Raw genomic sequence first — 72,089 nt, 5'->3', positions numbered from 1 at the left:
ACAAGCTTCCGAGGACCGGTTTCTGGCATTCCAGCCGTCTTCAGCCCGGCTTGCTTGAATCCAGTGGTGTGGAGTGCATGGGACTCACGTCTGAGCATACCCATCCCACTCGGGGCGACAAATGCAAAAACCAAAGTTGATGGACAGAATGCAGAACAATGCCATACATTCACCCCAGAACAGAGATCTCGGCCTAAATACATCGTTTTTTTGCACTCCACACCACCCCAGTTAAGACATGGCCATATGCAAATCAGTCTGACCCTGTGCCTCATGGGAACAGTCCAGCTGAACTGCCAAGCCATGCCTTCCCTGGACCGGAAACAAGCTTCCGAGGACCGGTTTCTGGCATTCCAGCCTTCTTCAGCCCGGCTTGCTTGAATCCAGTGGTGTGGAGTGCATGGGACTCACGTCTGAACATACCCATCCCACTCGGGGCGACAAATGCAAAAACCACAGTTGATGGACAGAATGCAGAACAATGTCATACATTCACCCCAGTACAGAGATCTGGGCCTAAATCCATTGTTGTTTTGCACTCCACACCACCCCACTTAAGACATGGCCATATGAAAATCAGTCTGACCCTGTGCCTCATGGGAACAGTCCAGCCCGAACTGCCAAGCCATGCCTTCCCTGGACCGGAAACAAGCTTCCAAGGACCGGTTTCTGGCATTCCAGCCGTCTTCAGCCCGGCTTGCTTGAATCCAGTGGTGTGGAGTGCATGGGACTCACGTCTGAGCATACCCATCTCACTCGGGGCGACAAATGCAAAAACCACAGTTGATGGCTCCCAGCCCTAACCTGGTATCGTAGCGCTGCTTGCACTGCTATAAGCTGCTCTGCCATCGCCTAATTGGAGACTGCGCATTGTTTGTTGATCAATTGGACATTGCTGCCTCTGCATTCGATTTATTTGCCCCGCTGTGCCGCTAGACTGCTCATTGGTTATTTAATAATTTCACATTGCTGCATATGCCTGCTTGCAAAATCGTGCCTGATTGCGCCGATCTCACTGGTGTTTTGACCGCCATTCCTTGACCTGTGCCCCAAGCTTGTCCCGGTCGCCTTTTGGCTTGCAGCCATTTTGTTGTTGTTGTTGTGACCCCCAGCCCGGCTCTCCGCCCCGCTCCCCGCCTCCCAGCTGATCCTCTCTCGCCCCTCGCCCCACCCACTATCCACATATGACAGATGCCTTTCCGCGCAGCGTTCACGTGCAGCGGTCGTGCCCCATGTGTGCCGAAGGTGCGCCAAAGGTAAGCCCGTCTACGCCCGTCCGCGCCTGGACTGCGCCCAACGCCAGACCCCGTGGTTCTCGTAAAACCTACTCCACCCGCAATACGTACGATGCCGCTCCCTCTTTGCCCTTAACCCCGGCCGCAAACCACAATGCTGCACGGCTACCCCAGGACACACCCATGGACCCTTCGCCTGCCATTCCTGCAAATTCGCCTTGGTCAGGAACCAAACCAAACCCACGAACCCCAAACACAGCTCGCACTCTAACCACCTGAAGTGCATCTTGCTGAACACCCGATCACACCACTGAACTCTGGGACCTACTCGACACCACATCGCCGGACGTCGCCTTCCTAACAGAAACCTGGATGAACGCCTCATCAGCTCCCGACGCTTACAAGATCATCCGAAAAGACCGCACCAACCAAACAGGAGGAGGCATTGCCATAGTCCATAAGAACACCATCCGAATCACGACCAACTCCGACGTTAACCTCGCAACCGCCGAACACCTTCACTTCCAGATCCACACCGACCCCAGGACCACACTTAGAGGCACCCTCATCTACAGACCACCAGGAACCCGCACATATTTCAACGAAGACATCACTGACTTCATCAGCACACACGCCCTCTCCTCCGAGGACTACATTCTACTGGGAGACCTAAACTTTCACCTGGAAATGAAAAATGACAGCAACACCACCACCCTTCTGGACAACATGGCCAATCTCAGGCTCAAACAACTTGTTGACACTACCACCCACCTTGCCGGACACACGCTCGACACTATCTTCACCTCCAGCAAACACATCTCATTCAATCACACCTCAGCTCTCCATTGGACAGACCACAGCTGCGTTCACTTCAGCTACAAAAAGACCACGACCCACAACCCCCTACAACCTATTCCTCGAAGAAATTGGAACAAAATCACCACCGACCAACTCTTCACATCGCTTAACCAAAACCCCCCTGCCATATCATCTAACCCAAACCAAGCTGCCACCAATCTCACACATTGGATCACCCTCAGCGCTGACGAATTAGCACACTTGAAAAAAACACCAGACCAAACAAGGTAACAAAAAGGCCCCCTGGTTCAACGATGACCTCAAGAAATCCAAGAAGTTATGTCGTACTTTCGAGAAAAAATGGAGAAAAAACCCAATAACTGACAACCTGGCCACCTTCAAGGACGCCACCCGCAAACACCACCAATTGATCCGATCCACCAAGAAATCAGCATTCAAGGATCGACTCGACAACAACACCCACAACAGTAAAGAATTATTCAACATCGTCAGAGAATTTACCAACCCCACCGCCGGCACCAACGACATCACTCCCTCACAAGACCTCTGCGACTCTCTATCCACTTTCTTCCACAACAAAATCGCCGACATTCACAACAGCTTTGGAAACCTGTCCGAAGAGCAACCCAGTCCACCCACCTCTGAACCTAAACAGCACTCTCACAACCTCTGCACCTGGAACCCAATCTCGACGGAAGACACCATCCGCCTGATGAACTCCGTCCACTCAGGATCGCCAACCAACCCATGTCCCCACCACATTTTCACAAAGCAGACTCCATCATCGCACCCCATCTTCGCGATGTCATCAACTGCTCCTTCAACTCCGCTACATTCCCAGAAAGCTGGAAACACGCCTAACTCACCGCCCTGCTGAAGAAACCCACAGCGGACCCATCTGAACTTAAGAACTACCGCCCCATCTCACTCCTCCCCTTCCCGGCCAAAGTCATCGAGAAAGCCGTCAATAGTCAGCTCGCCGCCTTCCTTGAATCCAACAATTCACTCGACCCCTCACAGTCCGGCTTCCGAGCCAAACACAGCACCAAAACCGCCCTCATCGCTGCTACAGACGACATCCGAACACTTCTGGACAACGGAGAAACAGTTGCCCTCATCCTACTTGACCTCTTTGCCACCTTCGACACAATCTGTCATAGCACCCTCATACAACGCCTCAGCAACGTCGGAATACAAGGAAAAGCGTTGGACTGGATCATCTCATTCCTCGCCGGAAGAACCCAAAGAGTCCGCCTTCCCCCATTCAAATCAGAGGAAACCAAAGTCATCTGCGGCGTACCACAAGGATCTTCACTCAGTCCCACCCTCTTCAACGTGTACATGAGTCCCCTCGCATCCATCGCGCGACAACACAACCTCAACATCATCTCCTACGCTGACGACACCCAGTTGATCCTCTCCCTCACCAAAGACCCTAACACCGCCAAAACCAATCTACACGAAGGAATGAAAGAAGTAGCCGAATGGATGAAGAATAGCCGTTTAAAACTTAACTCTGACAAAACGGAAGTCCTCATCTTAGGATCATCCCCCTCTGCATGGGACAACTCATGGTGGCCACTGGCTCTGGGCACAGCACCCATACCCACAAATCACGCAGGTAACCTGGGCTTCATCCTAGGCTCCACCCTATCGATGACCAGAAAAGTCAACGCCGTTTCATCATCTTGCTTCAACATCCTACGCATGCTCAAAAAAATCTTCCGCTGGATCCCCACCGATACTAGAAAGACAGTCATCCACACACTAGTTACTAGCCGTCTAGATTATGGAAACACCCTCTACGCCGGAACCACAGCCAAACTACAGAAAAAACTCCAACGCATCCAAAACGCCTCAGCCAGACTCATACTGGACATCCCCCGTCAAGCTCACATTTCCGGTCATCTGAAAGATCTCCACTGGCTACCCATCAACAAAAGAATAACGTTCCGTCTCCTAACCCACGCACACAAGGCCCTCTACGACCTTGGACCCGAATGCCTCAGCAAACGACTGTCCTTATACCCCCTCACCCGCCAACTACGCTCATCCAATCCAGCCCTCGCCACTATCCCGTGCATCAATAGATCCACCATGGGAGGAAGCTCTTTCTCCTACTTAGCGGCCAAGACCTGGAATTCTCTCCCCACTCACCTCCGCCTCACACAGAACCACCTCTCCTTCAGAAAGCAGCTAAAAACCTGGCTATTCGATAAATAATGCACCCGCCCTCACACAAGCGCCTTGAGACCCTCGGGGTGAGTAGTGTGCTATACAAATTACTGAACTTGAACTAGAGATCTGGGCCTAAATCCATTGTTTTTTTGCACTCCACACCACCCCCGTAATATCAAAGAACGAGTCTGTAGTATTGCAGCTGTGTGTAGCATGTTATGTCTAGGTGCTAGGCAGTGGCGGGTTTACCATTAGGGCGTTTGGGCGTTGCCCCACCTATAATTATCAGTCAATTTATTCGAGCGGCGCGTTAATAAAAGTTTTATAAATTAACGCGCCGCTCGAATAAATATCCCGATAATTATTGCCCTGCGGCCGTGGTGTGTGTCATGGACTTGGACAGTATGCACTGTCTGACACTGGGTGGCGCTGGACTGACTCTGTGCCGGCACAGTGCGCACTCACTGCGCATGTGGTGTTTGCCCGGCAGGGCTTCTCCAACTAGCAAACTATGTGGTTTTAAAAAAAAACACAGATTAGGGGTTTGCCTGCCTAATGCAACGTACCCCAGTGCTGAAAAAACAAACAACGTTTTTTTAAGGCTCAGCCCAATCCTGATGCTACTCTCTTTAGAGAGCAGCTCTCCTCTAAAGAGAGCAGCATCAGGATTGGCTACTACTGTGTCTCGGCAGTCGGCAAGTTGGCAGCCATCAATCTAAGCGCCAACGGGACCCCAGAGCAGAGATGGTGCGGACCCGGTCAAGTGAAGACAAGGTAAGTTTTTTATTTTATTTATCCCCACCCCCCCTGGCCCCCACTGTGAGCGAGCCGTGACTGTCATCCACAGACTCACTGAGCCTGATAGGTTGAGGATTCTTGATGCGTTTCGTGTTTTTCGTGTTAATCCTTCCTCGAGACAAACTGATTATTTGTGTTATGTTGTGTATATTGTACACAAATGTATTTGGGTTCATTCGAACTTGAATGTGAAATGGCTTGTATTGATACAACCCTGAGCATGCGGATGCAATGTGTACCTTTCTTTATGAGTCGATTCATGAAGCAGTTTCTTTACAATATTATTTGAATTTTATTTATTTGAAGGAGATATGTGTTGCTGTTAAAATATATTTGAAGAAATAAAAAGTACTTGAAATATTTGAACATAATCGAAATTAGCCGCCCTTCATTTAAACACTGCTTCAGTGTGAGCAACATCTATTGTACAGTTCTCGGTTCTATCATGGCTGCGGCTGTTAAATACGCAGTTTTATTTGTTCGTCACGTTTCACCCTGATAACATGTAGGCTTACAATATTTGTCAACGGTCTGCAGGTCACATAAGGTTTTAATACTGTTTTACTCGGATATGTGCGAGAGCGCCAGATTGTCCTGAGTCTGGACACCGATCAATAAGTGGGGCCCGCGCGCCGCAGTGAGAGTGATCGGGCCACGTGATGTGTATCCGGTGTCCAAGTCCTCCGTCATGTCCGCGAGGCATGCGCGCTGCTTTGAACCGAGGTCTCGTGTCTTTACGTTGGAGGTCAAGAATGCTCTCTGCTTTTGAAGCTTCCATTTCAAATACGAGCCTTTGGGCACTCTATAATTGTATTTGCTTTTTTTTTTAGTTTGCTACAAGAAATTCATTAGAGACGGACTGTGGAAGAATAGATGCAAGCAAGAGTCAGAGACAAAGCCAATTATCTACTGTCTGTGTGAAACAACCGTCTTTTCTAAAAACTGATTAGGGGGCTCTATATATTTATTAGGCAATTGACCTTTTTGTTTCTGATCTGCACAAGCTAACTTGAGCCTTATAAGGGAGGGCCCTTGCTAAAGTATAGGGCTTTGAGCGGGACTTGTTATTCCGTTGTGCCCCTCAATTTTCGGGGGGGGGGGGGGATGTTCGGGCACGCGCGCTACGCCCCGCCACTTTCAAATGTCACCAGCCGCCACTGGTGCTAGGGACTGACCAGAACAGAAAAACAAGGGGCATTGTTATCGACCATGCACATTGTGTTCAGATCAAACTCCAGGAAAGGCAGATAATGCGAAAGGCTGCCTGTTCTCATGTGAAAGGCACGAACCGAGACTTGCAACAACAAAGTCACGTAGTAAGGTGCGTAAAAGCAGCATCATGGCAGCAACGCTGATGGTAACTTAGCAATGTCGACAATGTCCCTAAGTGGCTTATAACAAGTTCTGACTACAGTTTTGGCAGAGGATAAAGTGGAGGCACTTCTCTATCAATACCATCAGCCCAGCTCTCCATCTTAGGTACAAGTATAGAGGTGTTACAAAAGTTAGCTGAGATGGAAGGCTCTTGCCTGTTACCCCCTGGACATACAGACACATGCCCTGAGGCAGCAGTTCAAACAACGAGCCTATACATTTCTATTAAAATCTATAAATATTAATTACCCACTTATACATTTTTTCTTGGCATGAACGCAATTTCAATCACTCATGAAGCATCATCTGAATCATTATTGTTGCAAGCAAAAAAGCGGCTATGTTGCTAGAAGATGAGAAGAATATAATGGGCATCCTATCTGAGAGTTTATGCAAGTAAGAGATTTAGATCTTTTAGTGATATGTTAAGAGTTCAACTTTTCCCAATAAGATCAGAAAATGTCTGAGAAGAGCAGCACTTATTGTCAGCTAAGCAATGTACAAATGCACAAATAAACCTGCTTAGCTTAAATTATTCGCCAGCCGATACGGGACAGATAGGATCCAGCGAGATGATAATGGGAGCACCTACAGCTGTTATTCCATGGATGTGGGATTCAAACTTACAAGAAGCCATAAACGTTTTGGAGGCACAAACGACGTTAAGAAAACAACTGCCAACCTTGTAATCATGGTACATTCACATATCAAAGTATTGGATATGGTGGGGTTCTGGTCATGAAGAGCATTGATATAGTGACAGAATTTGCCCTAATGCCCGTATCAAGTCTGATGACGTGATTGAGAAATTGAGAAAGGAGATAAATGTAGAGGCTATATCACCAAATGACAAGGTGTCTTGAGGTAATAATCGGGTTTCGTTGTAGCGTATCAAAAAGACCATGAGGAAACTAAGAAGGAGGTGTCACCTTGTAAAACATAAATTGGCAAATCAGCAAGGAGTTAACCAATGAGTATACTTACTGTTGAGCATAAAGCATAAAACCCAGAGGCAATGGAAGAGTCACCAGTGATAGAGGCATGCTAGCTATCACACAGGAGAGACCTTTAACACCATCACTTGCGATGAGTAGTCATGGTAAGGAAAATATGTCATGGCCCTCGTGCCGACCCTTTTAGGACAGTCACCTCGATACTAACATTTGCTGAAATTGTCCGGCTATGGCAGGATCTTCAGTTAATCCTACAGATTGTATCATTAAAGATGGCTTATGAATAGTACGTGCCATAGAAGATACAAGTATAAATAGCTGAATGATTGCCTAATAAGTTTAACCCCCATGTGTATCCTAAAATCACATCTAAATTGGATGTGATTGAGTAGGTCTTCTAACTAGCTTCCGTTAATCAAAAAACAAGGGAACTTTGGGTCGTAGCGCTTACACAACCCCTTAAAGTTAGAGCAACTACCACAATATGCTTTTGAAGGCCCTCATGACATTCTAAATAGGGGTGATATAATATTGCTATTGATAAATTATGAAGCATTTTGGGAAATCCCAATTGATACTCCTCCTATTGATTTTCATTCTTCAGTAGGCAACCCCACAAACAACTCACCAGGATGATTTGGGGGGACCATGAACACTGCAAAGCCCTGTGACAAGACAAACATGACTTGAAATAGGGTATATTTTTCTTTAAAAAATGTCAACCCCTGTTTATCTCCTCCGCAAATTATTCCAGCTGGGTGCAGTGAAAATACTGCTACTGTTGAAGAAATGCTAAGTAAACGCTTTGTCAATATAAATGAGGCCAGAGACAACAATCTGAAGGGAGACATTAAACCGTAATATGTGCAAATAATAGATTTGTATCATCTGTTTATTGATGAATTCTTAGAGGATGGCTGACTTGTGCAGGCATTGGCAGCGGGTGCACTAACAGCAAACGTAGCGGCAGGAGAGTGGTATTTGAAACACACCAGCTGGTGCGTAGAAAGGGGCATGTAATAATCGACTATTAAATAAACATTTTATAACACAGTCGTGTGAGCGAGCTTACTTCAGCGCAGACAAAACTTTTTATACTAACCAGGCAGCCATCATCGAAATAGTTCACTCTAGAGGCAGCAAACGCAGTCTAATGATGGCTTGGAAGATAGCTCGTCTCCCTATAAGGTGAATGCGCTTGATCAGTGCGAATTTATTTCAACTCCATGAACCCTAACTCCCAATTCACTTGCAAGCATTTATGAATTTTAGCAATACTCTCCGAACCTTGTATAACTAATAACTCAAAAGTATTATGAGTGTTAGCCAGCTTGCCACTTTCATAGGTCTTGCCATCCATCCTGTAGTGGTAGAATGCTTTCAAACTCACGCAGCCTGTATATAAATCAGTCCCAGCCGCACTGAAATTGATTGTATATCGATCTGTGTAGCTTTTTGGCATATGATCAATGACATGGTCGTGAGGGAACACACTGAAAGTTACCGTGAGCCACCGGTGCTCTGTCTGGGAGCAAGTATCTTTCCAACTTCTGTGAAACACTCAGTAAGATAAACTACCCTGCCCCTGTTGTATAACAGTAGAATAAAGTGGAGCTCGGCAGATGTGATTAATGCCTTGCCAATGATCTATAGAGCAGCTTCGTCCTTTACTACATTGTTTGCAAAGTGACTCATTGGAGCCTGTGTGGGATATGTAATACTTAAATGACATGGTGGACTTAATTCACCCTTAATTATTAAACCTCGCCAATTAAAGCTCAAGGTCAGAGAAGTCACATCCATGGAACAACAAACAGTAGATTAAAGCAAAGTAGGACTTGCTTTTATCTTTGAAAACAGGGTTAAATGGACAAGTAAAGTTCCTGAAGGAGCCACATGCATTATTGGTAAAAGAAGGGAAATCAGCCTGGCGATTGAACACAGTGGTCAGTTAGATCTTGTCGAGGTGGCCAGAAACAGCAAAATGAGTCCTTCCTAGCTTTTGATTGGAAATTCCGATAAAGTCACTCTGGCTCTTACAGTATCTCACATCTCCGAGGCAAGGTGGCTTGCTCATTGATTCTCAGTTATATTCTGAAAGCATTGATGGTAAAACAAGATGTAGTTCAGAGTTTCTACCACCCTTGCTGCCTGGAGGGGTCTACACTGAAGAAGGAGCATTCTGCAATACAGAGCCAATAGCTGGCCAACATACTGTACCGGCAGGCCACCATAGGCTTGAGAGCGTGATGTGGGCCCTGTACAGCCGCTCTCTAGTCAACACTATATTAAATTAGTCCCAGGAGGATTCCCTCTTCCTGTCTCAGAGCATTCAGAGCAGAGTTATCCTCATCAACAAGGAGAGGTGCAGGAATGATTCAACAATTGTGGTCCGATCAGCTAAACTGAGATTATGCAGAAGATGTTTGGGGGTGTTGATCCCCTCGAGATTAGAAAATTGGGCATTAACACATGATATGTTCTCCCGCCATCAGAACAGGTTTAGGAAAAAGGTTAGTACTATCGATCACGTTTTAGGTTTCATATGATGAAAGTATGTTGCACTCTTGTAGATCTTAGATAAGCATTGAATACATATCCATCGCCAACTTTTATGGGACTCTGGCAAGATTGAATGTACCCTATACTTACTAAGGGTGCTAATATATATGCATTAAGAAACTATATTGAGATCAGATGGGGCCAAAATTGGGAGCTATTGTACCCTTTGTCGAGTAAAACTAATATCCCTTATCCTGTTATTCTGCTAAAACACTTAACTCATCAGAACCACAGTGGGGTTATGCTGCGGCCTTGGGAAAGGGCCGAAGCACATGCCTCCACCCTCCAGCACCGCCTGCACATCCGTGGACCGCATGCCATTCACCATGTGGTGCAATGCAAATGGTGCGCAAAGGTGAGTAGGGGCACTAGGTCTACCCCCAGGGCCACCTTTCAGTGGCCTACAACTAATGGGGGCCCTGTTTGGGGCACCAATGTTCCTTTTTGACAACCTTTTCATGGAGGTGTTCCTGCCATGAAAAGGCTGTCGGAAAGGGTTATTGTAAACTTGACGACGTTGCCTGCCTCAACACCGCCATCACACTGGGACAATGCTCCTACCGTCGCTCCGTCAGATCTCTGATCCTGGCAGAGGCGGCAGTCTGTCATTCTACAGCTGTGGGTCCGACCGCAAGCATGTAATGTGGCGGTCAGACCAAAGGGATGTCAGCGGTGGATGGGCCGCCTCTAATGGCCTGTTGGTGCCTTGACCGCCGGACATCTTAAAGCGGGCCTTAATGTCATGCAGTGTGCCACTGGAATGGTATCCTAGATGGGCCCCATCATGCTATTGCATGGCCACATCAGTGCTATTGCTGCTTGAATTGGAATGGGATCCAAGTTTGGACTAGATAGAGTATTAGCAAGATATAATGAGATTCCTATATAAACCATGCCTATCTGGCAACATGTGCTTTGCTCTTCCTTTTCTCCATGGTAATTACTAGCACATGAGTCCAAGCTTCTGGCATCAGCTTTTGGAGTTTCCTGACTTCCAGAGGATTTTCTTGTTCAAGTAGAGTTAAAATTAGAAGAAGGATATCTGGTACAGACTTCTAACAGCAGATTCCTCGCGTTAGTATATTCTTCAGATGTCAGACTGGACCCGGAAAATCTTGAGCAGTACTTCTGTGCGCCAGTAGGTAATGTCAGTCAGCTCCCAAATGTTTTTATTTTTAATTTTTTTAATTTTTTTATTTTGTTTTTATTGCAAGGAAAAGGAAATTTCAATTGACACAGCTTCTGGCCCACAACCCTTCCGGGCCGGCCGCATCACAAGTAGTACAATCAAATCTACACCATACGGTACACAGCCTGGTGGCCGACAACTCGGGGGTCCGGTGGCATGAAGTGGATCTTGTATTCTCATTGTCTAGTATAGATCTTAAGTGCAGGCAGCGTCCAATGTTCATGTGCATTTTTGACTTTTCTCCCTCTGAAACAACCCCTATTGAACTACCCACCCCCTACCCTTCCCTTAGCCTCATAAAAGTTCCCTGCTCTATTTCGTGTTACCCGCTTCTGTCATAGCCCGACCCACACCCGACCCCATATCCGATAGTATCTGTAAGGCCGTTGGTAAAAGGGCCCTGAAGGTGTCCAGGCCATCTTTCTAGGTGTTAGTGCAGCATCTAGAGGTACCTTTGTGTGGTGTATGTTCCCCCTAGTGAACCCCCGCTGGTGTACCTCTCACTCTATCCTCCCCCTCTACCCTCATTGCTCCCACCCCCGATAACGCACTTAGACCTGCTCCCGTCACACCACTTTTGCGCTAGTGTTCTGGGCCATGTCGTTCATGGGTTCTGCCACCAACCCTTGGGAAACCCTGTCTGTGGAACTTGCATCTTCGGATTGCTGTCCTTGCAAATAGGTCTGGTATAGGGCCCAGAAGTTTTTCGGGCGGCTTTTTGGGGGTTACATTTCACTGTACGTCTCCGTCTGTGTGCTACAGTACAGCATGTCTCGAGCCCATCTGGCCTTAGTCGGCAGAGGGCCTCGCATCCAACACTGGGCCACCACTCTCCTGGCCATTAGCATCCCCATATCTGTGAGTCTGCGTATCGCCCCCAGGAGCCCCCTTGAGTTGCCTATGAGTGCTATTCCCGGATCGATGTCCAAGTCGACCTCCAGTATTTTGCTCATCTCGGAAAATATTTCGCGCCAGAACGTCTGTATACCCGGGCACCCCCATGACAGGTGCAGGAAGTCGGCGTCCGCCGCTCGGCAGCTCTCGCAGTGAGCCTCCGGTCGCAGCCCATATCTGTGAAGACGCGCTGGGGTGTAATACACCCTTTGGAGGAATTTGAAGTGTATGAGCCGGTGTTTCCCATTTAGGGAAATACGTTTCGTGTTTTCACAGCAGTAGCGCCATGTCGCGTCGTCCAGCGTGACTCCTAAATCTCTCTGCCACTCCAGCCGAGCTTTCATGAGCTGGTGCTCTCCATGGGAACTAGCTATGCTGTAGAGATTTGTCAAGAGCTTCTTGGGTTCTTTGTGTGCAATCACGTATGATAGTTCTGGGACTTTCGGAGGCTCCCCCATATCCGGACCCAGAAGGTCAAAGAGGGCGCTCCGAGTTCTATGGAAGTGGAATCTTTGGAGTAACGGTGGTTCATCTCCATCTCCCCGAGTTTGGTCCCAGGTTTTGGCGGTGCCGTCTTGGAACAGGTCACCCGCCTTGCTCAGCCCCAATTTTGGTAGTTCCTGTGTGACCGCTTTGTCTACCATGGGCGGGAGCCAACGCATCCACTCTATCGGCATCTCCGGCGAATAAATCATCGCCCCTCCCTGACGAAACAGGAGTGAGTGCCAAGCGTGATTGGTAGAGGAGATGGAATCCAGTATTCCCGTCTGACGATCCTGCGGTTGGCAGATCGTTGCCGGGAGCGGTAGTGGATGGGCGAATAATCGTTCCATCCTGACATGTGGGATTTGCTTGTCGCCATGTACCCATGTATGTAGGTGTGACGCTTGGGCCACCCTGTAGTATAATTCAAGATCTGGCGCCGCCAAGCCCCCTAAGTTGTACGGGAGGGTGAGCGTTGTCCATTTGACTCGTGGCTGTTTCCCTGCCCACGCCAGTTTAATCATCAGGCTGGTCAAGCGGTGAAAGAAGGCCTTAGAGCGCACAATTGGCAAGGCGCTAAAAAGGAACAAAAATCTCGGTAGCACTATCATCTTCATTATGGCTATGCGGCCCAGCAGCGTGAGGGGCAGTTTGCACCAGATCTCGATATCGTCCTCCAGCTTACTGACCGCTCTCCCATAGTTTTGGCTGATGAGCAGGTCCAGATCCGTGTGTATCTGGATCCCTAAGTATCTAATCGGGTCTTCCGTCCACTGGACAGGGTACTCCGTCTCCTCTCGTGAGGTCACCGGAGTGAGGGGCAGCACCACCGATTTTGCCAAGTTAACTTTGAGCCCCGATAGTGCACCGAACCACCTCTCTCAGGAGTGGGGGAAGCGTGGTAGCGGGGTCATGGGCATACAGCAGCGTATCGTCCCCATACATAGATACAACTATTTTGTACGTGGGGAACATTACTCCCTCGTGGCTTTGGTACTCTCTTAGGACACAGGCGAGAGGCTCTGCAGCGAGCGCATACAGTAAAGGGGATAAAGGGCATCCCTGACGGATGCCCCTGCCTATGAATAGAGGGTGGGAGATCGCATTGCCCACACGAACCCTAGCCGAGGGGCCGTCATATAGTGCGCCTATCATTTGGATGAAGGGTTCGCCAAGTCCCACACGGCGTAACACCTGAAGAAGGAATGGCCACTCAACGGAGTCGAATGCCTTCTCCATATCTAAAAAGAGCGCCACCGCTGGTGTATCCTGCTTTACATGTTGGATGGTACCTAACACTGTTCTTATATTGTATGTCAGGTTTCTGGATGGGATGAATCCCGCCTGTTCTGGGGCCACTAAATCAGGGGCCAGAAGTGCAAGTCTAGTCGCTAGCACCTTGGCGTATAGTTTGGTGTCGACGTTTAGCAGCGATATTGGGCGGTACGAGCTACAGTCGTCGAGTGGTTTACCCGGCTTCAGAATGGCGACTATCATTGCCTCTCTCATGGAGCTGGGCATGGTGCCTTGCACACTTATGTCATCCAGGAGAGTGTGGATGTACGGCAGTAGCTGTTCCTGAAATGCTTTATAGAAGTCGACTGAGAGTCCGTCAATTCTTAATATATTTAAGTTTATAAAGCTCTCAGCTACCCGTAGGTTTCCCGGCGCTACAACCAACAAAAGGAGAGGGGAGGTCAGGAGGGAGGAAGCTACATGTTAAATAGCCAATTTTTTACCTGTTTACGAAATTTGAGATAATTGGGTTCTTTCCGTAACTGAAGGGGAAGAGAATTCCAAAGTGAAGGGGCTAGCCAGGCAAAAGAACGGCCTCCCATTCTGGTTTTTCTGATTCTGGGCACAGAGAAAAGGTGTTGGTTAGATGAACGCAAGGTGCGGGGGGGCAATGGTGGTGAACCAAGGATGTGAGATATGGTGGAGCCAGACCAGTATTTATTTTGTGCATGATGCAGAGAGCCTTGAATTTCGTGTGGTTTTCAATGCGAAGCCAGTGAAGTGTGCGGAGGGGGTTAGAGGTAGGGGAAGTATTAGGTAAATTGCAGAGCAGTCGTGCTGCCATATTCTGGACTGTTTGTAGTTTGCGTGTCACCTCTTTGCTGGCACCCAGAAGAAGAATGTTACTGTAGTCTAGTCTAGAAGTGATTAGAGCCTGGACTACAGTTTTCTGGGTATCCACAGGCAGCATCCAGATGATCTTACGCAACCATTTGATGATTGTGATGCAGGTGGATGAAGTTTTGACCACGTGGCTTTTCATGGATAACTGGTCATCGAAAATCACGCCTAAGTTACGTGCTGATTTAGAAGGAGTGGTTGGAGTGCCCATTTGAACGGGCCAGTGTTGGGGTCCCCATAGAGTGGTATTATGGCCGAACAGAAGAAGTTCTGTTTTTCCCCCATTTAGTTGTAGTTTGTTGTCCAACATCCAAGCTGTGATGTTGCTCAATCCTGAACAGAGGGCGGATGAGGGGGCATGAGAGTCTGAGGAAAGAGAATAAATGATCTGGGTATCATCTGCGTAGGAGTAAATGGTGAGCCCAGCTTGCTCCGCAATAGACGCCAGAGGTCTGACGTATAAGTTGAAGAGCAAAGGGCTCAAGATGGAACCCTGTGGGACTCCATACGCAGATGTAAAAGTTTGGGAAGCGGATGCGGAAGAGAAGACTTGGAAGGTGCGGTCGGATAGGAAGCTGACAAGCCAGTTGAGAGCTGAGCCGGTGATGCCAGATGATCGGAGGGCATTGACAAGAATGGGGTGGGAAACCGTGTCAAATGCGGCACTCAGATCAAGCAGAATGAGTGCCACGGTTTCCCCCCTGTCAATGCCTGGCACACTGCCCGATCTCCTGGAGGCTAGTGCGTCCCTGACTTCGTCCATCTGTATAGGGCCCATCAGGAACTCCTGTCGGAACTTGGGAGGAACGGGAGTTGTATGTGTTTTAGATAATCCATAATTTCAGCCGACACGTCACCACTTTTGGAGGAATATAGCTCCGAGTAATAGTCTCTGAAGACTGCTGCAATTTCCGGCTTATCCATCACCCTATCTCCGCCCGTGTTCCTTAATTCTGAGATTAGCGCCTTTCCCCTTTGGCCTTTAATGACTGAGCCTGGTCTCTCTCCCTCGCCATATGTGCGGGCTGTGGCATACTTGCCTAAGTGTTTTACCTCTCTGTCCGCGGCCTCGTGGTATTCCACCAGTAGGCGCTTAATGTCACCCTCTACAGTGTCATCCGGGTTAGATCGACTCCTTGCCTCGAGCGCCTGCAAGCGTAGCTCAAGATCTGCTAAGGTGGCCCTGGTAGCCTTCAGGACACTGGAGTGCTTGGACATCGCTATGCCTCTAATATAAACTTTGAACGCTTCCCAAATCGTTTGGAAGTCCTCCACCGACCCCACATTTTTCACGAAGAACACATCAATCGCCTCCGCCAACTCAGCACGGAAGATCGGATCCAACAGGGAGTATGGCGGGAAGCGCCATGTGAACGGTGCGTATCCCTTCACTGGGGTATCCAAAGTCAACAGAATGGGGGAGTGATCTGAGAGAGTGTGCGGGAGCACCTTGCATTGCCTAACAGATCGGTTGATTCCCGCAGTGACAAACCAGTAGTCTATTCTCGTGTGTATGTCGTGAAATGCGGAATAGTGTGTGAAACCGCTCCGCCCATCATATCTGTTCCTCCACACATCAATCATATCTAGCATTACCAACTTCGCCGTGAGCGACTGTGCAGCTGGGGAGGGCCGACAGAGGGGTCCCGATGATCTGTCTATGTCTGGGTTTAACGTCAAATTAAAGTCCCCACCCCACAGCATGTGTGGATTGTCGTGTCTGGCTATCTCACTGGCTAGGGTGTCAAAGAAATCAGGGGAATCGTAATTAGGGCCATAGGTGTTGACTACTAACAGGTCCATCCCCCGCCCCTTGCAGGACGCTATGACATACCGTCCTCTGTGTCGACGCCCTAGGTCTGTATCTGAATGCCTGATTTTGGGTTTACCCAGGTGAGGACCCCCCGAGCGTGTGTGGTGAACCCAGCCGCCGCTATATGCCCCACAAAACTTGTAGTGTGCAGCATATTGCTCGTGAGTGGGAGGTGCGTTTCTTGCAAGAGTGCAATATCAATGTTGTGGCGTCTGAGATAGCATAACACCTTCCTAAGTTTCCTGTGATCATTAAGCCCCCTGACATTCCATGTGAGGGCGTGTATCGATATGGGCCTCTTGACAGCCCACTCACCATTTACATCAGCCATGAGGACTCTGCACGGGTTCTAATAATGTAGTCAGACGTGTAGGGCAGGCTAACTGGCGGGCAATCAATCGGTTTCAGCAAGCACTTTGTGTACTTCGAGGCAAGGCACATCAGAACAAAACATAACAACCGTAACTTTCCCCTCGTCTCATAGCTCCCCCTCCCCCTCCCACAGCAGACCAACCCCAACTTGGCCTAGCATGGTAAAACAATCCCCTCTCCTCCCTTCCCCATTTCCCCAAGAGTCCCAAGTAGGGTCCAGTTGTGCGCTCAGCCCTGGGGCAGAGGTCGCCGCGATCAGTGCAGGGTGCATGTATTCAGCACGTCTCGGCCTCGAGAGCTGCTGAGCCCTGCAGCTCCCTTAGTGTTGCAGCACTCACGCCCCAGATCTCGCGCACCCTCCCCCGCCTCCCATCAGAAGCCCAACAGCAGCTATACAGGCCCCCCCGCAGGATAACCTCAGTGTGGCTGTCCATAGCCCCAAGATCCAATGTGGTCCCAAGATCAAGCAGCCAAGGTGAAAGTACAGGGGAGCCAACCCCAGCATAATTTGCAATGTTCTCACCGGGGGTCCTCGAAGTCCTCGAAGTTGCTGACTCCCCCCTTAAGAAATCAGGGGGCGATGAGGGAGAGCTGGTGGCCCCCAGTTGCCTATTCCTGATCCTCCAGGCCGCTGGCGTGATCCTGATCTTCGTTCTGGTCTTCAGAAGTATTACGTCTGACCTTGGACCAGGTCTTCAACGCTTTGTGCAGTACTTTAGAGTCAGTGAAAAAGTGGGAATGCCCTTGCCAGTTTATGCAGAGTTTTTCTGGGTACAACATGGTGTAGCCCAACCCAAGGTCGCGGATCTGCTGCTTGTAAGGGGCGAAGCGGCGGCGTTCCTCCTGTACCCTCGCCGTGAAGTCCGGGTATAAGGAGATAGATGATCCCTCGAATTGCAATTTCCCCTTTTCTCTGGTTATTCGTAGAGCAGTGTCTCTGTCCCTATAGTTCAGTAATTTTGCAATAATTGGTCTCGGTGGGGCGCCTGGTTGTGGCCGCGGGCCTAGCGATCGGTGCACTCTTTCCACGATGAACATGGACGAGAATACGTCGTTTCCTAACAGCGTGGTGAACAGTCGTTCGACGAACAATTCCATTTTCCCCACCTGGGTCGTTTCCGCAACACTATGTCTCCGTCCTCCGAGTCTCCACAGGTAGGCGATGCTTCCAGTGCAAGTGTTTCCCAAAGCTTAGCGGCGCTCCTCTGTTGACGGTCGTCTCTCCCCACTCGACTGTTCAATGAGGCAGGAGCTAGCAATCACCCCTGTCCCCGTCACACTCTCCAATGGGGGGGAGAAATTAAGGTTTGCAGCCGTTGCCGTGTCTCGCTGTGAGTTCCTGGTCCGTTCTAGTGGCGCAGGCTCTCCCGTCTCAGGGCGCTGCAATGGCTGCACGTCAAGTGACGCACTCCGGGGTGGTGTCTAAGCCAGTGCCCGGCTTAGCGGCCTAGGTCGCCTCGGTGCCGGTCCAGGATCGTTTTCGGCCGCGGAGGCTCGGAATTTCCTCGCTCTTTCTCCACTACAGTCGGGCACCCTCCGGGGGCCAGTAGGCAGCGCAGTCGACCACGGGGCTCGGCTAGTTCTGGATGAATTCAAGATATTTAGGAGCGACGGCACGGAGCTCTCACTTCAAGCGTCCGCCATTGTTGCTGGCAAGCTGAGCTGTCAGCTCCAAAATTGATGTCTGCGTCGGAAGTGATATTGTGGTGCCCACATGCTGACATCAGTTCCGTTCTTTCTGTGGCAACAGTGTGGTTCTGGAGAGCTACCTCGGTAACTCTTTGATCAAGTTCTTTGACTTTTGTTGACTATTTTTGAGCAATTGCTCCCAGTGTGCTAGGGACATGTTCCCTACAGGGGTTAAGCCTTGTGAGGAATGTCATAGGCAGATGTCTGTGTCTGATTCCCACATGGTCTGTCTCTGGTGCCTGTGTGCGACCCCAAGGACTGAGCAAGTGTAGGTCGATACACTCAAAGGATAGTTGTGAGTGGGCGATGAAGCCCCTGCAGCAACAGAAGAAGGCCCTGTGCCAGTCTCAGTCCCACTTCTGAGGTCAATCTCTGGGCTGTTCCTGGAGTCACTCCTGTGGACGATCATCTTCCCACTCCAAGATTTCCTCCTCCTAGTCGGATAAGTCAAATAAGCACAAGAAAAAGAAGTAAAAAAATCTTTGGCTTCTTCGACCTAACATCCTGCTTCGAGTGTCTGCTCCCGCACTTCACCTGTAGGGCCAGCATCTGGAATCGCTCTGTGCTCAACCCGAATTTCCCGGAGCGGAGGTGATGCCCTCACAGCTAAAGAAATTCTATGAAGCCATGCCCATCATATTCGGGCCACTGACTCCTTCTGGCGTGCCTTCAGGCCCCACAGTACTGCAAGATGCCCTGGTTTGCTTACCACCAGTGAGTTCTCCCCTGTTACCACCCGGGCCCTCTGGATTTGCAGCAGGATGCGGCTTATTGCCACCACAGGTGCCTATATCCTCCACAGCTTCACTCCTTCTGGCACCAACCCCTATGGTTCCTATGCCTCTGGACAAAGACCAAATACCCATCTCCCAGTTGGCACCGCCAGATGCTGCTTGACCTAGACACCAGTGCCGTCCAGGCTCGACCAACCCCTGGAGACAGACCCTTTATCCCTGCAGGAGGAGATGAGGAAGAGAGGTATGGCCGCTTTCAGGAGGACCATGACCAAGATAACTGGTGTGAGGAGCTGGGGGACACCAGTGACTTGCACACCTTCCCAGACTGTGGCATGTTTTCCCTTCTGTGCCCTGTTTTGGAGAAGAATGTGTCTTTTGCCACCGTAATGTGCAGGGCAGCAGAGGTCCTTGATGTACAACTGCCTGGTATTGAGGTCAAGACTAACATCTTGATGGAGGCGGTTGACACAGGGGTAACCTCGGCTGAGTCCCTGCTTCCTTTTAATGAGGGCGTCACTGACGTTCTTCTAGGGGCCTGTCTACAACCTTGCTTGGGGGCTCCAGTGCATTGCATGATTGCTTGTCACCACCACCCCATCCCAGGAGATCAAACCTTCCTCTACCAACATCCTTCACCAGACAGCCTGGTAACGCAGTCCTCTACAGCCAAGATCAACCCTAATGCAACATCCAAGGGGCTGGATACCTTCAGGAAGAGGATTTCTTCTTCTGTCTGCTTGGCATTGCTATTGGACTACCTCTTGTAGCTACTCCCCGTGCTCCCTAAAGAGGGTGCACCATTCTCAATCAAGCCTTAATGGGAAAACAGGATGCAGCGAAGTTTGCCATCAGGTGTGGGCTGATCACCACAGACTCCTTGGGTAGGGCCATGGCCTACAGGGTGGTGCTCTGACGCAAAGGCTTGTTTAGGTCCACTGAATACTCTGTGGATGTTTAACCGTCCCTCATTAATATGCCATTTGATGGCTTCTTCATGTTGGTGACAAAGCCGATATGGCACTGGAGAGGCTCTGCCAAAGGTGAGCTACCACCAGGTACCTGGGCTTCCAACTCACAGCAGCAGTACTTTCGCCTCTTCTGTTGCCGTGGTTGAAGCGGAGAGTCCAGGAAATTCAAGCTATGATCTCGATGTTTCAACCTCAGTCCTGGATTTCGGTGAGTCTGACCCTGAAAATGCTGGGTCTGATGGCTTCCTGCATCCTGCTGGTGAAGCACGCTCAATGGCATATGAGAGCTTTGCAGTGGGATCTTAAATTCCAGCAGGCACAGCATCAGGAGAATCTTTCCAACCTGGTTCTGATTTCTAAGGAGCCTGAGAAAGATCTGCAGTGGTGGATAACCGACAGTGATTGGGTCAAGGGCAGACCCCTCTCCGGGGGTGTGGGAAGCTGAGCACGATGATGGCGGGACAAAAGAACGCTCCAGCCGCCCTTGCCCCATCCATCATCAATCCTGATATTTATGAAGCCCAGAACCATTGCACCACTACCACAACAAAAGCAGGTCGGGTCTGGAACACTCCGGTGCCTGAGTATTCAAGCGACGGAGCGGAGAATTGGGGCAAGACTGACTAGTGCTCTGATGCACATGGCGGCTGTGACACATGAGTCTACAATAGGCTGCTATATATTTTCCTTGCCCAACCGGACAGGGAATTTATTATAAATTAGATTAAGTGTTTTAAGAGTTTATATACATTTGACAACAAACAATTTATTGCAGTAAGGCACTGTCCTGTACCGTACTGGAAAAGTAAACGCAAATTGAAAGAAAGGGTAGTAGAAAGGAAAAGGTTCTTCAGGCAAAAAGAGTGAGCGATCTGGGCACTGTTTGAATCAATGTTATCAGTGTTTCCCAGAGTAGCACATACAATGGTCAACCGTATGTCTACTAGAAGGAGCCGACGTTTCGATGCCGTGCTCTAGTTACAAGGGGATCATCTTCAGGACTTAACAATTCATTGCCTGGTTTAAACAATATGTACGCCTCTATAGAGGCTAGGGGAACAGGGCGTGCGGGATCGCTGTGCGTTCTGAGCTCATATGGCACGGTTCCAGGAGCTCATATGGCTCGGTTCCTGGAGGCGCAGGGTGTGTGGTAACGCTGGCGCGTGGGCTCAAAATGAGACTGTCGGTGCTCAGTCGTGGTGGCAACGCTGGATAAGAGGCCTTTTAGTTGAGAAGCGGTTGATGGGTACAAAACGATCCGCGTGGGCTCAAAAAGATTAGAGACTGTCGGTGTTCAGTCATGGTGGCAACGCGGGATAAGAGGCCTTTTATTTGAGAAGCGGTCGATAGGCTCAAAATGATCTGCAAGTGGTAGAACGATGTCTAGATACAGGTGAACCGCAGTGGGGGTCCACTGACGCTTCCGCGCTTGATAGGGAGCCTCTTATCCAGCGTTGCCACCACGACTGAGCACCGACAGTCTCATTTTGAGCCCACGCGCCAGCGTTACCACACGCCCTGCGCCTCCAGGAACCGTGCCATATGAGCTCCTGGAACCGTGCCATATGAGCGTACCATATGAGCACAGCGATCCCGCACGCCCTGTTCCCCTAGCCTCTGTAGAGGCGTACATATTGTTTAAACCAGGCAATTAATTGTTAAGTCCTGAAGATGATCCCCTTGTAACTAGAGCACGGGATCGAAACGTCGACCCCTTCTAGTAGACATACGGTTGACCATTGTATATTATTGTTTTTATGTGCTACTCTGGGAAACACTGATAACATTGATTCAAACAGTGCCCTGATCGCTCACTCTTTTTGCCTGAAGAACCTATTCCTTTCTACCACCCTTTCTTTCAATTTGCGTTTACTTTTCCAGTATGGTACAGGACTGTGCCTTACTGCAATAAATTGTTTGTTGCCAAATGTATATAAACTCCTAAAACACTTGATCTGATTTATAATAAATTCCCTGTCAAGCCGGGCAAGGAAAATATATAGCAGCCTATTGGGGTCTATATAGTATCTATGTCTAATTTTGCTTAGCTTAGGACCTTTGTTTTCTTAATTAACTGATACCCATGGTCCATAGCTACCAATTGGGTCCCCCTTCTTTCCTTTAAAAAAGGCTGTGACACATGTTCACGCTCTTGTAGGCATTTATAGTGGTAGTTAGGGCACACTGCCTGGGTCAACAGATAAAAGTCTGCAAATCCCTGGAGAGAGAGAGAGAATACAGCTAGAAGCGACCCTTGGAGAACTGGAATCTGGAGCTGGTAGACATGATCAAAGCCCAGATTTCTTAGCAATATGAGGATAACACACTGCAGCAGTGCAGATGATAGGGACAATTTGTACACAAAGGCTACATAGCTTAAAACACACTTCGAGGAGTGCAGAACGGGTAGATTCTTGGCATGGCTGGTCACTCCAGAGTGCCTCGCATACTGCCGATGCTCCGTGAAAAGGATGGTACACTGTAAAATACTCCGATAGTTATCCATGATATATTTGTGCAACGCTATGTGCATGTTTATAGTAGATCTAGTCTGGCTATAGATTAAGTTACTGAGAGATTTCTGCTTAAAGCTACCCTACCTGCGCTCCTGGATGACTTCAAACAGACGCTAAATTACTGAACTGGAGGTCAGAGGAGCCCTTAAAGACTGCAGGGAAGACCCCTGGATGCCCTTCCAGCGGAACTCTATCAACTCTATGCACCACTCAAAGCCCCTAACTGACAAAGCTGTATAAAGTGGCTTATGAGAGTGACGCTGTTAAACCAGTCATCCTCAGGGTGGTTTTCCCCCAGCTTTTTGTCTTTTGCCTTCCACGTTTTGCTGTATTTTTGTGTTGATGTTAGGACTCTGAGCACTTTAATACTGCTAACCAGTGCTAAAGTGCACATGCTTCTCCCCTAAACACGTTTATCTTGGTGTATACCTGACTGGCATATTTAGTTTACCTCTAAGTCCCTTGTAAGATGGTATACCATATATCCAGAACCTGTAATCTAAACTCTACTAGTGGGCCTGTGGCACTGATTGTGCCAACCACACAAGTAGCCTTTCAAACCTGTCTCAGCCTGCCATTTCAGGGCCTGGTTGTGCTGTTCACTGCCGCTTCGACTTGGCATTTAAATCCTCTTGCCAAGCCTTAAATGCTACTTTTATTATAGATAAGCCACCCCTAAGGTAGGTCCTAAGTGACCCTAAGGGCAGGTTGCTGTGTAACTATATGGCAGGACATTGCTATTCTGCTGTGACTGACAGTTCTGAGGAACTGCTTCCCTGCGGCCTGCTTACCTCTGATATGCTGAAGGACCAAGGACTACACCCAGAGTGACTCCAAGGGCTTGCTAGCTTCACCCCTGTTAGGAAGTCTCAGGGATCCACCAGACTTCATTGTACATATGCTTTTGTGTAACCACCACCAGCAGCTGAGAGCAGCACTGCATTCTGATGAGCCATGATCAAGCCCCTGTATCTAGGAGGCGCGCCGACTGACACTTGGAACCTATGTGCCAAGCAGAGGTACCACCTTCCTGCTTTTTGAATCACTACGGCACCAAGGGGAATCAATCAGTGTGGCTTACATCAGCAATGCATGCTTTTTGAATCAGGGGCACACCAAGGGAAACCCCTCAGCACGATTCTTCAGCAACGCATGTTTTTTGAATCACCACCACACCAAGGCAAATCTCTCAGCTCTGCCCCTTCAACAACATGGTTGCCAGGATGATGCCGGGTGGAGCCAGCGCCGATCAACAGCCACCGGCCCAACGAGCCAAAGCATGCCGCCATGCCCTGACTTCAGCTCTCCCCTTGCTAAATCAGTCTTGACGACGCCTGCCCGCCTGTGCAACTGGAGCCTGCTGTCGTGCCGCAGAGTCCCTGTACACAACGCTGACATCTTTACACCAAAGGTACTGGGTGTGGTGGGGGTCTACGGGGTGATTGCTACTGATCCACACCTCCTTACATCCGACTGTATCAAATCAGTCTAATGACAAGCCTTGCACGAGAGACCAGCAGTAACTTGTTTTAACTACTGTGGGAGCAATTATAATCTGAAATGACACTTGTAGTGACTCTGGGTTCACTGGGATAGCAACGATAACCTGACCCAGTCATTAGTGACTTTTAAAGCACCTCCTGACAGTGGTGGTGCTGGGCATGTGCTGAGCTAGAAACATGAACCCGTTGCCCTCTGAATCCCAGAGGGCATTGCGGAATGAGTGGGGAGCTTGTGGCTGCCAGCCTGGAGGCTGTCGGCGGCAAAGACCCAGGCCCGCAGAGAGGCCTCGCCATGGCTACGGCTGCTTCGTGAGGGCATTGGTGCTGTGCTTATCCGCCGCGGCACACGAAAAGCAGGGAGCGCCAGTTGTGAAGGAGCTCCCCTAGCCCCAGTACGAAGACCCTCCACATGGGACGCCAGCTTCTACCAGAGGACCCAATGGAGCATCCTGACCGCTGGGCCTAGTCCCAACCAGGAGTTAAGGAGCTTGGGTAATTGAAGGGGGGAGCAGCAGTTGGGAATTCCCTCCTCCCAACATACCTAGCACTGTGTATTGCCTGGCATGAAGGGGGTGATGCCTTCGGCAGCCTGGATGCCCGCGATTGCCCTGGAGAGTTGGCATAGTGGTGGCTAGGCTACAGAGAACTGCAATGGCAAGGAGCACCGGAGATGATGGTACTCCCCTGGTCTCTACTAGTCGCTAGCCCTCAGAGGGCCCAGGGCATGGCGAGGGGTCCGGATTGAGTGCTAACCCACTGGGACCTGCCCTGAAGCTGCCGCCCTTGGACCACGAGGCAAGGAGACCGGGGTGGCTTGGGGTTCCCCTCCTCCCAACCGCACAACATCGATGCCGTCCCTGAGGAGAGGGGAGAGGCCTTGAGTGCTGCGTGGGCCTTGCAGAAGCACTAATGAATAACACACATTAGGAGGAAGAGTCAGCCAGTTTGCCGTCCCCTGGCCCTCTGACCTGATAAGTCTTGAGGTCCAGTGGAAACTCAGCTCTCCCCCACTGCACCACACTAGGCCTAGCTCCTGGCTGGAGGAGGCGAGTTGCAAGAGCCACACCGTATGGGGAGGTGGGGGAATGCACAAACCCTGGCAGAGACCATGGCTACAGTAATGTAGTAGGTCAGAAAGGTAGCTAAGACCCCTGCCACACTCTGCGGTGCCTGTGGAGGATCCCCAATGCAAGGCCGCTCCAAGAAGAGTGCTGTAGGGAAGGGTCATTGAAGGACTGGCGTGAACCCTCGCCGCGGTCACTGAACCTCGCCTGGTCCCCTGACTCCTGGGGCAGTTGCTCTCATCTTTGTTGGCCCTGAGGCTTCCTTTGCTGGCAGGGAGAGTGAGGTCCCATTATCCGCTGCCCTAGCTTGGACTTCACCCAAGCTCCTGCTGTAAGAGACACCTACACTGGCTCATTGAAGGTGACAACCTTGAGCCCTCTACTAATCTGGGCCTGCTGACCAGCCGCTCCCGCAGTCCTGCGCCATGTCCGTGAACAGGGCTAAAAGGATCACTCCCTTAAGGTCATGTTTGTGAAGCAGGGGGAGCAGCCCCGGACAATAAACCGACTGGGAATGCTGGTGAGCACCGGGTGGACCCTAACGATGGAGAGAGTCATGTCACCAAGTTCTTCTTGGAATCTCACTTTACTTCTCTCAGAGTAGAACTACAGACCATGAAGGTGGAGCGCTCTGCAGACCTCCTGGAGGTTCACCACAACCTGGAACAGACGGGAGATAATGTGGCCGCTATGGAGTATCGAGAAACCAGCCTGGAGGAGGAAATAGAGTGGCTACAGCAAGAGGTCCTGCGTCTCAAGGAACATCATGTGGACCTGCAGGCCCACAATGAAGTTTGGAAAAGATTTCCCGCAGGAACAATGTACGTATCCGGCAAGTGCTGACACACACTGAGGGAACGAACTCCTGGGATATGTTGCAGCCCTCTTTCAGCACATCCTGGGCAGTTCGGAAGAGACAAAACGGCAAGTCGACCAGGTACACAGGGTGGGGTCCCCAGAACCGAAAAGAATCCGCTTGCTGACATATTGGTCTCCTTCCATGATTTTCAAATAGAAGAGGACCCTCTAAGGAAACCCCGAGATTTGTATCCACTCCAATTCTGGGGCTACTCCCCATTTCTATACCAGGACCTCTCCCGGATCAGCCTGCAAAAGCTAGGAGGATTTCACCCTGTCACTGACTATTTGCGGAAAACAGGCATAACATATTCTTGGGGACATCCCCTAAGGATCATCTTTTGCCGCAATGGAATGCTACTCCAACTGAGATCCCTCAGAGAAGCCTGCTCCTTGCTTAATATTGATGAACCCCCAGAGACGCAGAGACAGGCTCTCTCCCCCGACTGCAGAAAGCAGAAGAGGTCGGGATGGCGATGTGCCAAGGGAGCCCACATTAGAGCAAATCCGGACTCTGACACCATCACCAAAGAGCGACGATCTGTACTCCAAGCTCTCTCTGGGGAATGCACCCTCTCAGAAGCCACAGGAAGCAGAAGGGATCATATAGAATAACCTACAGCCACTAGGTTGGAGGAGGCCAAGGCGGCAGGCTTGGGTAGACCGAGGCGACGCAGGATAGCCTTTCCTGGTGCCCAGCTTCACCCGTGACTGTACACCCTCAGGGGAGCTGCCCTGGCGACTGTGAGGTCCACGTCTAGAAGACGCTCCACAACAGTTATACCATACTGATGAACTTTTGTTATTTCATGTTCTATTCAACATTATTCATTTGCACTTCCCTTGGGACTTTCCTATCTTCTTTGCTTTTCACTCCTCTGCACCGACAGCATTGATCATGCTCCTGTAGTTGCGTGATTCGCGCCTTGTGCCTGCTGCTCTGCCTATAGGACCCCTGGATGAGGGGTGCTCTTACACTCCACAGGTCCCCATTCCATGACCTGTGATCTGCGCATCGCCTGCCTTAATGTCCGGAACCTAAACAGCCCAGTGAAGTGCGCAGCAGTGCTGTCTCTCCTGGAGCAGTCCGAGGGAGACATATGTATTGTGAAGTAAATTAGAAGGAAATCCAGAAACAAAGAATGAATTTAGGAATTTTATTAAACAAGTGAAAGAGCTTGTGCGATGAGCGGTGACTGCACAGAGTCATGGTGTGTTTCCGAGTGTTGGTCTCTGACGTCAGTTTTATACATGCATGCCATTCCCTGATGTGCGCGTGCCTAGCAACCAATAGGAAAGGACTGCCGTATACAACTACTAGACCCACAACAATATGCCTGCTACAGGAGATGCACCTGGTTTCCAAATATACCCCCGTATGCAAGTGTGCTGGTTCCCCCGACAGTATTGGTCCTCGAGCCTTGCAAAGAAGAATGTGATGGCTATTCTTCTTTCCCAGAAATTCAAATTGAATGGTAAGCTAATATCCACGATTACGGAAATAAAAGGGAGGGTGCTTGTGGTTAGACTACAGTGGGTCGCCCTGACTTTCATTCTGGCTAACATATATGCACCAAACAAGTAGCAGGAACGCTTTATCCTCAATGCGCTTGTGGCAGCACTCACCTCCCCAGATATGGCCATCCTGATCAGAGGAGACCTCAACCTGGTGATGGACCCCGATTTGGATCGCTCTAGTCAATGCTGCTCTGAAATGGAAGCCTTTACGGCTACCGGCCACCGGTGGCGAGCAGACGGTGCGATTTGCTATATATGGAAGCATCTCCTCCCCCTCCTCGAGGGATTACACCATTTATTCAGCAGCCCACAAGTCATACACAAGTGTGAAGTACTGGGCTGAGAAATGTTCAGCTGCAAAGTTTTAAAGTGATCGGGTGTGGTCCAAAGGAGATCGGTGTTCTATGCTTGCCTCTCTCACAGGATATGAGGGCCAGAGATATGAGAAAGTGATCAATGCGGGCGTGTGACACAGCACATGACATGTCCGGTACAGAGTCTACCTATAAAATTGCCTCCTACTGGTACCTTACACCTGCACGCATACACAGCTGGAATAAGGGGTGGTCTGAAAAATGCTGGAGGGGCTGTGGCAAAACAGAATCCCTCCTTCACCTCTTGTGGCATTGTCCTAAATTGGGTGAGAACCATTACCCTGCCGAGTAACGTCACCTGATGGTACAGCCGGTCTCCAACTAGGAGTTTAATCCATTTCTATACAATAAGTGCCCAACAGTTTGACATGGAAGTGAAGTTTTTATTCCACAGCGATTTGGAATTTCCAGTGGGTCCTTCCGAAGGAATACGGTTCTAACCTACTAATCCATCAAACCCAATGCATTTCGGCTAGAACCCTTCATCAGGGGAAATTTATGTCGCGGTTCCGAGAGAAAGTAGGAATTCCATGAGTGAGGGCCAATGCCCTCACTCGCTGGATTCCTGCGCGTCAAGTACTCCTCGTGCGTCGAGGGACAGAAGTAGTCCCGGACCACATAACATGACTGCACAAATTAATTATGAGTTACCCTGGCGATGGAGTGTACATCACTGATGGCTGAAAATAGGGCGGCTGTGTATCCAGAGCTCTGGGCCCCTTTTATTCGGATCTTATCGGTAAGTGTTCCGAGAGGTAACCTGCCCAAAATACCTGCAGATATTATGATGCTCCCCCGAGATGACAGAGAGGACACTTAGACCCTATCATGGGGCTAGGTGCCTATCCTGACCCACAATAAGTATCTTTCTGCCTTGTGTAGGAGTCTGGGTTTAATGATGCTGGGGTGGGGGATGGGGGTGGTTGGATGGGATCTTTCCGTTGACTGGTTTATTTTCCTATTTACCCTTTCGTGACTCTCCTCTTTAAATGTTCACTGAGTCTGTTGATTGTTGCCGGCCTCCGGGTTGATGGCTCAGAGCTGTGCTTCTTTCTCCACAATTTGATATCGCTGCCAGCCACTGGTTGTAGGCAGAAAGCTTTGCCAATGAGTTGCGGACCTTAATAAAAAGAATTAATTGTTCGATAAAGCACTGTGGTGACATATTTATTCTCTAAAAATTAATATCTCATGAACTACGAGTCTGATTTTTATCGTTTTGTTCTTATTTTATTCAGATAAATATTCCCTATTTTTCTAAACCTGTGTGGAGTCTTTTTGTGGTGTTTTCATTGTGTTACTGTGTGTGTGTTGCACAAATACTTTATACATTGTCTTTTTGAGATAAGCCTGTCTGCTGTGCCAAGCTTCCAGAGGGTGAGCGCAGATTATCCTATTGAGTCTCTAGCTTACCCTGACTATTGTGGTAGTTTCTGCCTGGTCTAAGTACATACTTTTGCCAACCGGAAACCCCATTTCTAATAGGTGCCTTAACCCCAGCCTATAAGGAGTCTTTGGTGATACCTCTCCCCAAAGTTTGAAAGATCGGTCTATGCTAAATACCGATGATAAGATACATAGTAACATTTTGGCCAACCAATTACAACCCCACCTACCCCTACTGATCCATGAACTTCAGAACCTTCCTCAATAATAGATGCCTTCTCTGCATAACAATGCAGACCTCAATAGAGCACTTTCCTGGTGCAAAGGTTTTTAGCATTGACTTACAGAAGACCCTTACTACCCTCCAATGGCGATACATGCATGCTGCAATGCTTTGCATGAACTTAAGCACTGACTGAATAAATGGATAGCTCTCTTGTACACCGGAATGTGTGCCTCGTTTAAAATGGGGCAAAATATTTCAGATCCCTTTGAAAGAAATACTGACAGGCAATCGACTAGGATGTCCCTTGTCCCCCATGTTATTTGCAATGACTATTGAACCCATCAGCATGTTTCGGTGAGAGGGTCTGGGAAAGGCATACCGCTACACTATAGAGAACATACTGTCTCTCTTTATGCAGACAATATGCCTTTATTCCTACGAGACTCAGGCGGGAGTGCCATGGAGTGCTCGTATGTTACCTGAAGACAAACTGGGAGAAGACGTGTGCGTGCCCGGTGAGCAAGGATGGCATTTAGTATTTCTGTGCAACTCACTTACAGGTACATTATACTAGTCCTCAGGCCTTATGATCCTCTAAATTTCATATGTATATTACACAGTGTGACCTGGCTAATGGAGAATTATCACTGTGTGTGTTAACACTACATATATTTCAACCGATAAATTGTGAAGTTCGTAATTCTGTTAATGTATTATCAAGCTTTGTTTTATGGCACAAGCTACCGGGGAATATAAATAAATGGCAATAAAGATTTTTTTTTAAGGCAAGACCCCTCTGATGAATCAGTCACCACTTCCGGGATGAGTCAATCACTTGGAAGAGGTGGAGATCCGAGGATCTGCTCTTCGATGGAAGCTCTGCACCATTAATCTTCTGAAGTTGAGGGCTATTCACTTGGTATTGGAAGCCTTCTTTCCCTCCATCAAATGACCGATGGTTCAGGTGCAAGGTGGGAATGTGGACCCTGTGTCAGGAGGCTCTGCACATTTGAACTTGGCTGGAGTCCCTGGACATCTTTATAGTCTTACAGTAACCGGCGGGATCCTTGAATGCCAGGTGGACGAACGTCAGTCTTGAATGTAAATGTAAATGTACAGGAATTTATATAGCGCAAATCACCGAGCGGTTTCTAAGCGCTTGCTTAGGGAACCCGTCCTGGTATTCCCCTGAGAGATATCCCCTGCAGGGTATCCGCAAGGTGAAAGCCAGGCATCCCACCGCGAGGGGCTGTTGTGGAGATTAAGCAAGCTATTGCCCAGAGTCGCAGAGTGTGAACCCGTGAATCGAGTAGGCACCGGAGCGAGAATTGTCGAGTCCATGGACATTTTAGGACTCAAGACCCCGCCGAGCCGGGAATTGAACCCTGGTCCCAGGCTGACCTCTGCTTCCAGGTCTGCCTCCTCTAACCAGTGAGCCACACTTCTCCACCGGATCACATGCCGGATTACAAATGCCAATTACATCCAGAGGTGGCACAAGCTCTCTTCCATGAACGGGATGAACCTTGGCTTGATGTTTGCCACTGCTGAGAACGTGCTATGTCATTGCTTTTGAGAGCTAGAGTTTCTAAAGTGTATCTCTCTCTCTCAGAGACGCGTTCCAGCTCAAGTGGAACTGGGGGCTACTGTATGGCTTTCCACCTATACCACTCCTATGTGAAGTTCTCAAGAAGATCAGAACAGACCCGGCCCAAGTCATCCTAGTGGCTCCGGATTGGGCAAAGAGAGTAATGGTATCCTCAACTCCTGAGCATGAGCATCTGTCCTTCAGTCAGAATGTCCTTTCCAGAGGATCTCCTGTCACAGCAACAGGGCACCTGAACCTGCACACTCCCCAACTTCATAACGGGAGATTGAGTTGTAATAGTTGAGGTTTTTTGATCTTCCTCTCAAGGTCTGTGATGTCATCTTGGCATCCAGGTGTCCCTTCACAAAGACTGTATATGCCTGCCTCTGGGATACGTTTGTAGCTTGGTGTCCCTCAGGCCATGTGGAACCCCTCTCTGCTTCTCTGTTGGAGGTACTGCTGTTAGTTTTATCATTAACCTGGCAACGCCTTGTCCTGAGCATTGTTAAGGGTTAGTCACCGGCTATTTTGCCTTTCCTGTTGCAGCCGTATTAACCCCCCCATTCAAGTCACCAGTTGTGATTTGGTTTTTGAAAGGTTTACAGCATTTATCCTCTCTATCCCTTTTGTGCTGCCTCCATGGGATATCAAGCAGGTTCTTACCTCATGAGTGCTTTTCAGTTCAATAGCTGTATATGTTGTAGTGGATAAGGTTCTCGTAATGAGACATTAGAGAGCATTATTTGCAGTTGGCCAAATTTGGTAAATCTGTGTTTAAAACGTTTACCTCCCTGCTTCCTCAGAGTGGGCATCACTCCTCATATTCAAGCACTACTGCTTGGACAGTAAGGCCTGTTGAGAAGGCCATTTTGCCCGCTCATTTCTCCAGGACTTTCTGGTTTACTCCACTTTGCAGACCTACCTCCAGGGTGTATTGCTTGTGTATCTTTTCCAAGGTGAGGATTCTGCGGGTAGAAGTCTCTATCAGAAGAACACATATCTTACCTTTTGTAACACTTTTTCCGGTAGAGACTCTATCTAACTGCAGATTCCTCACTGACTCTCCTATCCGCCCCGTTCTAAGTAGATGCGTTAGCCCTCTGCGCCACCAGACCAGCACAAATAGCTTTACCTTAAATCTAATTGTAAACTATTTGAGGGCACTGTCATGATGATCTGTTTTGCCAATCTTCTAGGGATTTTCATGTCGTCCTCTTTCTAAGCTATCACCCATGCAAGACAAGATTGTATTGACTACTTAGCACATTTAATTGTACAATGATTTATGCTATTTTGTCACCTTGATCTTTTAGGAGGCTTAGCTCAGCCTGCATTGCTGAGCTCGTAAACTCTCCTGGATGACTTGTCCTCTTTCAACTTGACCCATCTAGTTTCTTCGCTGTGATTCAAAGAAAAGAAGGGCTTTTGTTTTCTGAAATGTCCACTGAGATGCCCAGTTAGTTGTATATAACTCAAACACACGAGTTTACATAGAAAATAGGTGATCATATAGCAGTGTACAATTCACACCAGATCAATTTGCAAAGATATGTCTTAGTGACAAATTGCAGTCTAATAAGTGTAAAAAAAATATTTTACAAATACATGTATTCACAATTTGCATACAATTTGGGCTGATAAAACCATCTTGGCTGTTGACAGCGATCATGTGCCTTGCCCTCTGCAACAATTAACGTGGGCCTTCTTCAAGGCTTACATAGTTTTGTTTTTTTATAGGCTTATCTATTTTCAATATAAAATGGAGTTTTTGGGGGCCCCTCCTCGGTTATGCTAGCTTCTTCTCTATGCCAGTGCTTATTTTAAGTGAGTGACGATCTAATAGTGGAGGTACGAGTTCTTATCTTTTTAACTGATCCCTTGGTCATTTCAATAAAAGTATTGGCACCAAAACTGCTATTGCTAGGACTAGTTTTAGAGTGGGACTAAACAATGTTGGGCTTTGGGGAATGTGTCTGTTGAAGAAATTACCCTAAAAACTCTCCAAACCCGTGCTACCTAGCGCAGAGCAAGTAAATCAGTACAGTTGTATGGCACTCCTTATACTTTAACTTGACTGCTTTATTGGACGAGGTGGCTCTACTCAAGAAACTTAATGTTAGGTTAAAAAACACAAAACATCTGAATAGTTGGTCCCCTTTTTAATTTATTTAGTTTTGGTATGTTTTTGAAAACACGATGAAAGAAATTATTAAGCTTAAAATTAGTTGGAATATTACTGAATTGAAAACCAAGAAATATTCACATAAGTCAGAGAGAGATGCTTATTATGCTAAGGATCAAAGGCTAGGCTTCTCCGCCATTGATAGTCCAATATGTTTTGTGATGGTTTATCATTTGTTTTCATTTTGAAATTTGAAAATGAGGTATGGCATTAAGGCAGGTCATTTCCCAATATCCTCCAAATGTTTCTACGATCCCAGATAGTTCCTGTTTTCTCTTTAATCTTTACAGGATTGATTCATGTTGTTTGTCCTTCTACTCCTACTGGCTGCAAATCCTGCAATTTGATTTGCCCAATTTCACCCTCCACTAGCAGCAGAGGAAAGGAGATGGGAACGTATTTTCTAATAATCTTCAAGTGAGGCATTGCAGGTAGCCCAGCTCTCCGGTGTCAAACAGCAATTTAAAAATAACAAGAAAGTGTATTCTCAGGGGAGCTGTGCGACGTAACACAGTCTGGCAGCAGTCTTTTCCCATCTATGCACCCTCGATCTGGAACAACACCATCGATCCATCAGGAACGCCGCCAATTCTGCTCCAATTTATGGCAGAGTTGAAGATGCACCTCTTTAAAGAACCTTCCATTGACAGGCCACATACCACCTATCTCTCCTATTACTGGTTGACTTTATGCATGTCTTTGACTTTGTACAGCACTCTTTTGACTAGTTTTGCACGATAGAAATACCGCACACCTACATATATACATAACAGCCTTAGAAGTAGGACATTAATTAGATTGCTTGTATTCCTTTACAGACACATTAGGGTCTTAAGTTTAGGTATGATATGCTTTTTGGAGGCATTTATACGCCTCTCGGCTGGACGCAATACAATTCTGAGTGAAAGGAAGGCACATCTCAGAAGACTTGTTAACACTGCAATGCCACCATTGATGTAGGGAAGCACCAAAGATGGTACTGCTGCTCTGAATGCAGATACAGGAAGAAAAGGCTTTACGTGTCTAAAAAATCCTTCATGATGATGAGTAGTCTAGGCGTTTTAGTAATCTGCGAGTGCCTGGATAAATTAGAGTCTACGCCCCCAATTGTTATTTATTTTCAGGGGAGTGAGGGGGATTTGAGGGAATTAATGCGCCTGATAAATATCGATACTACGGTTTATGGGAATACCTCATGATCCATGTTCTCCTCTGGAAAATGTCGTTCTTATGTGCAAAATCAATGTTTTCCGTATTACAATTTTCATGTATCAAACTTTACCGCATGTTTTCAAGTACAAACATTCAGAAGCTTTGACCAGCAAAATATTCCGTGGAAAAAATTGCATGGACATTAATTATTGCGTTGCTGAGAATTCCTTTACGTGCACAAACTTCTGTTGCCACAGAGATGCCTTCTACGTGTGAGCAAGACTTAGGAGAAACCCTAGGGACCTAGAAAATTCAACAAGTAAATGGGACAATGTCTCTTTTGGTAAAAACAGAGAGCCAGGACTGAAGCTGTGGTTTCTTTTTGCCAGAAGAGAACAGCAGAAATTCAGTCTTGCTAGGGTTGAATGTCAAACTTGCTTTGACGTCTGGGTTTCAATTACCAGAAGGAGCTCTCCAGGCAATGTAAGTCAACCTTTGATAAAACGTGGGATGAGATTTGGATGTCAGCAGCACCATGCTGATAGATACATGGAATTAGGCTACTAGATCCCCGAGTGGTCAGGTCACTAGAAATAGTGAGGCGCAAGAGACGGCAAACCTAGAAGAGATAGCACACAGACAATGGAAGTCATACCATCTGCCTTGTCTCGAAGGGAATTAGAAAGTTAAATAAACAAGCATTGGCAAAGCAAATAGTCACACCTATGCAAGAACTGTTGGCTTTGCCAATATGTTTTAGCCCTGTGTACACTAGCATGTCTTCTGTTCAGCATGGCTAAAATTTAGCGGCGTAAAGGAGAGTGGCATAAAGTGGAGTGTAATAAAGTGGGATGTTTTGTCATAGAGTTCAGTGACGTAGAGTCTCGTGGAGGGAGTAAAGTGGAAGGGTGTAGACTGTCGTAGAGTTGAGTGGCATAGAGTGGAGTAGAGTAACATAGAGTGGAGTGGCATAGAGCAAAGAGGAGTAGCATAGAGGGTGTTGCATAGAGTGCTGTAGAGTGGCTTAGAGCGGAGTAAATTTTTTTAGATCCCTCTGAGTGTCAGGTCATGAGACTTAGTGAGGCACGGACAAGGTACACCTAGGAGAGATAGCACACAGACAATGGAAATTATACCATCTCCTTGGTCTGGCAACAGCGGTTGTTATGACTCATTATTATTTGCATTAGATAGCATCCATGTTGACTAATTTCTTCACCTTTATTGTTTTTCCCCTGGTCGGTTCCATTTTACAGTCTGCTGCTGTCCTTATTATCCTTCCTCCGACACTTTTGTTGAGTTTGTATTTCTCATCCTGCCTCACTCCTCCCTTGAAGTATCCCTCATCAAACCTGTGCTGGTTTCCCAGTACACCAGAGTCTAGCAACCATGTACCACCTGCTTGCAACGGGTAAACCGTACTCTGTGTTTTCTTTTAATCTCTTATTGTCCTTTCTGTGTTTAGATCTCTCATTTGCGTTGTCTCACCTGAAGGTGGAAACCTACCCTTGATAAATCTGATTTAAGTTGCTATACCTATCGATTTCAGTCCTGATCTTTAAACTTCTCATCTGCAGAAGTGTCTTTCTCCATTTCCTCATTCCCTTTTTCCCATAATCTGGGTCTTCATTGCCATCGTTGACCTAGTACAAGGGGCTAAGTGAATTTGTAGGGGAGAGTTTTGGATGGGCTTCAGCGCCATCATGCTCGCAATAAAGAGTCCATGACACTAAGGTTCCTTATACATACTGAATAGTGTGAAAGAATGTGTAAAACCATGGTGTACTCTACACTGTACTTGCATTTACATATTTGGATGCATTAAGAGTGCCCTGTGAAAATGTTATAAAGCGCTCCTGGGGCAGTATTACATAAAGTGCCCCAGGGCGCAATGGGCGGTTGCATTCACTTTGCTCACCCCAGAGGCACTTTGGTATTACAGAAGGGGCAGTTGATGCTTGTGCGGTCCCTCCGAAATACCGATTGCACTGGTGCACATAAAGCGCCTGCGCTACCTGTAGTGGGCTTTCGCTCATTTGCATGGGGGCATGCCCCATGCAAATGAGTGAATCCCTGTGCCTCTGCGTTTACGCCGTATTACAGATGCGGGCACAGAGGCACAAAGAAGTACTCAGGAGGCACACTAACAGTGTGCCATTTAAAAGGTGGTGCACTGTCAGTGTGCCCCCTGATGTCAGACCTCTAGAGGAGAGAGAGAGCGCAATTTGAGTAAAATGTAGAAGTGCACCATATTTACAAGCACGATGCACAAGTTTAGTTAAAGAAACATAAGAGTGTCGAATATATAGAGTGCATACACTTATGAGTGTTTAATTAATATAGCATGCATATATCAAGTGTGAGAAGCTAATGTAGTAATGTTTAGAAATGTTAGAATGTTATTAGATTCCATGTTATGTGGCTGTTGCAGAAGAGAATGTAATGCTGCCAAACGTAGAAATGTGTAGGCCTCATGGCAGTGCATTAAGAACGAAAACGTGCCTTTACATTTTCACATAAGATGGATTAATATTATTCAAAGTATTATCGATCATAGACTGAAAATATATGTTTTATAGAAGTGTTTCCTATAATCAGAGTGTAATAAGTTAGAATACTGTTTTAGGCTGAGAAATAAAGGTTCATAGAGTGCACAGACCCGTATCATGTAATTTAGTAGGCCTGGAAAGATAAAGTCGTTTCTTTGATCTGCATGTGCTAGTTAAAATCGGGTCTTGCTAAGAATAAATTGTGGACCATGTTCGAAGTTTTACGACTTGTGAGATAAGCTGGAGGCCGGAATTTGGGGCCTACTTCATGAGTGTCTGTTTGCAGGTGTGAGGGGGTTCCAATCAAGAGAGTGATGAATAGAGCTCTGTTCTGGGAGACAGGCACAGGCCTGGAGGAGGCTTCAGGAATTTTACTGGGGGGTACCGTCGTGCCGAGAAGAGCCTGAGAAGCAAGGTCAACGCTAACAAGAAGCCCAGAGGAGTATCAGCATGGAAAAAGCCAGAACTGACACCACGTGAGAGGTGTACGTGAGGGGCGTCTCTGAGGGGCGTTTCAACTGTAATTGAGATTTTGTATTAGGGACAGCACCCTGGGGTGGAGTTAGAGCAGATGGCCTGAGGAACCTTAGAGAGCGGATGGGTAGGCAGAGAGGGCACAACTGCGATGCACAGATTTACAACAGAGACTAAGGGAAAGTGAGTGAACTTCTTTGGAAGTCACCACGGCTGACACCTTTTCGGGTTAAGATCTTGCTAAGTAGGGATGTCACTTAGTCTAGTGTAGGGACAGTCTAACCTGGATTTTCTTCTTTTTGTAAATGACGCTCAAGTTACAACTTGTGTCTATTCTTGCAAATTTGCTGATCTTTGAATTAGTCTTGGTGATATTCTTCTGTCGCCTAAGAGCATTTAGAGAATTCATGTTTGTATTGATGCCGGTATATCTTTTGAACCTTATATTGACCAGGACCGCGAACGGGCTCCAAAAGCTAATTGACAAATTCAATGTTTTTATCAAGGGCAGAAAGCTTAAAATTAACAAGGGCAAGACTATGACTATGACCTGTGGAAAGAAACTAAAGAAAAGTAAGTCATTCTTCCTTGATGGGGATAAACTTGAGTCTGTGCAACATTTCTGTTACTTAGGCATTACTTTCTCAGGGGATGGGAGATGGGTAAACGAGCAATCCTGTATAGGCATGAAGATGATTAGAAATACAAACTGTATCTTCAGATTCGCTTCCAAACTAGGGGTGCGTAGAATAAGGGAGATGATTTCTATTTATAATTCCAGGTGCATGTCCTCTGCTCTATACGGAGCAGGGATATGGGGATATAACTCGCAGATTGCCCTCTCCATTCAGCAGGAAGAAAACAAGTACCTTAAACGCTTATTATGTCTTCCTGCTTCAGCATCCAACGAAATCATTCATAGGGAGCTGGGCATACACCATGCCACAGACTTGATTGCACTGCGTCCCCTCTCCCTCTGGCGATCCATTTGGGCTAAAGACGAAACCAAGTTTACCCAGGAAGTAATTTTAGACTGCATTAAATTGGACCAGCACTTAAAAATCCCTTGGCTAAAACACATTTCCCACTGGTATAAATCCCTTTTTGGTCAGGATATTTTCAAAGACACCCCAACAGAATTAGTTCTAACGAAGCGTGACCTTAAATCCACCTATATGGATCATGCAAAAGGGATTAGAATGAAGAGGTATGCTACACAAAGTACTTTTAAATTGTACCTGGAATATAATCTAAGCACAGGATTCCCATCATACCTTATATTTGTCAGTATTAACTCCCATCGCTTCGTTCTGGCACGCCTGAGGCTGGGTATAGTCCTCCATCTGGTGGCTTTCCCTACTGTAAAGAAGCCCGGGTCTTGCCCGTGCCCATGCGATGGGAAATCCAAACAGAGTATCTGCCACTTTTTACTACTTTGTCATTTTTATACTGGTTTTAGAAAGTTTTACCTAAAGCAACTATTTTTAGAATATAGTACGTGTGATATAAGAGCTGCAATGCAACTGTTGTTTGACCTGTCGTCCCCTAATGTGTGTTACAGTGTAGCCACCTATGTTCTTAAATGCATCGGGCACAGGAAATCAATTATTATATGATCTCCGTTGGAAAAGACACCTATTGACCAACTGTGAGCTACTGCCAAACCTTATGCATTTCTCTTATACATGAACTTTGGTTATTATTATGTTTTTAGATCCGGGTATCGATTGTTCCCTTGGTTCTGTACCTCTCTGGACTAATGCTTTTCAAATTTTTTTGTGCATAATTGCTGCTAAAACACGTAAGAGATTTTATAGACATTGCACTTTAGTCATCCTTGCATATTTTTGCACATACTACTGCACTTTATGCCCAGCGCAGGCCTCTCTCCGACTTGTACTACCTCACTTGGCACGTTTTGCACTAAATTTTAAAATTGCTGCTAAATACAATGCTCAATTTTTGCATATTTTGCACATACTATTGCACTTTATGCCCAGCATAGGCCTCTTGTTTAGTACCATCCCATTTGCATGCTCTGCATCAAACGTTTAAAACGGCTGCTATATATAAGTGATTATTCTACTGTATATAAATGTGATATGCTGTGCACCAAATTGTAAATTGCTGTTAAATACTATGTCCAATTTTTGCATATTTTGCACATATTATTGCACTTTACGTCCAGCATAGGTCTCTTGTTTAGTACCATCCCACTTGGCATGCCTTGCACCGAACGTTTAAATAGATGCTACATATAGTGATTATTTTCTACTGTACATAAATGTGATATCCTGCAGGTTTTAACTTGATTGGCTGATTAATGTAATTGTTTTTAGAAAGTTTCATTATTCTTTAATCTTTTATAAAAGTGACTTCAATTGCATTCATGAATGTTGCTATATGGTTGTACCTGTACAAACCGAATAAAGCATTTTGAAACTGAACCTTATATTGAGAAGTTTGTATCTCCAGTTATCTTTGGCTTTATAATAAAACTTTAAAACTTATTCGTGGTAAGTGGTTCTTCAGAGTTGCGTAAAGTCTTGAGCTGATTAACCTGGTAGTGGATTGCTTTTTACTCTATGACAGGCAACAAAGGTTCAGTCGACCTGAGTGGGGATCTAGATCTATAGCAATCAGATAAGAGATCAAAAATCCCGCCGTATCAGTTGGTAGCAGTGTAGGATGGTTGCCTTCTAGAGGAATGTGATCTAGACTAGGTTAAGATTACCCCGAGGCCCCTAGAGATCGAGAGATGAGCAACAGAAGAATTGCCTGCCGAAGAAGGTGCTGACGGTGCGAGAGAAAAGCAGCAGAGTCGGTCGAGAGTGAGTATAATAAGGGTCATGCATTGTCAGATTGCGGTGTTTTGTGTTGTATTTGTGTTGTAATGTCATGCGGAGTTGAATTCCTGTAGTGTGATTGACGATTCAAAAAAGGGGGTGGTGATGAACAGAGTGTCTGAATTAAGCAGACCACTCTTACCCAGTCAAGAGATCAGGGCTTGATCCATCACCATTATTTAGCTCACTGCATCATCCCAGTTCAGGACCTGGCTATATGCAAATTAGTCTGACCCAGTGCCTCATGGGAACAGGGCAGACCAAACTACCAAGCCAAAGTGGAGAAGTGTGGCTCAGGGGTTAGAGGTGGCAGACCCGGAAGCTGAGATCGGCCCTGGACCAGAGTTCAATTCCCCGCCCCGACGGGGGTTGGGCTCAATAATTCCACTGACTCGATAATTCTCGCTCCGGTGCCTACTCGACTCACGGGTTCACACTCTGCGACTCTGGGCAATAGCTTGCTTAATCTCCACAACGGCGCCTCGCAGCGGGATGCCTGGCTTTCACCTTGTGGATACCCTGCCGGGGTATCTCACAGGGGAATACCAGGACGGGTTCCCTAAGCAAGCGCATAGATGCCTGCGATGTGGGTGATTTGCGCTATATAAATACATGTACATTTACATTTACATTTACAATTCTTCACTGGAAAGGAGACAAGCTTCCGGGGACCGGTTTCTGGCATTTCAGCTGTCGTCGGCCCGGCTTGCTTGAATCCTGGTGGTGCAGTGAGCAAGGGACTCATGTCTGAGTATACCCTGCCACACTTGTGGTGGCCAAAAACTATTCAAAAAAGGGGGTGGTGATGAACAGGATTCAAGCAAGCCGGGCCGAAGACGGCTGAAATGCCAGAAACCGGTCCCCGGTAGCTTGTTTCCTTCCCAGTATAAGAATTGGCTTGGTAGTTTGGTCTGCCCTGTTCCCATGATGCACTGGGCCAGGGTCAGACTAATTTGCATATAGCCAAGTTCTGAGCTGGGATGGTGCAGTGAGCTAAAAAACGGTGATGGATAAAGCCCTGATCTTTGGACTGGGTAAGAGTGGTCTGCTTAATTCAGACACTCTGTTCATCACCACCCCCTTTTCTGAATCATTTTTGTCCACCATAAGCGTGGAAGGGTATACTCAGATGTGAGTCCCTAGCTCATTGCACCATCAGGATTCAAGCAAGCCGGGCCGAAGATGGCTGAAATGCCAGAAACCGGTCCCTGGTAGCTTGTTTCCTTCCCAGTATAAGAATTGGCTTGGTAGTTTGGTCTGCCCTGTTCCCATGATGCACTGGGCCAGGGTCAGACTAATTTGCATATAGCCAAGATCTGAGCTGGGATGGTGCAGTGAGCTAAAAAACGGTGATGGATAAAGCCCTGATCTTTGGACTGGGTAAGAGTGGTCTGCTTAATTCAGACACTCTGTTCATCACCACCCCCTTTTCTGAATCATGTAGTGTGATTGAGGCAGGGTTGTGAGCGAGCGCAACCTGGTAAACATCTTAAGTTCAGAGAAGAGCTTAAGTGGTTCGGGTGTATCGGACATCCAGAGTAATTGTCGACCATTGTAAAGGGGGTCATGAGGTACCATTGATCGCCCGCAGGACCGAGATAGGGGGAACGCAAGAGTGAGTGTATGGGTAACGGACGCTGGTCAGAAGTTACCGTGTGCAAGTAACCTATCAGTTAAGGCGAGTTTCTGGACGTACACGGAAAGACATTTAGTCAGTTAAGGTGACAATTACAGTTAGACTGTGGACGTACAGTCAAGAAAAGCGATCGCTTGGTCGGAAGTAATCATTTTTCAGAGTATGAATGGGACGCATGCATGACCGGGAGACGAGCTGAGAAAGGAGGGGAACTGCTGCGGAAGGGAGACGAGTGACGTCAGAGAGAGCCGCGCTGGGATAGGCCGGTTGGTGTGAAGCTGCGCTGTGATAGGCCAGTTGACGCGAGTCGCGCTGTGATAGGCCGGTTGGGGTGAAACCGCGCTGGGATAGGCCAGTTGGCAAGAACCGCGCTGGGATTGGTGGATTGTCATCGGGAAGTAAACGAACGCAGAGAAATAGGGGAAAAATTGTAAAATTTGATCATGAAGTGTTTTAAAAGCTTGAGAGCGATCTTTAAGAGGGAAAGGAGAGAATCGTATTACGGGGAAGAGGCCCCGCCAGAGGGTACACCAGCTGATTATATGGCTACGAATGTTGGGTTGCATACTATACTGTGGCTTAGTACTTGGAGTAAGATTACAGAAGGGAACGAGGAACTGACTTTTCCGAAATATGGAACGTTTAGATTAGAAGTGTTGCACCAGTTAAAAGCAGTTATGTCTGCATCGAGACCTTTGCCTAGACCAACACAGTTTGAAGCCCTCAATGCGTGGATTAGAGCGGCGCACGACAGGAATCAGAACAGGCGTCAAGAAAGTGTGAGACGATCGGTAAGAGCAGTGCAAGACGCCAAATGGGATGCGGAAGCCAAGAAATGGAGAGTGCAGACTATTGAAGTACATAAATTGTACCCAGTGATAGAGGTTACAGGAGACAAAAGAACACCAGAGGAGGATGATGAGAGCGAGACAGAGGATAGCCCGATAAACAGGTTGTTGATAGATAGACCGCCTCCGTACAATAGAGAGATGGAAGGTGCCGAGCTCCCAAGGGAAGATAGGGTTGGCATAGGGGAGTATAGACCACTCCCTATAATGGATTGGGAACCCACCAAAGGTGAGGAAACACCTCAACCTAGTCCAGTACAGAGAGTAGTCGGAAGGTTCGTGGTACAAAAGGTGCCAGAAACGGAGCGTGCTGAGTCCTATCAATTGCCAGAGGCTCTTCAAGTACCCGTTACCATAGGTCCTATAGTATCGATTTATAACCCAGAGAAAGTACGAGAGGAGGAACAGGTACGACTAGACAGAGAAAGAGCAGAAATGGAAAGAAGGAACAATATGACCAATGCCCAAAGGCAGTTGCCAGGACCAATAGATTGGAGCACCCCATTAAATTCAGCAGTGGATCCCATAATAGATCAGTGGGGTCAGAGAGGACCGATGGATCTGAGAGGACCACGGCCGAAATCCTTTAAGGAGTTGAGGGCTGACTTGAGGGAGTGGGATGCTGCCACAGGAACACAGAGTAGCAGGTCAGGAGCGGAAGCTGAATGGGGAAGTCGAGGCGACGGGACATTGTCTCACTGTGGGGCTAGCGAAAGCGGTCAGGAGTGTGATGGCAAGAGTCAGGAGAGTAGAGGAGCTACACGTCATATCCACAGTGGAAGTAGACAGGAGCAAGAAGGTAGAAGTACAGAGTGTGGAAGGGCATCTCGTCTCATTCACAGTGAGGGAGACCGAAGGACGCAAGAATACAGGAATAGCTTTAAGTGCACTCACCATGCACCTGGCGATATCAGACAACATTGGAATCGCGGGAACATGGGGAGCCACGAGGGGTCTCACCATGTGTCAAGCGATCATTGACAGGAGCGGGATCACGGGAACATGGGGAGCTGCGAAGGGTCCTACCATGTGTTGAGCGATAATAGACAGCAGGGGAATTGCGAAAGCATGGGGAATAATGGAGTGTCTTACCATGCACCTAGAGAAACCAAGCAGAATGGGCAGTGCGGGACTGTGGAGAATAGAGCAGTGTTTCACCACACACCAAGAAAGGATGGAACTGCATGGGACCTGGAGGGATGGGAGCATGGGAGGACTCCCCATAACTTGCCTGAGCCCAGACGTAGGGCTCAGAGCTGGGATGGGAGAGATGTCAATGCGCTCTCTAGAGACAACACACTGAAAGCTGTGATAAAGGCAAGGAGGCTCGATGTGACCAGTTTAAAATCTGACCTGGACGAGATAATAGATGGTACGTTGCCTTTAGAAAGGATTGACATGTACGAGCAAGATGAGGTGCTGTTTATAGCAAAGGATATTACTCGGAAGGCGAGAACAATTCACGAGAAATTATCTGAACTGGCAGACAAGTATATGGTAGACTTGTCGAGAACAAAGGCATTACAGGGTAACCATAGGCTGCATTATTCAGATCAGGCTCTCGAGGAGAGGAGGACAATTGGATTAAAAACACACATAAGGGAACTGATCACAGGAATAAGGACATGGAGAGATCTGGATAAATGGGAAGAAAGGTGGTCCAAGAAAGGGACTGTCAGGCGGAGCGCGATTGTGATGTCCCCGGAGGGAGGGCCACTGCGGATGGAGGCATACCCTTTGCGAGAAATAGCGAATGGGAGTTATGTACATGTGCCCTGGAGTAGGGGAGATTTGGCTGCATTTACCAATTCATTTCCAAAGCTAAGAGATAATCCCGTGGAGTGGTACAAACAGGTAGAGAGGTTCGTGAAAATATCGAAGGTACTGTGGATTGATTTGAACACCTTATTTGATATTGTGGTCCCAGGAGACTTGTGGACAGCATGTAAGGTTAGTGTTGAATGGCCCACAGCAGAACCAGAAAGAAATGCTAATACTAATGGACCGTCAGAAAGAGTAATGGAAAAATATGAAAGGGTGATGACATAGCTGAAAGAGAAGGTGCCACAGCAGGATATAGATTGGGTGAAAATAGACCGAACTAGACGGGAACCCAAGGAGACAGTCCATGAATTTTATGAGCGATTGCTGAAAGCGTTCAAACAATACAGTGGACTAGATGTAATGGATCCCAAAGACATAGGACAGTTTGTATCGAAATTCGTTTTGGGATTGAGACCTGATATTTGTTTGATGATTCAACAACATTTAATTTGCTGGCAAAACAAACCATTAGATGAAATTTTGAGATACGCAAGGCATTGCAGTGATGAAATAGATTCCAAAGCAAAGAAACTTAAGGAGAAGTTGATGATGGTTCAGATGCAGTCGGCTGGAAAGGGTGGACAGCAGCAACAGGGAACAGGGACAATGGGAAGGAGATCAAATAATCAGAATAGGGACAACGAGGAAAATCCGAGACCGAGAGTAGACCTTGCTACCTTGAAAAGGACGACAAAGTGTCACCAGTGTCACCAGGTGGGACATTGGAAACGCGAGTGTCCCTATAATCCTGAAAACGGAGAACTGGAAGTAGAGGAGGAAGAAGTTCAGACCATTCCAGTAAAAGGGGTAACAGTACCTAAGGGTAAGGTGATCAAAGGGGGGACATTGGCTCCTCGAGCCCAGTTCCCTCAACCACCAAAGATTGCGACAGGAGGAAAGACCTATAGACAAATGCCTCTTTTAGTAGGAGGAGAAGAGTGTTACTACGTTGATCCACTAACTGGACAGCGAGTGAGTAGAGAGGAGGACTGTACCCTCGGGGCAGTTCTAGAGGTGAACCAAAGGGGACCGTTTGTTGAGGCTGAAGTGGCAGGATGTCCTACGACATTCTTGGTAGATACTGGGGCTACTCGATCAACTTTGAGATCCGCAGTGGTTCCGGACCTGCCAATGTCGGGGGAAACAATTCAAGTGGTAGGAGTCGCAAACAGGAGACTGACTAACCCTTTGACGGAACCAGTGCTAGTGAGAATAGGGAAATACAGCGATGAACATCAGTTTTTAGTATGTGATTCTAGCCCTGTGTGTCTGTTAGGAAGAGACTTATTGTGCAAACTAAATTGCACCATATATTGCACGCCTCAGGGAGTAGAGGTACAAACTAACGACGATGATGCTACCTTTAAGGGTGCAAATTCAAAAGTATGCATAGAAATGTATCCTACCCTGACGGTGGAAGAGCTCCCTTGGGACTTAAGGGATACTGTGTCATCTGAAGTGTGGGATTTCACTGGAGAAGAGATAGGACTGATTAAAGGAGTAGAACCAGTGAAAATCATGATAAAACCAAATGTTGAATATCCAAGGACGCCTCAATACAAATTGACTCCGGAGACGATTGCAGGAATAAAGCCCGCGATCGACTCCATGATTAAGCAGGGAATACTGAAGGAAATCGTGGGTAGTCCATGTAACTCCCCGATTATGGGTTTGCAGAAACCTAGTGGGAAATTTAGAATAGTTCAAGATCTCCGAAAGATTAATAACATAGTTGTTTCGTGTTGTCCAGTGGTACCGAATCCATCAGTGATATTGTTCCAGATACCATTCCAAGCTGAGTGGTTCACAGTGATAGATCTTTGCCAGGCCTTCTTCTCAATCCCAATAGACGAGGAGAGCCAGTTTCTTTTCGCATTTAAGCTGGAAAATCACGTTTTAACATGGTGTCGTATCCCACAGGGGTATACAGAAAGCCCATCGATTTTTAACCAGCTGCTGAAGAAAAATCTTGAAAGTCTAGTACTGCCACAGAGCTCGGTTCTAGTTCAGTACATAGACGACCTACTTGTTGCGTCAGAATCAGAGGAAGCTTGTAAAATAGACACCATCACCTTGCTGAACCATTTAGCTGAAAATGGACACAAGGTGTCTCCGAGCAAATTACAGTACTGTCTGACAGAAGTACAGTACTTGGGTACCGAATTGAAAAAGGGAAACGGAAGGTGTCACCAGACAGGATAGAGGCGATCATGAAAATGAATTCGCCTACGACACAAAGAGAGGTCAGGATGTTCCTAGGAATGGTTGGTTATTGCCGACAGTGGATAGCTAACTTTTCCCTGAAAGCAAAGCCCTTACAGAAACTGACGCACAAGGAGGTGAGTGATCCGGTACCATGGGACAAGGATTGTTTGATGTCATTCCCACAGCTGAGAGAGGACTTGTGTCGTGCTCCAGCTTTGGGAATGTCAGACTACGAAAAACCATTTTTACTCTACTGTTGCGAAAGAGAAGGTTGTGCTTTGTCAGTCCTAGCACAAATTCATGGAAATGCCCGTAGACCAGTTGCATACTTCTCGGCTACTTTAGACCCAGTAGCCGCAGCGTTACCCGGATGTCTCAAATCCGTTGCTGCAACGGGTGTCAGCATTGAGAGGTGTGAGAGCATAGTGATGGGACACCAATTAGTGGTGTATGTACCTCATTCTGTGGAATTGTTAATGACCAGGACCAAGACACAGCACTTGACCAATAATAGGCTCACGCGCTACGAGCAAGTTATTCTTGCTGCGGAGAACGTGACCCATAAGAGGTGCTCTGTTTTGAATCCTGCTACTTTGATGCCACTCCCTAATGATATAGAAGACGAGGAATGTGAAGATAACGATTGCCTTGATGTGACTGAACTATGCACCAAGCCGAGACCAGATATTGTGGATGAGCCGTTGACCGACCCTGATGAAATTTTCTTTGTTGATGGCTCATGTGTAAGAGACAATATTGGTCAGTTGAGAGCAGCTTATGCTGTTTGCACCATTACTGGAGTTGTGGAAGCCGCTTGCCTGGAAGGAGTACACTCCGCTCAGGTAGCTGAAATCATTGCATTGACACGTGCCTGTTTAGCGGGTAGCAAAATCCGAGTCACCATTTTCACCGATAGCCAATATGGTTTCGGGGTAGTTCACGACTATGGGCAATTGTGGTCTCAGAGAGGTTACATGACCTCCTCAAGTTCACCTATTCGAAATGGGGAATTTGTGCGACTATTGTTAGAAGCGTTACAAGGTCCGGCAGCAATTACCGTTGTCAAATGCGTAGCCCATACAAAAAATACAGATTTTGTGTCCCAAGGAAACAGATACGCAGATGAGGTTGCTCGCTACTGTGCAGAGCAAGGATACTCTTTCACGGAAGTGGAAGTGGGTGGGACACAGTAAAAGACAGAATTGAACATGATGCTAGAAACAGTTGATACTTGGGATGATCTAAAAGGTATGCAAGAGAACGCATCAGATTTTGAGAAAAAGACATGGGAAACTGCAGGTTGTGTAAAAAGTGAAATTAATTTGTGGATTTCAGCAGATGGAAGGGCAGTGTTACCAAATGAATTAGTGAGTCCAATGGCACGTCAGATACGCGGTCCAGTACATTTAGGAAGAGATGCCATGTTGCGGGTATGTAGGCAGACTTGGTATAACCCCAAGTTTAGAGTAGCCGCAGAAGCAGTGTGTCAGAGGTGTGTAACATGTCAGCAATTGAACATAGGGAAAAGGACACCAGTTACATTGAGTCACATTGGGAGATCTGGTGGGCCTTTCAACCGGATGCAATTAGACTTTATTGAAATGCCAAAATGCAACCGCCTCAGGTATGTTCTGGTGGTTGTCTGTATATTTTCCAGATGGGTCGAGGCATACCCCACACGCAGGTGTGACACCCTCACAGTAGCAAAGTTGTTGCTTAGAGAGTTAATTCCACGCTTCGGGGTGCCGGCCTCTTTGGAATCAGATAGAGGAACACATTTCAACAGTGAAGTTGTGAAGATGCTTTGCTCTGCATTAAATATTGATCAGAAGTTGCACTGTAGCTATCGACCAGAGGCTTCGGGAATTGTGGAGCAGATTAATGGGACGATAAAGTCCCGAATTGCCAAAGTGTGTTCATCGACATCCTTAAGCTGGCCTGATGCTCTGCCCATGGTACTCATGAGTATACGTAGCACACCAGACAGGAGAACAGGTCTCTCTCCACATGAGGTTCTAATGGGGAGGGCAATGAGACTTTCATCTGTTCCAACTGCAGCTTTGTTGAATATCACAGATGATCTGATCCTGGATTATTGCAAGGGACTTTCTGATGTCATTCATTCTGTGTCTCTTCAGGTGCGGGCTGCTGAAATTCCATCTTCTAAAGACCTATGCCACGAATTGTGCCCTGGTGACTGGGTGGTGGTGAAGAAGCACGTCCGGAAGAACTGCCTGGATGTGCACTGGAGAGGACCCTATCAAATAATCTTGACAACGAATACTGCTGTCAAATGCGGAGGGCTGCCAAACTAGATACACGCCTCCCACACTCGAAGAGTTCCAGCACCCCTGGAAGAAACAGCTCTTCTCACAGATGAAAATCCAGCTGTGGACGAAGAATCGATAGAGGGGATCAGCCAAGCTGTGGGGGTGTTGGAGGAAGCTGGGAGCGTGGCAGACCAAGTGGAAGAAGAGCAGGACGACAGCGAAACTGATGTTGCCACAGAAGGAGAAAGCTGCTGTGAATACGGCTCCGACACTGACAAGAAATAGGAGAACAAGGCGTGGAGAAGCTAGTTGGCCTGAAAGGAAGAAGAGGCCGAGCTTGAAGCCAACTCCAGGAAGAACCCTTGCTCCTATATCCGAAGACTCAGATCTGGACGAAGGTGCACAGAATCAAGAGCAGGAGGGTCCAAGAGGATCAAGGAGGGTGCGCGTGCCCTGCAGAAGATACGCCACTCCTGAGTGGACCTACCTGGCAGCAGATGTCTTGTGCACGGAGATCCGGGAGGGTGAGGGAAGTGACAGTGACCAGTACTGATCCAATCATAACGTTGGAAGTGGCGCTGTTGGTACCTGGAGTTGAGGCCGAAGGGTTGCTGACACTCACTGTTCCCAATCCTCCATATCTGAGCAGAATAAGAGAACTGGTTTTAAACAGAGTAGAATTTCCGACTTTTGGTACAACGGTATCAGCACTCGAGGAGACCATCCTTCGCTTAGAACTGTTAGAATACATGATTAGAGCTGCTGGAACACGGGTGATGGTAGACACCTAAAGACTTTGTAAATAAACAAGATTGAGAAGATAACCTAGCGCCAAGTGGAAGAAGAAGAAATTTAGGGACTCTTCCATTCAGTGGACGGAGAAGGGCTAGGGTTGTCTGTTGCTATAGTTCAAAGGACTGATTTCGCAAAAAGGATTGTCAGCTTCCAGGTGTAGTTCAAAAATACTGAATAAGCAAAGAAGACTGTTGAAGGAGCAAAGAGAAGAGACTTTGTGTTGAAAAAGAAAACTAAAACTACACTGTCTTGAGATCATGGAGGCCGGCAACCCGAACCGCAAAGCAAAGTGCATAGTAGGCACACTTTTAATGGGAGTAATTTTTCTTATAGTTTTAGTAGTTACTGTATCATATATAGTGGGACACGAAAATGAAGAGAAAGCAAAAAATGAAGCAAAGGTTGTAGTAACCCTGAAACCTACTACTGCTGGTAAAAAGGGGGACAATACAGAGAAGGATAAAGCTTTACTAGCAGCAGAAGCTCGTAGGTTGCACGTAGATGAATCACAGGGAAACTTCAAGTCAAACGCATATGCTAAATTACTGTATGAATACATTGATGCCATGGAGGCAAAAGACTGTTACGTCTGTATGCAATTGCCACCCTCTGTAGACGAAGGTATTAGGTATCACCATCTTCCATTGACTTATGGAATTACATGTAGTTTGTTGCTTAGTATATTTTATGAACGCGATAGCTTTGAATATTATTTTTCAAACTTTGACGCTGTTTTACCAGAAGTCCCGGCTTACAAGCACATGAATAAATGGGACTATTACAAGAGTGAGGATCGATTAAGGAAATTTTTCATTCCTTGGAAAACGTTAGATACTTATAATCGCCTTGATTAATGCCCGCTCACTAAACTCTTACTTATTAAACGCTCTCCCCTGAGGCGGAAGCCGGGGCATCCTCTCTCTATCCTTTGTACTACTTGGAGATAATTGTAAACTGTTTTGACCACTTAGCGCATATTTTAATCGTGTAGATATTTTACTGTGCATTTTTAACTGCCCTCACCTCAGAGCGAGATTGCATCGCTTGAGGCGCGAACCCAGGCTCCTCCTGGTTACAGCGCTGCCATCTCCAGGCGCTCACAGGTCACCTGACCCACCTCACCCGCCATCTTGAGGGAGGTAAGGGTTGCGGTCTAGTGGTTAGAATCCCCCCGCCCTCTTAGAATACTTAAGGGGCGGAGTCCCGGCGTTTCAGCAAAACTCTTACTTATTAAACGCTCTCCTCTGAGGCGGAAGCCGGGGGATCCTCTCTCTATCCTTTGTACTACTTGGAGATAATTGTAAACTGTTTTGACCACTTAGCGCATATTTTAATCGTGTAGATATTTTACTGTGCATTTTTAACTGCCCTCACCTCAGAGCGAGATTGCATCGCTTGAGGCGCGAACCCAGGCTCCTCCTGGTTACAGCGCTGCCATCTCCAGGCGCTCACAGGTCACCTGACCCACCTCACCCGCCATCTTGAGGGAGGTAAGGGTTGCGGTCTAGTGGTTAGAATCCCCCCGCCCTCTTAGAATACTTAAGGGGCGGAGTCCCGGCGTTTCAGCAAAACTCTTACTTATTAAACGCTCTCCTCTGAGGCGGAAGCCGGGGGATCCTCTCTCTATCCTTTGTACTACTTGGAGATAATTGTAAACTGTTTTGACCACTTAGCGCATATTTTAATCGTGTAGATATTTTACTGTGCATTTTTAACTGCCCTCACCTCAGAGCGAGATTGCATTGCTTGAGGCGCAAACCCAGGCTCCTCCTGGTTACAGCGCTGCCGTCTCCAGGCGCTCACACGTCACCTGACCCACCTCACCCGCCATCTTGAGGGAGGTAAGGGTTGCGGTCTAGTGGTTAGAATCCCCCCGCCCTCTTAGAATACTTAAGGGGCGGAGTCGCAGCGTTTCAGCAAAACTCTTACTTATTAAACGCTCTCCCCTGAGGCGGAAGCCGGGGGATCCTCTCTCTATCCTTTGTACTACTTGGAGATAATTGTAAACTGTTTTGACCACTTAGCGCATATTTTAATCGTGTAGATATTTTACTGTGCATTTTTAACTGCCCTCACCTCAGAGCGAGATTGCATCGCTTGAGGCGCGAACCCAGGCTCCTCCTGGTTACAGCGCTGCCGTCTCCAGGCGCTCACACGTCACCTGACCCACCTCACCCGCCATCTTGAGGGAGGTAAGGGTTGCGGTCTAGTGGTTAGAATCACCCCGCCCTCTTAGAATACTTAAGGGGCGGAGTCGCGGTGTTTCAGCAAAACTCTTACTTATTAAACGCTCTCCCCTGAGGCGGAAGCCGGGGGATCCTCTCTCTATCCTTTGTACTACTTGGAGATAATTGTAAACTGTTTTGAACACTTAGCGCATATTTTAATTGTGTAGATATTTTACTGTGCATTTTTAACTGCCCTCACCTCAGAGCGAGATTGCATCGCTTGAGGCGCGAACCCAGGCTCCTCCTGGTTACAGCGCTGCCGTCTCCAGGCGCTCACACGTCACCTGACCCACCTCACCCGCAGTGCTTAATTTGTAAAATATGAAGTGCAGGTGCTCAAATCTTTGTCGGAGGCCACACCTACTTTTCGCTGGCCCCACCCACTTCCTTCATTGGCCCCACCCACTTTCTATATGAGCTCCACCCACTTCCTCAACTGGCACTGCAAAAAGACAGATGAATTTCAGCAAAGGAGCCTTCCTCATAGTAAGGTTTGATAGGGGGTTCCCCTACTACTTCTACTTCTAGGAACATCCAGGCTAGTGTCTGACGCTCAATATGTCATCAGCCTCAAATCACACATGCAGTCTGTCTTAAAAAAACATTATTACCTAACTGCAGGCAGGTTAGAAAAGCACAACATTCTGATAATACAGTGCTCTAAATGGGATTTTACAGCCACAAGAAACTCACTAAAAGAGATATCACAGAAATACTCCTCAGTCCTGAAGCAGCACCCAGGCGGTGTAAAATGCACTGAATGCATTTGGCTCAAATAATTAACTGTAGCTGCAGTTAAACATACCTAATGAAGTATTTGCACAAGTCATCCACAGCCCCAGCCTGTGCCTGTACCTCCCTGAGCTGAAGATTCCTAAAATAAGAACCTCTTTCCCAGTACTGCTCTCTCCACAAGCCCAGGCTTTCCCTCCTGGCCCTGAATATTGCTGACCTAGGAGCATCTTTCCATAGTCCCAGTCTATCGCCTCCCACAGCACTGCTGTTATCAGAACACCTGTGACCTGTCCACACCCCCGGGTATAGCTCCCTCTGGCAGCTGTCCCTGTTCTAGGAACCTCTCTCCACAGTCCCATGCTGCCTCTTTTGTTGCAACATTGTCTACTAAGAGCCTCTCTCTGCCTCTCTTCTCCTTCAGACCCTCTGGAGCCTGCTGCACCCCTCCGAGGACCCTTCTGCTCGCTGCCAGAAGTTTGAGGCAAACCTCTTTACCCAGGGCCGGTGCCAGCACTTCTTCCTTTAGCCTGCTGCCTGAGGTACCACCGGCTGGGCCACGGGGCTCAGCCTGGTAAGGGCTGGCCTCAGGCGCCATGACTATTTCAACAGGAGCCTGGGAAGTGGGAACAGACACCGCTGCAGGGGGTGGGTTCTCTCAAATTACGCCACCTCTCTCTGACCCCGAGTCTCTTACTGTCTGTGACTGTGACCTAAGACCCCCTCTGTGCCACCTTAGTGGCCCTCAGACACACTGTGGCTTCGCTGAAGATGCCTCTTTGACCCCTGAGTCTAGCACTCTCTGCGACCCCCCAGTGATGTCTCTCTGTGTGCCGTCTGCCCCCTATGTCTGGTGGTACTGTCTGAGGCTGCGAGGCACCAGTTCTGCCCCAAGTGTGGTACTCTGTGGCCTCTGTGATGTCGCTGTGACTCTGCCCCTTGAGGCTGGCACTGTCTGAGGCACCAATGTGTCCCACTATGAGTGACCCTTTCCTGTGAGCAAAATCAAGCAATGAAGACGAGGGAATCATATAGATATCAGGAATTGCACCCATTTGAGTCTAGCTGCTAATGTTTCAGATTGCTTATGTGTGACATTTTTATACATTCAGCGGATTTATGAGTCATTCAATGACTAAATGTGTGGCACTTTCTTGCGACCAAAATCATGCAATTAATTTAATAGAAATAGACAAATATCAGAAATCACACTCATTTGAGCAACAAGAAATTCTAACTCTGCAGCAGGTGCTTTTAAAGCGATTATTTAATTTCTAAAAAATCAGCACCCTCCACCAGAAACTCAGCTTCAGTTGTGGATGAACCACATGTAAGAAAGGGATCTCTGTGACAAAAGCTGCAACTCACTGAGCTATCCACATACAATACAGTTAAATGCAATACAATATGCCGGTACCAGTAGGCATATTAACCCCATGGGCTACTCCATGGTTAAAGTAAAAACTGAAACGGCCACTAGTTAAAAATCTGACCTCTCTCCAGCGGGAAAATTAATCGCCTGCCTCATCTCTGACATAACAAGTCTCTTTGCACTGGGAAAATAAAGGCTGCTGCTTCATTGTGCCACTGTCAATCACGGATATCTAACACTTTTCACTAATAAATCCTAAAAGCTGATATTTAACACTTTTCAATAATAAATCATAAAAGCTGCTAGTTTAGAGAAAATGTCCACCTTCGATGGCACTGCATTTACAGCACAGAGAGAAAACGTTAGTGTGCCCATTTTCCAAGGCGCTATGACGTGCTGGAGCCCCCTCCCCATTCTAGTAAAAACATACCAAATGTCATCAGTAGCAGAATAATAAATTAATATCTGACTTACCCGAATCTCTTTATAGCTGTCGAAATGATCCACGGAGAGGAGCTGGCGTGGCACTGTGGAACTATCTTGCCTCTTCAGAGATTGAGAGCGAGCTATTTTGCCTCAATCTGTGCCACCTGCTCTCACTATGACCCAGACTCAGCACAAGTTGGGCTCTGCCTGGACAGGGCACAGCAAAAGAACATGTCGAGGTCAGGAAGAAGTGAAGACCGGCTTTCTCTTTTAACTCTGGGCCATGCAGTAGGAGGTTTCCTGGGTGCCATGGGGCCCGGTTTGCAGACAGGAAATTAAACATCCTGCCACAGAATGCGCGCGGACCGGACATGGCTCCTCTGCAACAGTGTGTCAATGCGGGACCTCCTGACACTACCCGGGGAACAGCAGAAAGCAGGTTTGACTGCACAAGTTTAAAGAGTGTGGTATTTGATGCATTTCATTAGGAACGTAACTTGTCTCTGCAGAGAGCAGTTAAAGACAAGCTTGCAGCATTCTCCTCAATAGTATTGTCCAGACACCGACCCCCCCGCAAGGAGAAAGTACTACTGGAAGTGAGAATCCTCTGCCCTTGCTTGCCCCTGACAACATTTCTATAAATGAAAGTAATACCAACCATACGCTGCACGCCCCCCCCCCCCCACCCCCTCCTCCTCCTGGGCTCATCAGATCTCACCCTGCGGATCAGGCTGTAAATCGGGCAATCCCTCCCCGGGGGCTGTTGATGGAAACTTTCATTAGGATCAATCGCCGCTGAGATGTCAGGATGCCCCCCCGGCCTCGTGTATTTATTATTTTAAGTAAGTGAGCTGAGGGGAGAGAATCTGATGCCAGAGAGCAGCCCCGCCCTGTAAACTTGACTCTGAAGGGGAAGGGCTGGGGGCCTGGGGGTCCTGAGCAGAGGGGTGCCCTGCCCCCGCCCTGTAAACGTGACTCTGAAGGGCTGGGGGCTCGGGGGTCCTGGGCAGAGGGGGCGTGTGTGTGTCCCCTCGGCCCATTGATCGCGCATTAGCTCGTTAGCACTCAGTGCAGGATATTCAAATGAGCTCGGAGGATTACCCATGACCACGAGACAGGCCTCCTTTATTCTCATGCCACAACAACACCATTCCCAGGGCCCTTCTGGGCCCGCCCCCTCTCAGTGGGCAATTATCTCGAAATTTGGGTACCACGAGTCTGCGGGCTCCGGCAGCCTCTGAGAAATGGGACAGAGTTACACAGAGGGGACACCACCGAACACGGAACAGAGATCCAGCTTTGTGTAGCGCCTGCTTATTGCCTTGCACTTCGAAGCACCGTCTGAGGCATAGCAGAGTGTGATCTTCGCAGTCACCTCTGCTGTGTGACGCCAAATTGAGCGAGATGCTGTAGACCCGGCCCTGTAAATTAGGTGCCGGTGCTAAGCACCGGAAAGCACCGGCACAAATTAAGCCCTGCTCACCCGCCATCTTGAGGGAGGTAAGGGTTGCGGTCTAGTGGTTAGAATCCACCCGCCCTCCCCGCCCCTCCACATGGATAAAAACACAGGACCACCCCGGCCGCGCAGCGGGCGGGCGCAGCGGGCGCGCCGGCGGCGCGCCAGAGGCAAGCCCGTCTGCGCCCGTCCGCGCCGGGACCGGGCCCAGGGCCACAACCCCTGCCCGACCGGCGCCAAACATCACCCGGACCTATACCCAAGATTACCTATTGATGCTCCGGCCACCACCTAACACCAGTTGTGCAAGGATAGACTCCTCTGTGATCCCAATCGACCTTGCTACATATTGCTCTCATTGTACCTCCAACATACCTATACAATTACCCCTTGCCAATACTAATCAAGCAAGGAACAAAAAAGAGGCCGTTATTATAATCGCCTTGATTAATGCCCGCTCACTTTGTAAGCACAGACAGGAGATTGCAGACCTCATAACTGATTTCAGATTGGATATACTTTTTGTCACAGAAACGTGGACAGATGAATCATCAGAGCCAGACTTGGCAATTGCAGTACCTGAGGGATACAAATCCTATCGCCAGGATGGAGTCAGGAAAAAAGGAGGTGGACTGGCTATAATAGCCAGAGATCGATTCCTTGTTAAAACAAACATGATTCCATCTACCTCCTGTGAAGCCTTGCAGTTTGCCACTGAGTTATCAGCCCTTTTTAACTTTAAAGGAATACTGATATATCGCCCCCCACAAACGAAAACAGCATTCCTATCCAATATTAATACTATTATGGAATCAGTTGCCACCGAAAGTACATTCACGGTCCTGGGTGACCTGAACTTTCATCTGGACCAAGGTCATCTAACAGATACCGCCACTCTAATTTCCGACATGGAAATGCTGGGACTAAAACAATGGGTTACTTCCCCTACCCATTCGGCTGGCCATGCCTTGGGTGCCATATTTTCCAATGTCGAAGGTCTACAAATAACCAATATCCTACCCATGCCGTGGACAGACCATCACGCTATTTTGGCTAAACTTACCATTAATACCCTCCCTAATAAAAAATCTACCTCAACATCTCAAAAACATTTTAAAGACTGGAAAAATGTCAATCAGGACGACCTTCGATCAAATCTGGACCGTCCCCGCCCAATGTTGTCTACCGAACCCAACTTCGCTCTACTTCAATTTCAGACCTGGTTGGGCCAGGCTACGAATGAATTAGCTCCCAATAAAGTATTATCTAGAAACAGAGCTAAACCCACTGCCCCATGGTACACCGAGGAATTAAGGCTACAAAAACAAACTACCCGGAACAAGGAAAGGCACTGGAGGAAAACCTACGACACAGCTAGCAAAATGAGCTACAAGGAATCATTGGCACTCTATAAAACTATGATTACAAACGCGAAAAAAGCATTTTATTCCAACCAAATCCAAAAAGCTAAAAATTCAAGTAGACGACTGTACCAAATTACCAAATCACTGTCAGGCAATACTCAGGATCTCACTCCCCCCCCTTCACAAGCACTATGTGACTCTCTAGCTTCTTTTTTCTTCACCAAAGTTGATGACATTTATCAAGCTTTCTCGGCCAAATTACCCCCAAGGAAATCTAATCCCCCCACGCCACCTCCAGCAAACACGTTTTCCAGCTTTCAACCAGTCTCAACCGACCACATAAGAAAGATTGTGTCAACAATCAAAACAGGATCGGCCCTGGACCCTTGTCCTTTTTCAGTCCTCCCCCCTGTAATGGAGTCGATTATTCCAGTAATCACTCAAGTCTGTAACTCCATCCTACTCTCAGGCACATATCCAGACCCGTTAAAAAAACCCCTATTAAAGCCCCTGTTAAAAAAACCTTCCCTCGACAAAAACGAATTGAAAAACTACAGGCCCATTGCGAGTCTCCCATTCGTAGCTTAAGTAATTGAAAAAGCTATGAATACTCAGATATCAGAATATATTGAAAAACATCACCTTTTGGATGACACGCAATTTGGGTTTCGGAAATACCACGGGACTGAAACAGCCTTAATTAAGGCTGCTGATGATATCAGGGCAAATAGGGATCAGGGGGGGACAGCGATCCTGGTAATGCTGGATCTATCCGCGGCCTTCGACACGGTCGACCACACCATTCTGGTCGACCGTGTCGAGGAGCTAGGTATCTGTCACTCTGCTAGAGACCTACTTGCCTCTTTCCTGGCCAGAAGAACGCAGGCGGTCACCTTAGGACCTTTTCAATCGGCACCACTTTCATCACCATGTGGAGTTCCCCAAGGCTCATCCCTTAGTCCGACACTATTTAACATCTATGTGTCGGACCTTGCTAACACCATCAAAGCACACGGGATGAGCCTAACCTCCTATGCCGACGATACCCAGCTGGTATTAGCCATTAAAGGCGATGGAGATCAAGTGGCAGAAAAATTCAAAAAGGGATTGCTAGATATAGGAGAATGGATGGCTACTAATTGTCTGAAATTGAACTCAGAAAAAACTGAGGTAGTCATCTTTGGACCTCTTCTCCCAGCCTGGCCATCATGCTGGTGGCCAGAAGCTTTTGGCACCCCCCCCCAAGCCCGACAGCTAAAGTCAGGAATTTGGGAATAATTTTCGATGAAGGACTAAACTTCATGGACCATGCTAAAAAAACAGTATCCACTGCCCATCTTAAACTGAAGATGATTAGGAAGATCTGCCCCTTTCTCCCGGAGTCAGCCATCAAAACTTTGGTCAGCTCCTTAGTAATGTCAACTCTGAATTACTGCAATGGCCTTTTCCTTAATGCACAATCCAGAGTCATAAGCAAACTACAGTCTATTCAGAACGCAGCAGCACGTCTGCTCTCTGGAAACATGAGCCTATATCAAAAACTATAAAGGAATACCACTGGCTCACTATACATAACAGAATACACTTTAAGTCCTTATGCATAGTCTACAAGGCGCTTAAAAATCAAGGACCACACTTTCTGAAAAAGCAGCTGCAACTGTACAAACCAAGTAGATTGCTACGATCAGCTACCCTCAACCAACTAGTTATCCCACGCACGAAAACAGTGTCCTGGGGTGATCGTCGCTTCTTAGTAGCAGCCCCGAAACTGTGGAATACTCTTCCCCAAAACATTAGGTTGAGTCCTTCCCTTCTTCACTTCCGGAAACTTCTAAAAACATGGTTGTTTAATCAATAATTTCCCGTCAATCTCTCCATCTTCCTTTTCATAAGTAACAGTTTTTTTCAGCGCCGAGACGCCTGAGGGTATTTGTCACGCTTTAGAAATGTCAAAAATAAATAAATAAATAAATAAATATGCCCGAAGAAATAATCTGACCTGCAAGGTATCAGAAATTGAGAAAAAGTTTATAGGGCAGGTGGATGATCGATACAGGAGGCAGAAGATTCTAAAGGCTTCAGGCCAATGGAAAACAGATTGGACCGAGGAGGAAAAGTCACACAAAAGGAAGGGTAGTAATGGTCCAATAGCTTTAGATCGAGAGCAAAGAGGGAAGCTATGTATATACACGGGTAAAACCTATTATGAGAATGTATTTGTGGGAGAAGTAAGTTGTGAACATGCTTTCCAAATAGAATACTATACAAAAGATGTCTTGAAGGGAATGCAGGTGATCCCGAATGTATATTTTGTCTGTGGAAGAAATGCATACGTGAAACTACCGGATAATTGGTATGGATCATGTTATTTAGCAATTGTCTTCCCCAAAATATATCACGCTAAGGATCTGGAAATTATAGAGGGAAGAACTCAAGCCAGAGGGAGAAGGGATGTAAGCAATGATAAGGTAGTTGGAGATGTATTTGGTGCTATGTTCCCTCTTTTAGGGTTAATACTGAATGATGTCAAGATCAGGAGATTGGCAACAGTTGTAGATAGATTATCGGCCAGTACTGCTAGATCACTAATGCTGGTGGAGGGAGAGATGCAATCGATAAGGGCAATGGTTCTCCAGAACCGACTTGCTCTAGACGTTCTGTTAGCCAAAGAGGGCGGAGTCTGTAAGGCTTTGAAGGTCCAGGAATGTTGCACCTACATTCCAGACAATTCAAAACCTCTTGAGAAGTATATACAGAATACCACTGAAATTCATCAAGAAATTGAGGATCTGACAAAGGTGACTGTGTGGGAAAAAGTGGGTCATGGAATGGGTAAAGTTGGAGGTTGGTTTGCCAATCTAGGGAAGAGTTTCATTTGGTACATACTGAAACCTATCATCATAATAGTGATTTGCGTAATCACACTGTGGGGATTAGTGAGGTTGTATCAATGGTATAGGTCAAATAGGTTGCAAAGATCCATGAGAGAGCAGGAGCAGACGTTAGCTGCAATGCAGGATAACCAGTACAGTAGTCTGAGGGCTCTAGAAATGATAAAGCGGGGGAGCATTGCAACGAGTTCTGTTTGATTCAATTCATTCCTTCAGGGATGGTGTTGTGATGGTGATGACCTCTAAAGGTCATCAAAGGGGGGAACTGAGAGAGCGCAATTTGAGTAAAATGTAGAAGTGCACCATATTTACAAGCACGATGCACGAGTTTAGTTAAAGAAACATAAGAGTGTCGAATATATAGAGTGCATACACTTATGAGTGTTTAATTAATATAGCATGCATATATCAAGTGTGAGAAGCTAATGTAGTAATGTTTAGAAATGTTAGAATGTTATTAGATTCCATGTTATGTGGCTGTTGCAGAAGAGAATGTAATGCTGCCAAACGTAGAAATGTGTAGGCCTCATGGCAGTGCATTAAGAACGAAAACATGCCTTTACATTTTCACATAAGATGGATTAATATTATTCAAAGTATTATCGATCATAGACTGAAAATATATGTTTTATAGAAGTGTTTCCTATAATCAGAGTGTAATAAGTTAGAATACTCTTTTAGGCTGAGAAATAAAGGTTCATAGAGTGCACAGACCCGTATCATGTAATTTAGTAGGCCTGGAAAGATAAAGTCGATTCTTTGATCTGCATGTGCTAGTTAAAATCGGGTCTTGTTAAGCATAAATTGTGGACCATGTTCGAAGTTTTACAACTTGTGAGATAAGCTGGAGGACCACTGGAATTTGGGGCCCACTTCATGGGTGTTTGTTTGCAGGTGTGAGGGGGTTCCAATCAAGAGAGTGATGAATAGAGCTCTGTTCTGGGAGACAGGCACAGGCCTGGAGGAGGCTTCAGGAATTTCCTGGGGGGTACCGTCGTGCCGAGAAGAGCCTGAGAAGCAAGGTCAACGCTAACAAGAAGCCCAGAGGAGTATCAGCATGGAAAAAGCCAGAACTGACACCACGTGAGAGGTGTACGTGAGGGGCGTCTCTGAGGGGCGTTTCAACTGTAATTGTGATTTTGTATTAGGGACAGCACCCTGGGGTGGAGTTAGAGCAGATGGCCTGAGGAACCTTAGAGAGCGGATGGGTAGGCAGAGAGGGCACAACTGCGATGCACAGATTTACAACAGAGACTAAGGGAAAGTGAGTGAACTTCTTTGGAAGTCACCACGGCTGACACCTTTTTGGGTTAAGATCTTGCTAAGTAGGGATGTCACTTAGTCTAGCGTAGGGACAGTCTAACCTGGATTTTCTTCTTTTTGTAAATGACGCTCAAGTTACAACTTGTGTCTATTCTTGCAAATTTGCTGATCTTTGAATTAGTCTTGGTGATATTCTTCTGTCGCCTAAGAGCATTTAGAGAATTCATGTTTGTATTGATGCCGGTATATTTTTTTAACCTTATATTGAGAAGTTTGTATCTCCAGTTATCTTTGGCTTTATAATAAAACTTTAAAACGTATTCGTGGTAAGTGGTTCTTCAGAGTTGCGTAAAGTCTTGAGCTGATTAAGCTGGTAGTGGATTGCTTTTTACTCTATGACAGGCAACAAAGGTTCAGTCGACCTGAGTGGGGATCTAGATCTATAGCAATCAGATAAGAGATCAAAAATCCCACCGTATCAGGAGGAAAAGGAGTCCCATGGTACCCCACAGACATCCCCTTGCAGGCGGATGTAGTCAATGACTGCACCCGCCTGCAAGGGGATCTTTAATCCCCTTCAAAAGTCCAGGTGGGTTGTCACCTGCACTGTGAAAACACAGAGTGGCTGTAAAGTAGCTGCCCGTTTTTCACAGGAATGCACTGCCCCCAGGGCAGTACGAGCTTGTGGCTTCCCCTGGAGGGCAGCACATTCATGGTAAAAGGACACATTTTCACAATTTGCCTGTTTAAAGGTGCGCCCGGTGCAAACAATGAAAATGTCCATTTACCGTGATAAGGCCCCTAGACTTTTCCACCAATCTGCTTACGGTATGAAAAAAGGGGCAATAGTGCTCTGTGCTCCACCATATCAAACGCTGCTCAGAGGTCCAGAAGCACGCGCTGACAAGCGTCTCCTCCTTCTGAAGCTCACAAAGTCTCATCAACCACATGGTGAGAGGCCATGGGGGCGTAGCTACGGAGCCGATGGAGGTGGACGCGTGAGCCCGGAGCTCCACGCCGACCCCGCCGACTGAGAGCCGTCGGACAGAGATCGAGGGCTTGACCCTGTCCACACTGGCCCGGAGACCCGCGGGCCGTGATCCTGAGTGCGGTTGAGTTCCCGTTGGGTTGTTATGTTATGTTATGCCTAATTTGTCGAGCGCAAGTACACCAGATTGGTTTCTTTGCACTACTCTAACGGTGTTGAACTGAAATGTTACTCGTATGCCTGTCTAAATAACCTAGTTTTTAGGAGTTTACAAAAAATCATGAGGTCTGTGCAGGATCTAATCTCTAGAGGCAGGGAGTTCAAGTATCTGGGACCTAGTGTGGAAACCTCGCTCCACCAAAGCGTTTCAGTTTAAAGGGAGGTATAGTCAGGAGATGCATATGGGCAGATTGCAGGTTGCGGGTCAGAGTATATCTATCGATCAGGCTGTTGATGAATTTAGGATTTCTGCCATTCAAAGATTTAAAGATGATACAGCTCACCTTGAAGGCGCATCTCTGGGTTATAGGGAGCCAATGCAGCTTCCTTAGAAGAGGAGGACATGTTGGCGCCTGTTTTCCTGAAGAATCAATCTGGCTGCATGATTCTGTATTAGTTGAAGACCGTGGGTGAGATAGGCCTTGACGCCGAAGTATAATGAGTTGGCGTAATCTATATGGGATTTCACCATAGCAAGTACTGCCTGTATTTTTGCTTCCTGTTTAAGGAACCTGCTGATTTTCTTTATTTTTCTTAATTGGAAGAAGCATGTTGAGATTATGGATCCTATTTGAGATTTCATTGTCAGCTCATTAATAATTATGACTCCCAGGGTTTTGGCAGATATGAAAGGAGTGGGAGGTTGTCCAAGCTCTTTAGGCCAAAAGCGGGAACTCCAGGGGTTTAAGGAGCCTCCCGTAAGAATCATTTCCGTCTTACCTGGATTTAACATCAGATGGTTGCTGTTCATCCAGTTACGGATGAACAGCATGGTAGTCTGGAATTCATGGACTGTTGTAGGGGAGTTATTGATAGGGAACACTAGTTGGAAGTCGTCTGCGTAGTTGAAAGTTTTAACTTTCCTTTCTTTCAGGGCGTGGATCAGAGAGAGAAGGTATAGGTTGAATAGATATGGGGAAAGTGAGGATCCCTGGGGGGCACTGCATGTAGTCCTTATCTTGCGGGTCGTAAATTGGCCTAGGTGGACTGCCTGAAATCGGTTTGTTAAGAAGGAGCTAATCCATTCAAGGGCTGTTCCTTGAATTCCTGCCTCCTTGACACGATCGACCAGGATGTTATGGTCGACTGTGTCAAATGCTGAGGAAAGGTCCAGCAACGCCAGGGCTTGCGGAGAGCCTCTGTCTTCCTTCTCTCGAAGGGTGTTCAATACTGACAGTATAACAGACTCTGTGGAGTGATCTGGGCGGAAACATGCTTAATGTGCGTTCAGATAATCCGACTGCTCCAGAAAAACAGATAGGGTTTTGGCTACATGGGCTTTGAGTAGTTTGGCCAAGTAAGGAAGCAATGAGATAGGGCGGTAGTTGGTTAGGATTTTAGGGTCTGCTCCTGGCTTCTTTAGGAGGGGGATAACAGAAGCCTCCTTAAAGGTGTCCGGTATATAAGCTCGGGCAAGCAGTAAAGGCTTCCCTTAGGATGCAAGGGGGGCAGCAATCCCTAGGAGAGACAGATTTTACTTTTATCAATAAGTCTGTGAATATTACTTGACTTATTACTGGAATCTGTTTCAACCTGTATGAGTTCTTGGGTATTGTTGGACATGCAGGGCTCTAGCAAATTGGGGACACTTGCTTTAATGGCTTTGATTTTGTCAATGAAGAAGTTGTTCAAGGAATCGCATAAGGTTTGTGAAGGTGTGGATTTTGGTGTCACTCTGTCGGGGTTGGATGGTTTGTTACTTATCGAGAAGATTTCTTTTGATTGGTTTGTGGAGGTGACAGGTTTTGATGAGAAGTATTCGGCTATTGTAGCCAGGATAGTTTTTTTGTAATTTCTAAGTGCTGCTAAATAGGTGCATTTGTCATCGGGCAAGTATTTACTTCTCCACTTCCTTTCAGCATGACGAAGAGCAAGCTTTAATTTCTTTAAATCAGAGGAAAACCATCTCTAGGCTTCATGGTGACATGCTCGATGTACTCTTCTAAGTGGGGCATGTTTATTACTAGCTGTCAGGAGCCAGTCCGATAGGGTTGTGAGACCCGAGCAAAGTGGAGAGCACGGACAACGCCCTATCAAATGGCGCCGCCCGTGGCGGCTCGGCGATAACAATATCAATGTTTGAGCAGCTGAAGGGACTGCTGCTCCGACCCTGGTGAGGTTCCTCGGGGCGGGGGCGCTCTCCTTACCAGTGGGCTTGGAGGCACCCCTTGAGTGCTATTTGGAGTGACCTCTACTGAGCGCTGCCCTCTGAGGGGTTTGTACTGCCTGTGGAGGAGATCTGCATTCTCTGCACTAAGCCTCACTGAAGAGGGCAGCCGGAGCGGTGACCTAGGTTCTCTGCCGCAGGTCAGATTCCTGGAGGCGATCGGAGCGACCCCCTCATCAGGGTACTGGCTTGTTACCTCCGAGTGACTCATTGTGAATGGACCTAGCCGCCATTTGGTGCCCGCCGGTGAGGGACGGTAACAGGATCTGGTGGCGACTGGAGGCGATTCTCCATGCTGCGGCAGGGCCCGATGCATTAGTGGACCCGTGGAGTCTGGGCAGATGTGGGAATTACCCTGTGCCTCTTGAGACGGAGCAGCGGGGCAGCGGCGACTACCGCGGAGACTGTGAGGGCTTCGAAGCTGTGAACTGGGACGGCAGCGGACACCCAGAAGTATATTTTGCTGCCCCCGAGCTGAGAGCACATACTGACCTGGATCCCGGCTGGGGAGGCGGATTATCTTCTGCGGAGGTCGCGGCTTCGGCTCATAGACTATTAGCGCACACTAACTGGAGTGGCGAACGGACCCCTAGTGGTGCGGTGCTGACTGAGGGCACCAGCATAGCTCACCGGAGGGATTGGGGGCCTACTCTTGTAGATGGGACTATGGAGAATAACACAAGCCGTAGGCCATTGATCAAAAGCAGAGTGGGCCTTTATCTTATGCCCTTGGGTGGAATCTCAGAATTGGACTCAGTGTGGTGAGTGAGGGACCAGCACCTCGCAGGCATAGTCAGGTACTCATGAGCCTGTCTGAGTGAGAGCAGGGACTGGCTGGGAGATCGGCTAGAGGCTTTGTGGCCCACAGATCATGGGGAAACCATGAGGGAAACAAGGGGGCGTTCCCCGGACTCTGAGGATGCGGCAGCAGACCGCAGGAAGCAAGATTCTCCTGAACCACAGCCCGAGTCCTTGATGCAACAACAAGTGGCCCAAATTCTGAAGGCCATCACAAACACTAGGGACTCCCTTCAGCAGGATATCGCGGATGTGGCAGTGGGGCTGGGCCTACTTCGGACGGAACACACCAAACTGGCTGACCACGTGAAGCAGGCAGAGGTCACCCTGGAGGCTCTAGAACCGTCCCAAAAGACAATGGTGGCCCAGATGGGGGATGTCACACATAGACTTCAGGCATTGGAGCAGAGAGCTGAGGATGCTGAAGGCCGCAACCGTCAGAACAACATAAGGGTGGTGGGTCTGCCGGAAGGAGTGGAAGGGGCAAACATGATTGACTATTTGGAGGGCTGGCTACGATCTGAGGTGGCACCTGAGGGACTAACCCAGTTTTATACCCTGGAAAGAGCACATAGGGTTCCAGCTCGCCCATTGGCACCCAGAAGGCCGCCTAGACCAGTGGTGGTGCGCTTACTGCACTATAAAGACAGGGACTTTCTATTGCAGAAAGATCGCTCCTTGGGCCCCTATAAGGTTGAAAATAGCAGAGTGTCATTATTCCCTGACTACGCTCTTGAGGTACAACACCATTGAGCCTCTTTCTTGGCTGTTAAGAAGGCACTGCGGGATGCTGATGATCCCCGTACTTCTGTGGATCATTCTGGACGGAAAAACTTACTTTTGTGAGAACCCTAAGGAAGCATGGTCCTGGCTGGAGTCCTACCGAGCTGGGAATGGAGAGTCAGGCGCCACGTGAGACCACCAGTGGAGGGACAGCGACCCCGAAGATCAAAACGTGTAAGGCGTCAACGAATTATGCTACAGGGGCCCACAGCGTCCCAAACAGAGGAGAAATCTGCTGCTCTCCAGGCAGTGTCGGACATGTTTCATGCAAATCTCTCCCCATCTGTAGCGGACACGGAGTCGGAGAAAAGATCGTTGGAATCTGACTCTGATGGGACTAATGCGCAAAGTGTTGCTCTGCCGCATGTCACGCCAGGAACAGCTGATGAGATTATCTGATTATAACTACTGTTGGATTCAATACTTGCGACCTTCTGTAGTGGGCTGATTCCTCCCCTTTTTCCCCTCTCCTTCCTAGTTTGCACCATAATGGCTGAACTGGAGGTATGATGGTAGCATCAAGCGGTATTGAGATGTCTGAGAGTTGGAACGAGATGGCTCTCTAAGTGATGTGAGCCCTGAGGGTGGGGCTTTATTTGGGGTATGGCGTCATTTAGTGACCGCGCTGTTGCTCCATTCTTCTTGGTTCGCGGCTGCCTCCCCTCTTTTTGATTTGATCCTCTGTAGCTGCTAGAGGATAAAGTTTGTTCTTTAGTTTGGATGGGAACAAGTGTTTTAGTACCTGTTCTTGGTTGGGGATGTTGGGGGGATTCATGGGGTTATTATGGGGGTAGTTGGGTCCACCAGTGTGTCCTGCTGGAAAGCGCTCTTGGCTGTAGGATTACGATTATAGCATGGGGTTATTACTTGACTTGAAGTGCATGTGTTGGAATGTCAGAGGGATCCATACAATGTTGCTCCACCATAAAGTACATGCTTACCTGATGCAGAGGGGGGTTCACATCGCTTTTCTCCAGGAAACACACATCACTTGCGCCGAAGGTGTGGCCCTGCAGCGCCGTTAGAGAGGGCAGATCTACTGTACAACATATTTCTTTTTCGCACCGGGAACACTGATTTGAGTTAGAGCTGGAGTCCCCTTTCAGCCTATTCGACACCTAGTGGACCCAGAGGGGCGATTTGTGGTAGTGGCGGGCCACCTTAATGGCCGAGATCATGCACTAGGCAGTATCTGTGCCCCCAACACGGATCAGCCGGCTTTTTTTAACCACTTGTCTGAGAAATTAGCACCCTATCTCACTGGATCGGTGATCCTGGGGAGGATTTTAATTCTATGACTGATACTCTTATGGATTGGTCTCACCCTCCACTGCCTGAAGCACCCACACATATGGTCTCTAGAGCTAGACGAGATTGGTAGACTAGGTGGGGTCTGGTAGACACTTGGCGAGCACAGCATCCTGGAGAAAGTGATTGTTCCTTTTTTTCAGCGCTGTATGAGCTGGATGTGTATTTAGATGCGATTATATGCACACCGGACTTGCATACTAAGGTGGGACACAGCAAATATCTTGCGAGGACACTATCAGACCATAATCCATTATTGTTGAGATTTCATTGGGTTCACGAGCCCCATGTGATTCCAACTTGGAGACAGCCCCTAAAAGCCTTGGAGGACCTGGTATTTCATGCAGAGACTGAGACAGGAATCACCCAATATTTTACTGAAAAGGAGGGTACAACGTCATCGGCAGCCGTGGAATGGGACGCTTTTAAGGTTGTGGTGAGAGGACTATGTATAGCTAACATGGTGGGAGTACGGAAGACATTATTACGGGACATAGATTCTGAGGAACAGCGCTTGCGCGCAGTGGAACCAGCCAGTCCTGACTGTCCTGACGAGCAAAGGGAGGTATTCAAAGCTAGAGAGGCAGTGGCAGTACAGGTTGAGAGGTTGCGCTGTTTCAATCGTAAGAAATATTTAGCATGCGCGCATGCACAGCAAGATAAGGCGAGCACACTGTTGGCCTGGCTGGCTAATCCGGCTTGCTGAGGGACTCCCATACTAGAACTAGAAAGCCCGACGGGGGACCCATTCTACACCCAACATGGGATAAATGATTTGTTTTTGGAGTATTACACAGAGTTATATAGGAGTAAGCTAGAGCTTGCTGGGGTCGCTATAGAAGAATTCCTGACTGACACGGAACTGCCTCAGCTGGAAAAGGCACAGGCTGACTTACTCGGGCAAGAGATAACGCTGGGGGAAATGTGGAGTGCTATTAAGCATATGGCGCGCAATAAGACACAGGGAACGGATCGGTTACCAATAGAGTTTTACTAAATATATGTTGATTTATTGGCCCCTAAGTTGCTGGTTTTATTTAACGAGGCAAAAAAGGCTGGCGTATTTCCAGCTTCCACCCTTGAGGCTGTAGTTGTCCCATCAGTGAAGCCCGGGAAGCATCCCTCTGATAAGACGGCCTATAGACCCTTGTCCATGCTCACGACAGATTATAAAATTCTGAGTAGAATTCTTGCATCGTGACTACTCCCACATATGGTCCGCCTGGTCCATCGAGAGCAAGCAGGCTTTATTCAGACTCAAAACACTGCTACTAATGTGCAGCCCCTTCTTCGAATATTGGGGTAGGACTCTTGTGCTTCTGCCGCCGCTGCCATTTTATCGGTGGATATTGAGAAGGCGTTTGATAGCTTGGAATGCCCATACTTGTTTCAAGTTATGCGAATGTTCGGCCTTGGAGATGCCTTTGTGGCTTGGACAGAGATCTCATACAAATGGGCTACAGCCCGAGTTCGGACGGAGACTTTGGTCTCCTACACTTGCGCAGTAGGCTGCGGGACACGACAAGGGTGCCCGCTTTCCCCTTTGTTTTTTTTTTTTTTTTTTAATTTTTGGTAAACCTTTATTGTAAGTAAAGCAGTTACAATCACAGGCACGATACCATCACAGTCAGCCAATAAATCAAGACGGTCAAGCAAGTCAATTGAGCAGCTAGCACAGCGACAGTCCGCCACCGAAAGGCCCGGTGTAACTCAGGATAATGTCCGTACCAAATAGGCACCAGGATTAATGAGGTTTTTTTTTAAAGTTTTAAAGAACAACAGGATCCATTGCCGCACAATCAAATAATACAAAAGCAAGGGGTTAGCAAGAATCAGGATATTCGCGGGCAGGACTACTGCAGGCAGGACGAAAGCGCCAGTGCACAAGTATCAGGATAAACAATAAGCTACACATTCCGCCCCCCAACACAGCAGGTGCCCGCCTTAACACAAAACTTTATAAAACATCCCCCCTTGAAAGTCGCATCACCAGAGCGTACGGAGGGTAGCCCATCACTTGTTTCCTAACAAGGGCAAAAGAAGAAGAAGGAAAGAGAAAGCTAGAAGAAGCAGAGAAGAAAAAAGAGGCCCTAGAAACAGAAAATAAAAGACAATATAACCCCCCACCCTGCACCCCTGCCTCCGGCTACGGCCCCCCCCTCAGCAGCGTGCCTGTCGCCCAATGTGAACCCGAAATATAGCAGAGAAGAGAAGGATAGAAAGAATAAGAGGAAAAGATACAGCGGGGGGGCCCCCAGTGCAGGCCCCCGGCCCCCCCTCCCCCCCTGCATATCATACGATTCGAGCCGCGCTGCTTCAAAATATTCAGGACACCCGCCGTATCAAAGCAGCAGTCGCCACGCCAGTTCACCCAGACACCCACTTGCGATATGAACCCACCTGCTCCTCAGCAAATGAAAGAGAACGCCCCACTGCCATCCAGACCCACCCGAACAGAGTCAAAAAAAAAGGGGGGGGGAATTAAGGTCATACAATACACGGCCCAGCTGGTAAGGTACCGAGAATATATCAATACGGGAAGTCCAAAAGAACACAGGATATCTTGCAGAACAATAGGTCCCCACACGCTCCTAGGGCCGATCATCGCCCACGCCAGCATCTCGCACAGCTCGACGAAGTCCAGTTCGGGACGAATGGTCAGTCCACGTTGACTGGGAAGGCTCCACGTACCAGTACACGCTTAGCAGCAGAATGAAGGGATGCGCAGAAAAAACCCATCCAGGCCTCACCAGGAATTGGAGAATAGGGCACTGAACCAAAGTCACTTGAAAAAAGGCCGTCAACATCGTACACGCTCTTATATCCACTAGCGCAGGGGGTCCGGTATCCACGCACACTTAGTCTTCAAGTTGTATTGCCCGAATACGGGGGGAAGGGCGTCCGGTCCCACCACTCCTCCTGAGATGTGTATCGCCATACAAGCGGGCGAACAAAACTCCTTCAGGGGGGTGAACCACCCGGCGGGTGCAAGAGCTGCCGGAGCCCTCATCAAAGCCGCCATCTTGTGCACCGAGCGGTCGCACCCCTTCTGGCATATTGCTTGATTACCGTCCCAAACCGACCTGCCGATGGTCTCAAACATTGTGCCCAGCGTAACCAAACAGTGCCAAATCACCTGAGGCCAGTTGGCTCCGATCCCTGGAGGCGCGGGACCCCGCCCGCCGCATGAGGGCAGCGCCAGACTGCAGCAGGAAAACAAAGGGCAGGGAGACAAGGAACCTCCATTCTGCGAAGCAGCTTCAGGGAGAGAAGTGGGGGTCCATCCAGCGTGAGTGAGGGAGAGGCATGAGGTTGCGGGATCCAGGGTTCCGATACAGGGCAGGCTGGTACGCCCCGATGGGTGACCGGCACATCCGGGTCCTCCTAGCCGTCGTTGCTCCGCTCACGGCCGGCGGCACCCTAGCGCGAGGTCCCGGCTCCGGGACTCTCACAGGCCGCGCCGACCGGGAAGACACATCTCCGTCTCCCGGGCTCGGAAAACCGCCGGAATAACGCCTGGCGGGTCGGGTCCCATTCCGACAACAGAAAATGCGGAGGCAGCGCCGCCTCGACAGCCAGATCCAGCAGCAGGGGGAGAAGGTCGACGGAGCCGGGAGCCCGGGCGACCATCTTGGCCGCCGGCCTGGCTCCGCCCCCGCTTTCCCCTTTGTTATTTGCATTGGGCGTAGAGCCATTAGCAGCCCAAGCTGGGCTGAGGCGGAGATTTGTTGGTCTTGAGGTGTGCGGCGATGTGCAGTACATATCACTCTATGCGGATGATATACTTATGTTTCTAGTAGACACAAAAGACGCCCTAGATGAAGCGACGAGCCTACTTCGGGACTTTAGAAGGGTTTCAGGACTCGGGGTGAACTGGACAAAGACCTGCCTGTTCCCAACGGCCCCGAAGAGTGAGGGTCCATCCCATACTAACGGGATACAATGGGAATATCGCTGTCTGACTTATCTTGGCACTAATATCTACCACACCTGCTGACCTCTTAGATGGCAATGTGGGCAGAGCTATACTGAATCTCTGAGGTAGTTTGGCATGCTGGGGTACCCTGCCCCTCTCGGTGGC

At 47.8% G+C, this 72,089-nt stretch overlaps 1 protein-coding gene across 1 annotated transcript; it reads left to right on the top strand.

Moving 5' to 3' along the window:
- The first annotated feature begins 50,270 nt into the window (after positions 1–50,270).
- LOC147690146 (uncharacterized) lies at positions 50,271–60,680 on the top strand. Its single transcript, XM_086936646.1, has 2 exons — positions 50,271–50,848; positions 59,564–60,680. The coding sequence occupies exons 1-2, from the start codon at positions 50,271–50,273 to the stop codon at positions 60,678–60,680; spliced, it is 1,695 nt and encodes a 564-aa protein (XP_086792772.1).
- The last annotated feature ends 11,409 nt before the right edge of the window (positions 60,681–72,089 follow it).

The sequence above is a fragment of the Lissotriton vulgaris genome, chromosome 9 (assembly GCF_964263255.1).
Source record: "Lissotriton vulgaris chromosome 9, aLisVul1.2, whole genome shotgun sequence".
In the NCBI taxonomy this organism is placed as follows: domain Eukaryota; kingdom Metazoa; phylum Chordata; class Amphibia; order Caudata; family Salamandridae; genus Lissotriton; species Lissotriton vulgaris.
Note: the sequence above shows the minus strand (reverse complement) of the source record. Positions and strands in the feature narration are given on the sequence as shown.

Excerpts from the sequence above, each read along its gene's own strand:
- LOC147690146 (XM_086936646.1), top strand. The coding sequence starts at position 50,271 with ATGGAGGCCGGCAACCCGAACCGCAAAGCAAAGTGCATAGTAGGCACA. Across the intron at positions 50,849-59,563 it reads CCTTGGAAAACGTTAGATAC|TAAATATGCCCGAAGAAATA; the intron begins TTATAATCGCCT and ends TAAATAAATAAA.